The 69,099-nt window shown below is 40.0% G+C and overlaps 1 protein-coding gene and 1 long non-coding RNA gene across 3 annotated transcripts; one reads left to right on the plus strand and one right to left on the minus strand.

Moving 5' to 3' along the window:
• Positions 1-11,238: 11,238 nt before the first annotated feature.
• On the plus strand, positions 11,239-36,434 carry FMO3 (flavin containing dimethylaniline monoxygenase 3). 2 transcript variants are annotated; one of them, XM_058700331.1, is made up of 9 exons: positions 11,239-11,349; positions 12,271-12,408; positions 20,723-20,911; positions 24,520-24,682; positions 24,945-25,087; positions 28,472-28,671; positions 31,301-31,656; positions 34,112-34,184; positions 34,895-36,433. In XM_058700331.1, the coding sequence occupies exons 2-9, from the start codon at positions 12,277-12,279 to the stop codon at positions 35,238-35,240; spliced, it is 1,602 nt and encodes a 533-aa protein (XP_058556314.1). In that variant the 5' UTR covers positions 11,239-11,349; positions 12,271-12,276; the 3' UTR covers positions 35,241-36,433. The 2 variants fall into 2 exon arrangements, with proteins under 2 accessions (XP_058556314.1, XP_058556315.1); XM_058700332.1 differs by lacking the exon at positions 11,239-11,349 and adding an exon at positions 17,866-17,984 and having other exon boundaries at positions 12,292-12,408; positions 34,895-36,434.
• A 4,609-nt stretch (positions 36,435-41,043) lies between these two features.
• On the minus strand, positions 41,044-43,118 carry LOC131495412 (uncharacterized). Its single transcript, XR_009253934.1, has 3 exons — positions 41,928-43,118; positions 41,557-41,865; positions 41,044-41,478 (listed from the first exon to the last, which is right to left on the minus strand). It is a non-coding gene; the product is annotated as an uncharacterized LOC131495412 (long non-coding RNA).
• Positions 43,119-69,099: the final 25,981 nt, after the last annotated feature.

Below are 69,099 nucleotides of genomic sequence, written 5' to 3' on the forward strand. Positions count from 1 at the left end.
ATCTACATCTTCTTCTTATCCTTGGGACTATACTGCTTACAAGCTTAACTGGATGTAACCTTCTTAAATTACGAGTCCTTGTATATTTATTACTCCAGCCTTCCAAACCAGAAATGGAGACAAATTTCTCCCCACGGCCATCAAGGAAGGAGCCCTCAACTCCACCATCAGCACCCGGAGTTGAAATTCTACTTAAACTATTCCTTGTATGGTAATATGTAAACAAGAAGCATTATTGTCATATTCTATGTTGACATTGAGGAACAATATTAAAAATTCACCCACTATGTACATCACGCATTATGTGATCCACCACATACTATTTTATCAGCATATACATGTTTAATTATACACAATACTATATATAATTGTACATTAAACTATCTGCCCCATTCACATAAGCATGTACATTAAACTATTTATCTTACATAATACATATCATACGTAAAACCCCAGACAACATGAATAGCATATGCTACATATCACCATTCACATCACATAGGACATCACATTATTGAGCATCCAGAGCCAATTGAGTCAAATTAATCCTTGCCACCATGTTTATCATAGCCATTGTCTTAATCACAAAGTGTTGAGGAACTAGCAACCTGCTCAGATTATACGCATTCCCTCTCTGGCCCCATAATATGTTGGGGTTTTTAATGGAAAACTATACCTGGCATCTGGTTCTTACTTCAGGACAATTGCACCCAAAATCGTCCATTCATTGCCTTAAATAAGACATCCCAATGAACCAGTGACTAATCATCTCATGCTCACGTAACTGTGGTGCCATACATTTGGTATTTTTTAATTTGGGGAGGCTGTCAAAGGCCTCAACACAGTCAAGCAACTTGTAGCTGAGCTTAAATTGAATATTACTTACCAACATCATAACCCTATGGTTTTAATTAGTTAATGCTTGTAGGATATATAAAAACTTAATTATAAATTTGTACACATATTATCATCAAACAAAATTAGCTTAGCAAACCTCCTCGTCCCCCAATAGACTTTTTTTTTAAATATATTTTTTAATTTTTTTTTAACGTTTATTTATTTTTGAGACAGAGAGAGACAGAGCATGAACAGGGGAGGGGCAGAGAGAGTAGGAGACACAGAATCTGAAACAGGCTCCAGGCTCCGAGCTGTCAGCACAGAGCCCAATGCGGGGCTCGAACTCACGGACCGTGAGATCATGACCGGAGCCGAAGTCGGACGCTTAACCGACCAAGCCACCCAGGCGCCCCCCCCCCCCAATAGACTTTTAACTGTAAATAATGTATAAGTTTATCTTGCCAAACTCCCAAAATAAGACTCTCTAACATACAAGGCCTAAATGATCTTAATTATTCCATAATTTGTATATTTTCTCCAATTATAGTCTCAACCAAAACATATTCTAGCCCAACTCCTAATTAAATAAAATTTTAAGACACTAAAAATTTTCCAAATATTAGGCTTAATGAGCTAATTATTTTTTATTCTTTATTAAGTTTAATCTCACCCCTTTGAAAAACTGATACAGCAGTTAGTATTTTGATAATAAAATATTCGGAAAGGAATTTTTCTAGATATGATTTAGTTAATGAATCTTAACAATTAAAGCCAGGCACCGAAAATGCCTAGATGAGTTTATAAAACTCCATAAACTCATAGGCTTTGTCCCACTATTTCTACTAATTTTGTATCAAATTACACAGGCAAGTATATGCATCCCAGTGAGAATGCCTTCCAGATCTGTGAAGATAAAGGAACAGGCCTCAAGGTCAATAACAAGGAGTTCATTATGCCTTGCTTAACCACACACCCATGAAACACAGCAGTGACAAAAATTGTTATAAGTGAAAGTTTGACTAATTTCTATTAGCTTACTATTAGAGTTGGTAAATTTTGTGCCAGCCACCGCAGTCATACAATTAACCCAAATTAATAAAATTTGGGGGAAAAGCATGTTTAAGAAAATCTAATAATAAAGTTAAATTCTGATTAAACTATAAGAAGCTGCGACTAAAATCAAAACAACCTGCAGAAATGACTTTGATATTTCTGGTTACACGACAGCTAACTGAGATCCGAACTGGGATTAGATACTCCACAATGCTCAACCCTACACCCAGATAATTAATATAACAAATTACTCGCCAGAGCACTACTGGCAATGTCTTAAAACTCTAAGAACTTGGAAGCCTGTTCTATAATTTATAAACCCAGATAAACCTCACCACCTCTTGTGAATCCAGACCATGAACCACCTTCCTCAGCAAACCCTAAAAGGGGATGATGGTAGGCAAAAATATCAGCATAGAAATATAGGTCAAGCCATAGCTTACGAGGTGGAATGAATGGGCCATTTACTCCACTTAGAGAAGATTAAATACCATGCAAAAGCCTGTGTGAAACTGAAGACTAAGGAGGAGTTAGTAGTAAATTAAGAACAGAGAGCTTCATTGAATTAGGCCACAAAGCAGATGCACAATCATCCATCACCCTCCTCAAATGTTAATTTCATTTTTTAAGACTATTTATAATTATCTAACACATGAAAAAAGACAAGTGTGTTTGGACAAACCAAGGTGTAAATAAAGCACTTGGTTTACCCTCGGGAGATTTCATCTTTAAATGACCGCTTTGAACTAAAGCCAGCCAAAACTTAGCTAAACCTAACAATTCTATTTAAATGCAACAAGACATTTATTTACAAAGGCGAATATAGGGGAGAGGCATCTTAATGGGTGCTATGGAGAAGATAGCGCAAGAGAATGATGAAATAAGTATTTAAAGTAGTAAAGAGCAGAGTTTGCCCGTTTATCTTTTGCATCATGAATTGACTAGAACAATTTTGACAAAGAGAGCTTAAGTCAAAACATCAGACAGCTACTCGCAGACACTTTAAGGAGCAAACTCATCTATTTGGCAAAACAGTGACAAGATCTATTAACACAGGTAAGAAACCTGATGAGCTGGGAGATAGCTGACTCTCCAGTTCAACTTCAATGTTACCCAGGGGCTTCTGGGTGGCTCGGTCGATAGAGCATCCGACTTCTGCTCCGGTCATGATCTCACAGTTTGAGAGTTTGAGCCCCATGTCGGGCTCTCTGCTGTCAGCGCAGACCCCGCTGTGGATCCTCTGTCCCCCTCTCTGTCTCTGCTCACGCTCTCTCTCTCTCTCAAAAATAAAAAAATAAAATAAAATTACCCAAATTAGTTCAACTTTACAATTACCCAAAAAAGTATGGGGCGCCTGGGTGACTCAGTCAGTTAAGTGTCCCACTTCAGCTCAGGTCATGATTTCCTGGTTCATGAGTTCAAGTCCCTGGAGCCTGCTTTGGATTCTGTGTCTCCCTCTCTCTCTCCCACTCCCTCACTCACGGTCTGTCTCTCTCTTTCAAAAATAAACATTTAAAATAAAATAAAATAAAATAAAATAACCCAAAAAAGTATTAAGTCCTACATAAATTTAAATGTTAATTTAAAAAGGTACAGCTCTTAGGACATGGGAAATAACCTTCTTTAGAGGTTTTTACAATATTTACAATATTTTACAATATTTACAAATCCACAGTTGCCTTAAAAGGCAAATATTTAGAGTTCTTATTGACAATAAGGTGCCAATAAGGTGACAACCTCAATGCCAGACCAGAATATCCCAATGTTGTAACTACTATCAATGGTCCTTCTGTTCAATGATTAAAGTTTCATATGATTTGAGTTCAAACTAGAGCAATCCAGACTGATTTCTATTTCATATTTTCCCCCCAGGAAAAGACAAGAGAAATGAGGCCAACCTGAGAAAAGTGCCTTTGACCGAATATATGATATACTCTTCATCTAATTAATTTCTATCAGCCCTGCTCTTGGTCTGGGTAAGTGGAAGTCCGGTAACCTCATAAAACTTGAACCTTTATAACTAGGGGTTCAAATCTTCTTCTTAACAGTACATTCATGGGGTGCCTGTGTGGCTCAGTCAGTTAAGCCTCCGAATGCAGCTCAGGTTATGATCTCACAGTTTGTGAGTTTGAGCCCCAAATCTGGCTCTGTACTGACAGTGTGGAACCTACTTGGATTCTCTCTCCCTCTCTCTCTGCCCCTTCCTGTCTCGCTCTCCCTCTCTCTCTCTCTCCCTCAAAATAAATAAAATTTTTAAAAAGGTATATTCATAATTAATCTTCTGTTAATTATTCTCCCCCCCACTTTTTTAAATCTAAATTCAAAGTAGTTAACTTACAGTGTAGTCTTGGCTTTAGGAGTGATTCATCTCTTACATATGACACCAAGTGCTCATTCTGAAAAGTGCCCTCCTTAGTGCCCATCACCCATTTAGTCCATCATCCCATCCACCCTCCCTCCAGCAATCCTTAGTTTGTTCTCTATATTTGAAAGTCTTTTATGGTTTGCCTCCCTCTCTGTTTCTATCTTATTTTTCCTTCCCTTCCTCTATGTTCATTGGTTGAGTTTCTCAAATTCCACATATGAAGACCTAAATGTGAGATAGGAAACCATCAAAATTCTAGAGGAGAAAACAGGGAGCGACCTCTTTGATCTAGGCCGCAGCAACTTCTTACTTGACATGTCTCCAGAGGCAAGGGAAATAAAAGCAAAAATGAACTATTGGTACTTCGTCAAGATAAAAAGCCTCTGCACTGCAAAGGAAAATCAACAAAACTAAAAGGCAACTGATGGAATGGGAAAAGATACTTGCAAATGACGTATTAGATAAAAGGCTAGTATCCAAAATCTATAAAGAACTTACCAAACTCAACACCCAAAAAACAAATAATCCAGTGAAGAAGTGGGCAAAAGACATGAATAGACACTTTTCCAAAGAAGACATCTAGATGGCAAACAGACACATGAAAAGATGCTCGACATCACTCATCATCAGGGAAAAACAAATCAAAACCACAATGAGATACCACCTCACCCCTGTCAGAATGGCTAACATTAACAACTCAGGAAACAACAGATATTGGCAAGGATGTGGAGAAAGGGGAACTCTTTTGCACTGCCAGTGGGAATGCAAACTGGTGCGGCCACTCTGGGAAACAGTATGTATGTTCCTCAAAAAATTAATAGTAGAACTACCTTATGACCCAGCAATTGCACTACTAGGAATTTATCCAAAAGGATTAAAAAATTCAGTTTTGAAGGGGCACAAACACCCCAATGTTTATAGCAGCGCTACCAACAACAGCCAAAGTATGGAAAGAAACATGTCCATCAACTGATGAATGGATAAAGAAGATGTGGTATACATGTATATCGTAGAATATTACTCGGTGATGAAAAAGAATGAAATCTTGCCATTTTGCAACAATGTGATGGAACTAGGGGGTGTTATACTCAAGAAATAAGTTAGCCTTCTGTTAACTATCCTTATTTTACTTGCTATAGTTCTTTTCATATTAACTGAATGAAAAGTATTAAGTTATGTAGAACTTCATAAAGGACGAAATATTGTTGGTCCTCATCATCTATTTAAACCCATCACCAGTGCCTTCAAATTCTTTATCAAAGAATATTTACAACCATTGACATCATCAATAATTATATCATGGCACCAATCCTAGCCCTTACAGTAGTCTTAACAATATGTATCTCGCTACCCATACTATATCTACTAATCAACATAAATCTAGGTGTATTATTCATATTACCTGTAGCAAGACTACCTGTTTATTCTATTCTCTGATTGGAATGAGCTTCAAATGCAAAATATGCCCTAATTTGTGTAGGCTGAGCAGTAGCACAATTTCATATGAAGAACACCAGCAATTATTCTATTATCATCACTACTAGTAAATGTATCATTTACATGATCAACCTTAATTATTACTCAAGAGTATTTTCTTTTTTTGAGAAAGAAAGAGAGAACGAGGGAGGGGCAGAGAGAGAGGGAGGCAGAAGATCCAGAGCAGGCTCTGTGCTGACAGCAGAGAACCCAATGAGGGGCTCAAACCCACAAACCATGAGATCTTAACCTGAACTGAGGTCAGAAGCTTAACCGACTGAGCCACCCAAGGGCCCTTCAAGAGTGTTTATGATTAATTTTTTTCTTATCATGACCACTAGACATATGACTCATTTAAACTCTAGCAGAAACCAGCTGGGCCCCTTTGCCTTAAGAGAGAGAATCAGAATTTGTCTCTGGTTTCAGTGTAAATATGTAACAGGCCCATTTGCTCTATTTTTTTTTTCTAGCAGAAATATGCCACCATTATCATAATAAATACTTTAACAATTTTTTTGCTAGCAGCATTTCACAATCCTTATATACCAGAAATGTATACAATTAACTTCATTATCGAAACCTTTCTTCTTTCTGATATGACCAATTTACACATCTCATATGAAAAAAAAATTTCTTATACTAATGTTAGCATTATGCATATGATATGTATCAACTCCCATTATTATAGCAAATGTCCCACCACAAACATTAAAAATATGTCTGAGGGGCATCTTGGTGGCTCGGTCAACTGAGCATCCAACTCGATTTCAGCTCAGTCATGATCGCAAGACCATGGGATTGAGCCCCATATCAGGCTCCACGCTGAGCACGGAGCCTTCTTGGGATTCTGTCTCTCTCTCTTCTCTGCCCCCACCCCCCCTCTTGTGCTCTGTCTCTAAAAATATATAATAATGATAAAATAAAATAAAATAAAATAAAGTAAAATAAAATAATAAAATAAAATAAAAATTTTTTAAATAATAAAATGTCTGATAAAAGAATTGCTTTGATAGAGTAAATAACAGAGGCTTAAACCCCCTTATTTCTAGCATTATAGGGGTTGAACCTAATCCTAAGAATTCAAAACTCTCCATGTTACCACAATACATCATATTCTATGTTAAGGTCAGCTGAATAAACTATAGGGCCAATACCCCCAAAATTGTTTATATTCTTCCCATACTAATAAACACTCTTATCTTTAGTATTATATTATTTACCATTATTACAAATACCATAATCATTATATTAAGCTCACACTAATTAATAATCTAAATTTGTTTCAAGATAAATATAATAAACCACATTCCAATTCTAATTAAAACTTATAGTCCATGATCCATAGAAGTATCCATTAAATATTTCCTAATAACAAACAAGCTACCACATCTCTACTTCTCATAATAGTTATCATTATTAAATTAATATATTCTGGTCAATAGACAATTACTAAAATTTTTATTCCACGGCATCCTTTATCATTACAGTAGCCTTTATTATAAAACTTGAACTTTCCCCATTCCACCCTTGAGTACCAGAACTTACACAAAGTATTCCATTAATAATCAGATTTAATCATCTTATCAGCATGACAAAAACTTGCCTATCAGTTTTATATCAAATTTCACCATCAATTAATCTATTATTAACAGATCATAAGTTTACTATATTACTACATAGTATTACTGTATTATTAACAGATCGTAAGTACCACTTCCTTTGATCCTGAAGGAGGAGGTGACCCAATTTTATCTCAATATCTTTTCTGATTCTTCAGTTACCTGAAGTATATATTCTTATTTTACCTGGATTTGGGATAATTTCACATATTGTTGTATATTACTCAGGAAAAAAAAAAAAGGCTTTTGGCTATGTAGGGATAGTATGAGTCATATTATATTGGAGAATCAGAAGTTACTAAAGGATTTTCAACTGCACAGGGGGTCAATGCCCTTGACCCCAACATCGTTCAAGGGTCAACTATACTTGCAACACTGGTATTACACGTGGTACTTTGGCGAGAACAGTACACTCAAGTACCACACACCAGTTAAGCAATAAAAGCGATATGTAGACATTTTATTCAGTAGTATTAATTTCCGAGAACCTCTCCCTTTCCTGATGGGCCCTTTCTGGTCTGTTTCATTTACATCTAGCTCAGAATCCTTGATTTTCCTCCTGTTGGGGCCCATTCCTGCCTTTAGATTTGGTGGCTCATTTTGGCTTTGTTATCTTGATCTTTACTGATTTATACAGAGTTTGACTTGATTCTCTTTACTTCTTGACACATGAGGTAGGATACTCTTCCTTAGTTCTGACCCTTGTGACTGCAATCCCTTTTAGGCTAGGTGCTAGCCATGTGTCACCTTGGTTTCCTCCTCAGGGTAATTCTGATAATTTACCATCTGTGAGATGCACTTTTCTGTGTATGTGAAGTGTCAAACATTCATTTATTCAAGAAAAGAATTTTTCTCTACATTCGATCTTCAACAAACACTCTGACTCAGATCTAAACGTATCTAGAAACATAAATTTTTCTTTGCTCTTCTGTTTATTCACACGTTTAAACAAGAATACCCAGTGTTAGAAATCAATGATCTCTCATGAAGTAGGATTGCGTTTTCGGGTGTAAAATTCTTTTGAAGGAAATGTATGTCACTGTGGGACTGGTTAGTTAAGGAGTTGCTTGACTTAGATTTGTCAGTATTTTGTTGGACTTTTAAACTTTCATTTTACATCATTCTTGGTCATTATTGTACCTCACTGGGATTTATGATCTCTGTATGTGAGCGGATGAATAAACAGATGGAAATGCTAACTAAATGGCAGCCCTGGAGAATGGGTGTAGTTCTCAGACAAGCCTCCACTCACTGATGGTTAATTCTGGCTTTCCTGAGTTCTGAGGTGGGCGGGAATGTGGTGAGCACTTACTAGAGGGGGGATCCATCAGGATGGGCAAACTGAATTTGCAAGAGGCATGTTCATTTGGAAATTCTCTTCCCTAGAAAATTCCTTAGAAACAGAACTATCTGTTCATACTTTGAAGCTTTTTAATAAGACCACCTCACAGCAGACCTGCAATACCTTGAACGATGATTCGCTAGAATAATGTTTCTCCAAGGAAGGGGCAGGCCTGTGGCCAAATCTGGCCCCATTTGTTTTTGCGTGACTTGCAAGCCAAGACAAGCTTTTACATTTTCAAACGGTTGGGGGGAAAAATCAAAAGAAGACTAATATTTCATAACATGTGAAAATTACATGAAACTCAAACTTCAGAGTCTACACGTAAGTTTTATGAGAACACATCTGGGGTGCCTGGATGGCTCAGTCACTTAAACTTCCAACTCTTCATATTAACTCAGCTCATGATCTCATGGTTCATGAGTTTGAGCTCCTCTGCCCTGACAGGGGCTCTGCACGGACAGTAAAGAGCCTGCTAGGGATTCTCTCTCTCGCTCTCCCTCTGTCCCACCCCCCGCCTCTTTCTCTCTCTCTCAAAAATAAATAAACATTAAAAACACACATACAAACACACACACATCCTTGCCCATTGATTTACATATTGTCTATGGCTATTTTCAGCTACAACGGCAGAATTAAGTAGTTCCAACAGAGACTGACTGTATGGTTCACAAAGCTAAAACATCTGCTATCTGGCCCCTCACAGATAAAGTTTGTCAGCCCCAACTCTAGACCTTATGTGAGGAAAGCAGGCACTGAATCCCCCTGGGTACATACAAAATGAACATCTCTATGCAGTTAAGGAGACTGAACAAGTCAGGAAATGGAGAAAAGACGGTGAGCTGGTAGTCTCAGTGCTTAACTCGAACATTCCTTCAGGAAATCTCGGTTGTCAATCCTCTTCATTGAAGCACTCACATTCAAACTGCCACCTAGAAACCTGAAACTGTGGGTCTAGAACAGCCGTCAAAGCTAGTGCATTGGGAATGGAGCCAGGAATTAAGAGTAAACTGGGGACATACCCAATATGCGTCCCTCCATGGAGTGCCATACCCTGAGCTAAATTGCTCTATCAAATATTCTCTCTAGCTGGCCCCGTTCCAGAGAACAGGAAGGAAACAGCATTAAAGGTTTGGAAAAGAGGGGGCAATGAAGCAAGAAGAGCTAGGATGAGGTGCCCAGGAGAGACAGGGGGCAATAAACGTGTCCTCCACCGACAGAATATACACTCCTGCGAAGGGCAGAGAGGGGACGAGTGGCCTTTTTCACCTCCTGGAGAAAGAAAACAACATCAGAGGCCAAGGTGGAATTGGGTGTGTCCCGCCCTTCCTTAGATGAATAAGGCTACAGGAACGTTCCTGAGAAAGAGATCCACAGTCTTTTCTTGCACTATAGTTTATGTGGCATGAAAACTGAAAAGAGCTGTATGAGAAATGAGATAAAACCACGTGGTCTGAACTGTAGCCCTAAAAAATTTAGTGAACCCCATGATTTAAAGAAAAAAAAACTTACCAACAATCCACATTTACCATTTAGTAATTGCTAACTACATGCCACATATGTGTATATGTACAAATATATATATACATCTATAAATATATATATATATACATAAATATACTGTAATCCTTGCAACAACTGAGCAATACAGATGGTAGTAGTGAAGTATCCCTATTTCATTAGTGAAGAAACCAAGAATTAGAGAGGTTAAATGACTTGCTCAAAGCCAAACAGCTGTAAGAGACAGAATGAAGATCTGAAGTCTCTCCGTCCAGTTAACCACGTTTACTTTACAGATGAGCACTGCTACCATCTTCAAAAGACATAAAAAAGCAGCTCCTCAAAAAATTAGATATCTTCCAGTTTCTGCTAAGTATCACCTGCTCAATTAAGGGATTACCTGGGTAGAATAATTGAGGCGTCATAATTTTAGGTGATATAAGAAAATGCTCGATGGGGAACCAATTTTTAGCAATTTCACTGTATTTCATGAGTGGGAGTTAGCTTGCTTGGTCCTAGCCAATATAATTTTACCTGGTAGTAATGGATCAATTTATTAAACTTGATCTTTTCCAGGATGGCGCACTGTCCCAGAATCAAAGAAATACAAATTTGTGAAATCCAAGCCTTTGACCACAAAGGTCAAAAGAGAGAACGGGAGGAAGGAGCAGAGAACACCCATTTTCACTGCTGGGATATCTCAATTAAGCAGCTAGGTTTCTACAGTGTTAGGGGGCGCTACTATGAGATACCCCCCCACTAAAATTAGGACCGAGTAAAATAAGGTAAACACAATAAAATAGAGCAGAAAACTGCAGTCACCTGGGAAAAAGTGTCTGACTCCCAGCAGAGTATCTAGGAGTGTAAGCAGTGGATTATATTTACCTTGACTAAAGGGAAAGCAGGTGCCAGGTGGCCAGGAGACTGGGCAGAGCCCAGCCCACCCAGGGAATTGGTAAGAGGGCCATTAAGTGAGTTCCTCTTTAAAAGCAGTTCCTCCCCCCAAATAAAAAAAATTAAATAAATAAAAGCAGTTCCTCCCATTTGCCAATAGCTTCCATGGAGTGCTAGTTTAGGGAAAACATTTTTCCTTCCAAACTGCCCAAACACCTGGGACAGGACTGAAACATAGAGGAGAAGGGAAGATAAAGAAAAAGGTAGAAAAGGGGAAAAGGAAGATATTATAATGGGCAGAGAGGGAGGTGGGAGGGATGGGTAAATGGAGAAGGGAATCTATAGTTCATAACAAATGTGGCTAGAATGAGAATGACATCTAATTTGTTAGATCTTTTTTTCCTAAGAATTAAGAATCATGATTCTTGTCATCCAAGTCTATGTCACTGCATATCTATGTGATTTTGTCTAAAAAGAAAAAAAAAATAGAAGTAATAGTAAGACCTAAAGATAGTGTCAGAATCAGGAAAAGATTAGGAAATCTAATTTTTAAAAAAGAGAATGTAGGTTTGGGGTGGCAGTTAATGGAAGGAAGTTGTTGTTAGATAAGAGACCAGACTTTTTTTTTTTAATTGAGAAGGTGAAGAACATTGTAGGGGGGAATGAGGTGACTGCCTGGCATACTAAAATATAAATATGCCCTGACTTTCTTCCTCATTCAGTCTTATGTCAAAGTAGAAAGAAATTAATGTGTGTGCGTGTGCACATACACGAGCATATTTGTTTCTTCATTCATATATACATACATGTTTGTGGGTATTGATGTGTGCATATGTGTTTTAGTTGTGAATCTCCTTATCTTTCTCATGTTCACTGTCTCTGGTAGAAAATCAATGACAAAAGGGCAAAAGCAAAAAGGATAAATACATATACTACACCATCAGTCTCTTAATTTGGGGGAGTTGACTAAAAGCAAGCGCTTCTTTTTTTGGAACAAAACATTGTCTTTAAAAATCAGAGAGAAATGCAAAATGTAGTTAAATTACTTAAAAAGGTTCTGACCTATTTTTTTTTAATATTGCTTTCTTAGTGCAAAACAAAGGTTCTTATTAGGCCAAAGAGTGATTTAAAAAAAACGTTTCAGCAATACTGTTGCTAGAAATGTTCCCTGGGTCTTTGCATAGGCAACCATGGGAAAGAGAGTGGCCATCATCGGAGCTGGTGTCAGTGGCTTGGCCACCATCAGAAGCTGTCTGGAAGAAGGACTGGAGCCCACCTGCTTTGAGAAGAGTGAAGATATTGGGGGCTTGTGGAAATTCTCGGTGAGTGGGACATCACTGCAGCAGACCAGGAAGTGAGGTGGGAAGTGTCTGACAACACAATTCTGGAGCACAGGCCTCCAAACCAACTGCCCCGCAGTTAGAATCCCTCTTAGGTTGGAATCTACAAAACACAGCATCAGAAGCAGGTTGAAAAGTTTCTTGCTTACTTCAGAAGTAAATGAGATAATGGGCTAGCTTTGAAGATCTCTGTGTACAGAATTGACCCCTGATGAACCATTAATAACTGAGCCACTCAGAAATAAAATCTGAGGGCAAACATTGGTTAGATTTATGTAATATAATCACATGAGTTCCTCACTTAAAAAACAATGACTGTTCCCATTCTTTTGTTGAGGTTACCAAAGGTCCACTTAGTGATTCAGACCACAGATTTTAAGGTTTCAGGTGCCAACTCTGGCTTTGCCAAAACCGTATAATTAATGAGACAGTTATAGGAGAACCAAGAAAAGGTTACACTGATTTGAAGTTCTTCAATATCCTTTTGTCTCTGTGCATTCATAATAAGGACTCTGCCAGCAGACATGCCTCTATGCAGCCATTAAATCACTTTCTGTGTCGCCTAGCAACCATAACAGCAGGTGTGAGGGCCTTCCTGTGCCCCAGCTCCTTCACTGTCTCCAACTTAGGAACACTCACTAAGCCTACTCCATCTATCTTCTCCTTCTTCTCCTTCTCCTTCTTCTTCTTCTCCTTCTTCTTCTCCTCCTCCTCCTCCTCCTCCTCCTCCTCTTCCTCCTCCTCCTCCAACTCCTCCTCCTCCTTCTTCTTCTTCTTCTTCTTCTTCTTCTTCTTCTAATAAACCATTCATATATGCAAATTTAAGAAGAGCAATAACCCTTTTTAAGCTACTATTTTCTCCTCAAGTGCAAAATTAGTATTATATTTTATACCTCAATAAAAAAGTTTGCATTTAAGGAGACAGTGTCTATGACAACTCTTTAAATATTATAAGGATATGACAATTATTCTTATTAATACAGATATTTTCTGGGCTGTAAAGAATTACTGAAACTGCTTAATCTTGTATAACATTGTGGCGCCTAATATATGTTGCTGAAATGTGCTGACAGGGCTTCAGATTAGCATACCATTGACTCTTAGGACTATTTTATTGAGGACTCTATATGCCAAATGCTTTTTCCCATTTAATTCAATCTTTGCAATAACGCTATAAGGTAGGTATGAGTTTTTCCCTTTTATAAATGAATCTGAAGCTTAAAAAAAGGAAAGAAAAGAAAGGAAATGGCAAATGGCTGGTAAATGGCAAAGACAAGATCCTGATTCAAGCTGGCTGTCTCTCCAGCCTGAGTGCTTAACCCCTCGGTAAACTGCGTGGCACAATTGCAGCATGTGGCCTATTGATCTGGCAGGATTTCTACAGGAATCTTAACCAATCCTTGTATTCCAACTTACTTTGCAAAACATCGCTAAAGAGAGACACTGATGATACAGCCTTTGAGAGCAGCCACATCTCTTGCTGCTCAAGAAAGCCTTTAAAATTTTATCCTGCCGGGGCACCTGGGTGGCTCAGTCGGTTAAGTGGCCGACTTTGGCTCAGGTCATGACCTCCCAGTCCATGGGTTCAAGCCCCACGTCGGGCTCTGTGCTGACAGCTCAGAGCCTGGAGCCTGCTTCAAATTCTGTGTCTCCCTCTCTGTGTCCCTCCCCTGCTCACACTCTGTCTCTCTCTCAAAAATAAAAATAAACATTAAAAAAAAAATTAAAAAAAAAAATTTTATCCTGCCATCATAGAATGATAAACTACTCAGCTGCAAACATATGTTTCTCTTCAAGAAAAAGATGAAAATAACATTTAAAAAAATTTAAAAAAAAGGGGGGGGCACCTGGGTGGCTCAGTCGGTTAAGCATCCGACTTCGGCTCAGGTCATGATCTCACGGTTTGTGGGTTCAAACCCCGCATCTGGCTCTGTGCTGACAGCTCAGAGCCTGGAACCTATTTCAGAATCTGTGTCTCCCTCTCTCTCTGCCCCTCCCCTACTCACACTCTGTCTCCCTCTGTCTCAAAAATAAATAAACATTAAAAGAAATTTTTCTTAAAAAAAGAAAAAGATGAAAACCCCAGAGGGTGACACTGCAGGCCCAGAGATTGAAATCTTGAAACATAGAGGGTTATTCCCAGGTCTTGAAACCCAATAACATTGGGGCGCCTGGGTGGCGCAGTCGGTTAAGCGTCCGACTTCAGCCAGGTCACGATCTCGTGGTCCATGAGTTCGAGCCCCGCGTCAGGCTCTGGGCTGATGGCTCGGAGCCTGGAGCCTGTTTCCGATTCTGTGTCTCCCTCTCTCTCTGCCCCTCCCCCGTTCATGCTCTGTCTCTCTCTGTCCCAAAAATAAATTAAAAAAAAAAAAAAAAAAAAAAAAACGTTGAAAAAAAAAAAAGAAACCCAATAACATTGACCCTACTGGACTTCAAAATTGGAACTGGTAACTGCTTTCCTCCTCCCATTCTCTTCTTTTTGGAATGGGAACATCTATAACTGGTACCCAATGCCTGTTTCACTGCTGTACTTTAGTAGAAGAGAACTTGTTTTCTAGTTAACAGGTCCACAGAGGGAAAGGCATTTTTCAGATGGATCATACCCGGAGTCTCATCCATATCTGATTGAGATAATTTAGATGATGCGATTTGGGACTTTTGAGCTGATGATATATAGATAAGATTCAGGACTTGATTTAGTGCTGCAATGGTTTGAGACTTTGGGGTGATGAGATGGGGTGAATGAATTTTGCATGTAGGATATATATGAATCTTTATGGGCCAGTGGACTGTGGTAGGCTGAACAAGTGAACAATGGTGCCCCCAAAGACACCAGATCCTAATCCCTGGAACTTGCAAATGTCCCTAATAAGGAAAACTAAGATATGATTAAGTTAAGAATCTTGAGATGGTGATATTATTCTGGATTATCTGGGTGAGCTGAAAATGCCATAACATATATGCTGATAAGGGAGAAGCAGAGGAGATTTGACACCCAGAGACAGAAGGGAAAAGGTAATGTGATCACCTTGGCAGAAAGAGAGCTTTCAAGATGTTATGCTGTGACTTCCACCTTCAAGATGGAGGAAGGAGCCATTACCCAAGGAATTCAGGTGGCCTCTAGGCCCTGAAAAGGCCAAGGAAGGCTGGCATCTGCCAGAAGCTGGAAGGGGCAAGGAATGAGTCCTCCCCTAGAGCCCCTGGAATGAACACAGCCCTATGGATACCTTGATTTCAGCCCAGTGATACTGATTTCTGACTCCTGGCCTTTAGAATTGTGAGAGAATAGATTCCTGCTATTGTAAGCCATCGAGTTTGTGGTAATTTATAACAGTACACAGGAAACTAATACATTGGTTATTCAGAGTTCCCTAATTACCTCTGTGAGAGGGCCCACATTGCAGATGACAGCATCACTTACCATGTTTCTCAAATACCACTAAAAGCCTTACAGCTGTATGCCTTGAACTCATATTATGGAATTATATCATAAAGTCATTTTAATTTTGTATTTTCATTACCTTTAATTTCTAAAGTCAGCATTATATATTCTCTCAGCATTTGTCTTCCTTTGAGAGGTATCCAAACATTTGTTAAGTGTGAAAAAATCATGGTACAGATCAAACTTTTGTAGCTGTTTCCTGGATCACTTCCCTAGGTCCTTCTCAAGCCAGAGTAATGTCTTTCCCTCACCTGTTTTGATCACTGAGAGAATTAAGTACTTTAGGACTAGGCCACAGGTCTAGGGGAAATCTCTTTCTGTCTCAGGAGATACCCAAACAATACATCAGTAAATTGTCTGGATTTGGACCTGAGGTTTCATGAATAAAGGCTCTTTTTTTCTGGTCACACAACCCTTTGTTCACTTCCCCTGAATTTATTCTACTCTGGATCATTTTTTTTTAATGTTTAGTCTCTCCTTGTGTTCAGACTACCCAGCTTTCTAACCTCACCAAAAGCTACAAATCACAAAATTACTGGACAAAAATCAATCATTTTTATATATTTTAGAGTTAGCAAACTGGCTGCTTTTATACTGCAGCTGATCTATTTTATTTTAGCTATACAGTTTCTAAGATTTTAATCTAATATTTTACATAAAAATCTAGAAATCCGTCTTCTTTTGAAAAATCAGAAAATCAGGCAACACTGGATCTTCCCTTACTCATAGTAATAACTGGCCTCTTTTAGCCTAAATTTAAATTCTCTGTTTCACCATATTCATTTTTGCCCATTTCACTCATCTCTTGTAACTTCCTCTACACCTATAAAATTTGTCATGGCTTGATGCTATGTACAAACAGCAATCCTTTAAATTATGTGGAACAAAAGTCACCCCCATTTACAAAATTTTTCATCTCCTTCTTCATATAGTTTCATGATCCTTTTTGTTTAAGCAAACTTTCATGTGTATACTGTTATAATGGAAACATTCGTCATTGCTGAGCCACTTAGTGGATTCTGATTACATTTTCTTTCTTGAACACTTTTTGTTTTCACTGGAGTTAATAATCACCTGTATCCCTTGTTTAATTTTACAAATACTGTCTCTAATTCATCGCCCACGCCCTCCCACAGAATTATGATTCTCCTTCCAGTATGTTTAAACATATCAGCGAGTCCATCAGCTTAATTCTTCTCTCAACTATCAAGGATAGTTCTTCTGGCCATCTTCTTTCCCTCATCAAGGCCACCTTGCCGTTACCTGGGCAACCCTGTTTCCCTTGTTGTGCTACTATTTAATTTATTCTCTCCTTTTAGTAGAGTACATCCTCCAGTAGTTCTCTGAGAAATCATACATGTGAAATAAAAGACCACCTTGAATGTCTTATAATATCATTATTGGACCTGGGTTCCCATTTGATTTGACCAAGGCTTAGCTTTTGGCTTTCTTAGGTTTCTTAAGTCAGTTGTCATCATTCATCTACATTGTATCTTCCAAGATGTGATTGCTGGGTTTTGTTTGTTCTTAATTTTCTCTCTCTCTCTCTCTCTCTCTCTTTCCACCCCCCCCCCCCATGAGTTCAGACCTCTGATACTTCTACAGTCCTTTTAGTAAAGTTTTGGGTGAAAGAAAAGTTAAATGTATCTACATAATCTGTCACGTTTAATCAGAAGCTTGAATTACTTTTGTAATAAGAAAAGAACAAATCTACTTCCATAAATAAGCAGGGTTTGGCTTGTTGTTGACCACTCCTTCAAAAAAACCCTAGTATATTTAAATATGCAATTATTGACTCTGGAGCCATAAGAACTCTGGAAAGTTCTCATGAACTTTCTACCTGATCAACTTAAAATAATCAGTCTGTAAACATGAGCTCTGAGATGCACTTTATAACACTGAGTGGGAACAGTAAGATATCCATCATTAAGTTTAAAAAAAAAAAAAGAGCAAGTCACAAATCACGTATTTAATTGATGTTGCAACTTCTTTCTCAGTAATCGGGGCTTTGGGGGAACCTAAGAAAAACTGAAGACCAACCAGCTAAACATTTCCAGGAAGACTGATTATCTTGGGGCAGCCAAAGTTGCAAAAGCACCCCCAGCCTGTCTCAAAGGTTTGCATTATTTTTATTCTATGAAACTCCTCCCTTAGTGTGACATTGCCTAATGTTTCCCAACATTGGCTTGCTCCAGTACCTCACCTTTACCCTTGTATTAGCTTTCTATTGCTGTGTAACAAATTACTGCAAACTCATCAACTCAAAACAACACCCATTTATTATCCTCAATGATGTAGGTCAGAAGCACAGTATGCTGAATTCTCAGCTTAAGGTTTCACAAGGCCAAAACCAAGGTGTTGACTCGGCTGGGCTCTTATCTAGAGGCACTGGAAAAGAACCTGCTTCCAAGTCCATACACGTTTGTGACTGAACTCAGGTTCCTGCTGATGTTAAGCGAAGGTCTTTGTTTCCTTGCTGGCTACGAATTGGGGATTCCTCTCAGCCCCTAAAGGCTGTCAGGCTCTTTGGTATGTGGCTACTTCCATCTTCAAAGGCAAGAACAGCAAGCTGAATTCTTTTCATGATCTGAACTGGCTTCTGCTACCAGCCGAATAAAATGTTCTGCTTTTAAAGAGATTATGTGTTTAGATGAAGCCCGCATGACAACATAGTCAATGGGAGTGATAAGATATTTATAGGTGTCACCCACACTCAAAGAGGAGAGGACTACACAGGAACGAGGGACAATGAGGTCATTCTTAAAATTCTGCCTACCACATGACTTAGAAGTTGAGGGAACAATCGTAAGACTGTTGAGTGAAGCATATCACCAACCCTAAAACCCTTGCTCTGTCCTAGAAGATCTTCTCTCATCTTGGGAGTTTTTGATATTTTGCATGTTTTATCCATAAGCACTAGTGGAGGTTATTAATGTTCATTAATAGCCTAGACCGTAAGCATTAACTAGACTATTAATGCTCAGGTTACTTTTTTATATCTAGCATAAATAGGACAACAAACAAATATCCAAAATTTCATAGGGAGAAGCATAAAAGCATTCCAAGACAAAAGGAGTACCCCAAGTTTTCATAGCTCAATCTCCAGGTCTCTTTTGGATCATACTCAGTCTTTCAGATCACCCAAAACCTCTGGCTTTTTCCAAGATTGGATCTGGACTTAATGGAGAAAAAGGACTTATGTGACTTGGGGCGGAGGAAAGCCAAACTTTCTCAAATTCAAACACAGGTCCTGGGACTGTTCTTTGGCCCTTCTAGTCTCTTGGTGTTCCTGTTTTGCTTGGTTATCATTCACGCTTATCCTTTAGGAATCTTAAATTGAACACAGTAGTTAATGAACTTGGTGACTGGCCTCTCGTAGCTTAGTCAGGCCAGTGGCCCTTCTTGCTGATTAAACCCCACTTGCCTATTATGAGCACATCAAATGATCCTCCCTGAGGTCCAGTCTTCCCATTGAGTTCCTGACCCAAAGAGTCCACTCTATAGCTGTCTACTCATATTCCACTTAGCCCCCTCCATGGCAACTCTCTGGTAGACTATCTGCTAAGAGTCTCAGATAAATTCTGCATCTCTTTGGGAGCAAGTAGGAACTCCTATGTTCTGTTCAAACTGAATGGGCTTAAGAGCACTAAATTAAGATCCTACCTCTTCCTAATCACTGCTACTTGACTACTGTGTCAACCTCCCCTTATCAGATTGGTGCAGGCAGAGCCTTTAAACTAAGTGAAATCTCACCAAAATTTCAAATGTGGAAACAAAAGCCACTCTGCCCTCAGTGTTCCCCTCAATTTTATCTGAGGTATATTAATCTTGGAATTTCAGCCCACAGAATAAACTTTAAGACCTAGGTGATTTACATCAACCTCTTTCCTGCCTCTATTCTCTTTTCTTCTACACAATCCTCCAAATATCACCCTTCCATTTTTTTTAAACCACTGTTTTTCAAACTGGAAACTATGACCCGTTGGTGTGGTATGAAATAAAGATGAATCAAACTACATTTCTAAGTGGAATGACTAGAAAATGTCAGAATGCAATTCAAGTAGTTGGATATGATTTATTCATAAAACGTTTGGGTGTGTGTGTGTGTGCTGTGTTGCAATATAAAATATATTACTAATTACAGGTTGTGGTTAAAAACATTTGAAAACACTATTATAAACATAACCTAAGTTTTCTATGCCCTATGTACATGAGAAAATATTATGATCTAATTAACCAGAACTATCTCATGAAATGTTAAAGTGATATGTATTTTGATATGCATAGTTCTGTGGCATTAAGTTTTTGCACATTGTTGTACGATCATACCATCACCCATGTTCAGAACTTTTTTTAATCTTCCCAAACTAAAACTCTGTACCAGTTAAACAATCACTCCCCATTCTTCCTTCTTCCCAGCCCCAGGCAACCATTATTCTTTCTGTCTTTATGAATTTGATAACTCTGGATATCTCATATAAGTGGAATCATACAGTATTTATCCTTTTGTGACTGACTCATTTCACTTAGCATAATGTCCTCAAAGTTAATGCATATCATAATGTATCAGAAATTCTCCTTCTTTGATTCTAGTTATATATTCCTAAAAAGACATAATTAAATTTAAAATTTGTTTCCCTTAGAAAAGATGTTAAGAAATATATATTCTCCACATTCTAAGTTCCTTTGATTGATGTCAAATTGTTTAAATAAAGTTAATTTATTCCTCATCTTCCTGAATTTACTTGTGGGTAAAGGTGACTTAAAGGAGTGATAATTATTTGGAACTGGCCATGACCATGGTGAGTGTACCTATTTACAAACTCTCTTTCATTTGAAACTATACATTTACAGGACCATGCAGAGGAAGGCAGGGCCAGTATTTACCAGTCTGTCTTTACCAACTCTTCCAAAGAGATGATGTGTTTCCCAGACTTCCCATATCCCGATCACTTCCCTAACTTTATGCACAACAACAAGATCCAGGAATATATCACTGTATTTGCCAAGGAAAAGAACCTCCTGAAATACATACAATTTAAGGTAAGATGCTATCAAAAGATTAGATCGGGGCATAACTGTGAGGAGTTCTATATTTATTTTCAGATTCTTACTTGTTATTTTCAGTATCTTTCTTAGATGTCAACATTTTTTTAAAAAATTTTATTTATTTTTGAGAGAGAGAAAGACAGAGCATGAGCAGGGGAGGGGCAGAGAGAGAGGGAGACACAGAATCTGAAGCAGACTCCAGGCTCCGAGCTGTCAGCACAGAGCCTGATGCAGGACTCGAACTCACCATGAGATCATGACCATCTCAAACCATGAGATCATGACCTGAGCTGAAGTCAGACTCTTAACCTACTGAGCCACGCAGGTGCCCCTTGGTTGTCAACATTTTTAAGAGTGTGGCCTCCCTGACCCCAGATTTAGAGAATACATTGGAAATTTACAAAATACCACATACCACATTTAGACTAAAATGCCATTAACTTAGATATCAATAAAGGGAAACATAAATGTAAAACAGCCGTGAATTTATAAATGAAAAACTCCTTTTTTTTCTAAACAATTTATGGGTCAAAGAAGAAATTAAAATAGAAATTTTAAGATATTTAGATCTGCATGATAACTTAAATTCTACATATCAACACTGTGGAAAGCGTAGAGACCAAAACTTTAATGAAAATTATAAGCTTAAATGATTATATTAGAAAATAAGAAAGTTGAAAAACTAACAAGATAAAGAAATTAGGAAAATAAAAACAGAATAAGCCCAAAAGGACATAGAATGAACAAGGTAGTAAAGAGAACTTAATGAAATTTTAAAAACATCTTATGATGATTGAAAATTCATCCTTCGAAAAGCCAAAAAAACAAACAAAATAAACAAACAAAAACAAATAGCTGACAGTTTGAGGAAAAAGGAACAAAGATACAAACAAATAATATTAGAAACAAAAACAATGGATAAAACTGATGCAGATGAAAAAAATATATAACAAGAAAACTATAAAAGCATTGCCAAATAATGTTTAAATTGGTTAAATTTTAAAATCTTTTTTATTTTAAACTTTCCAAAACTCGCATAAAAAGAAGTAGAAAGTCTGAATAGTCCTTTGGTAACTTAGCGTTCTTTTGACTCAGAAACTAAAATTTTACCCATTAAAAAAATATTCTATAGGTAGTTCCAAATTTACAATGAACAAACTATTTCAATATTTTATAAACTCTTCCAGAGACTAAAAAATAAAGTATGACTTCCAAACTTATCCCATGACATCATAACCATGACATCAAAAGCAGACAAGATTAATAGGAAATAGGAAAATTATAGGCATAGCTCCCCATGAAAATTGGTGGGAAAAAAAAACCTTCAAAAATGAATTCAGCAAAATATTTTTAAAAATTAACTATCTTCATTGAGATAAGTTTGGGCTAAGGATACAGAGAATTTTAATATCATGCAACATAAACATGTAACTCAGTATAAAACCCTGTTACAGGAAGAAAACCATACATTTACCAAATTCTGAAAAGTAAAATTTAACATCTATTTCTACATAAAAGAAAGAAAAAGAGAAAAGCAAAGAAAAAAAGTTTCACCAGACTAAGATTAGAAAGGAATTTTCTTGACCCATGGAAACATACAAACATCTTAAATCTGCACTGTTCAGTATAGTAATCACTAGCCCAAAATTGAGATGTACTAGAAGCATAAAATAACACCCTGGATATCAAAGTCTTATTATGGAAAAGAATGTAATATACCTATTAACAATGTTTATGTAGGTTACTTATTAAAACAACAAAACATCAGATAGATTGGATTAAATGATACATTTTTTTCTATTTTAATGTGACTACTAGAAAATGTTTAATTACATAAGTTGTTCGTGTCATATTGCTACTGGACAGTGCTGTGCTAAAGAGTGCAGAGTTGGAATCATTTCCTTTAAAATCCAGAACAAAACAAGGATTCTTATTATTACTACTTCTTTTCAACAGTCTTAAGAAATTTAAGAAACAGTACAGCAAGTAAAGAAAAATAAGTAAAAGGAATGACAACCAGAAAAAACCGGTATTCATCACAGATGATATGACTTTCTATATGGAAAACCCAAAAGAATCTAGAGATGAATTACTAGGTTTAATAGCAATTAATATAATAATATTGGGCAAGGTGGTAATATATAAGAGCAATATATACAGATCAGTTGCATTTCTGTAAACCAGCTGCAACAAACAGAAGATATAACCCAAAAAGGAACCATAAATAAATTCATAATCCCAGAGTTATTCTAAACAAATGATATGCAAGACCTCATGAATTTATAAGTGCTTGTTTTGTTATATTTCATAAATAACAAAGATATTATACAGATATGTGTAGACAGATTGTTTATTTTTTTTATTTTATTTTTATTTTTTTTTAATATATGAAATTTATTGTCAAATTGGTTTCCATACAACACCCAGTGCTCATCCCAAAAGGTGCCCTCAATACCCATCACGCACCCTCCCCTGCTGAAAGGGCGGATAGACATATTGTTTAATATGAATGAGATGCTATACATAATAAAGTTGATAAGAACAATTCAACTCTTGATCTCAGGGTCATGAATTCTAGCCCCACAGTGGATGTGGAGCCGACTTTAAAAAAAAGAAAGAAAAAAGAACAATTCATATCAAATAGAGATTCTCTTTCCAATATAACCAGAAGAATTGAAAAAACATTTTGAAGAGGAAACATACCAACCAACAGGCAGCCATTCAGCTGTGAATAAATATTTATTGATAATCTAATCATGTGTGACTCAATGTATGGGCCAAATAGCATTAAGATCACCTGAGAACTTGTCAGAACATCAAATTTTCATGTCCTGTGCCAGACCTACTAATTCAGAATATCTAGGAATGTGGCCCAGGAGTCTGTTCTTTGACAAGCTTTCCAGGTAATCCTTGTGCACACTAAAATTGAGAACTTATGCTATGAATATAGACAGTATCTTTCACTCCAAGACAACGATATTAAAAAATAAAATGGAAGAGGTACATTAGGAGGTAGTTGTTACTACAAAAACTATCATCCTGGGGCGCCTGGATGGCTCAGTCGGTTAAGCGTCCGACTTCAGCTCAGGTCATGATCTCGCGGTTTGTGAGTTCGAGCTCCGCGTCGGGCTCTGGGCTGATGGCTCAGAGCCTGGAGCCTGCTTCTGATTCTGTGTCTCCCTCTCTCTCTGCCCCTCCCCCGTTCATGCTCTGTCTCTCTCTGTCTCAAAAATAAATTAAAAAAACGTTAAAAAAATAAACAAAAAAACAAAAAACTATCATCCACTAGATTACTCAGTATGTGTGGTACATGCCAGTTGTAAGCTGTGATTAAATTCACATCATATCTCCAAGAGGGGAGTCACTCTGGTCTGCAGAACATATTGGTTATGCACAAGAAGCCATGTGAGGACAAAAATATATATTTACCATTTCATGTTTGATTTTCTTGAATTTTAAATTCATAATATGTACCTTAAGAATGAATTAAGTATTTTTCCTAATCCAATGTTAACGATTTTTTTCCATACTATTCTATCAAGTTGGTGCCAAATCTAACTGTTAGCATAGAAAAGAAGTCTGTCTTTCTCTATTTCTTTTAGACACTCGTATCTAGTGTAAATAAACGTCCCAATTTCTCAGTCACCGGCCAATGGGATGTTACCACTGAAAGGGATGGTAAAAAAGAATCCACTATCTTTGATGCTGTATTAATTTGTTCTGGACACCACGTGTACCCCAACCTACCAAAAGAGTCCTTTCCAGGTAAGGGTGAAATTTAAGCTGCCATCTATACATTTGGCATGAATGACTATCTTGATCATGTTTTTTAAATAAATATATATATATATATATATATATATATATATATATATATATGATTAAATTAACATATGCTTCTATTCTATGTAATATTCCTGGAGTGTTGAAGTTCCATATCATTCTGACTGCATTCACCTACAAGCCTTTTATAGCGGATTTTTAAATGGAAACCAAATGACTCATATGTTTCCCACTTTTCACTCAGGACTAAAACTTTTTAAAGGCAAATGCTTCCACAGCCGGGAATATAAGGAACCAGGAATCTTCAAGGGGAAGCGAGTCCTGGTGATTGGCCTGGGAAACTCGGGCTGTGATATTGCCACAGAACTCAGCCGCACAGCTAAACAGGTACTGTTTCTCAGGTACTCGGGGAACTATCTTTAAAGGAACAGAAATAGTTACCACTGGAAAGACGTGTTAGGAAACCGGGGGCAGGGGAAGCAGCAGGGCACAGGGCTCTTGACAGGAAGACTAAGTAGTGTTTCTTTTATCTCAGCTTCCCTCCACAATAGGTGAGGTTTTCAATAGTTTGATCTGACAAAGGCAGATTATCAGCAGGGAGTGAGGTCATTCAACAGTCTTCTTCAGGACGTTTGGTGTCTAACAGGTGTCTAATCAATTCCTCCAAAGATAGTGTGGATGTAGGGTTAAGGTCATGACTCTGATACTCTTGGGTCAAGTCCTTCAATCCCTCCAAGTGTCGGTTTTCTCATAAAGATAAATAAAACATAAAAAGAGAATCTACTTTGCGATTTTGGTAAGGAGTCAAAGCATTTAATTCTTTAAAAGTGTTTATTTTTGAAAGAGAGACAGAGTGCCAGTGGGGGCAGGGGCAGAGAGAGGGAGACACAGAATTTGAAGCAGACTCCAGACTCTGAGCTGTCAGCACAGAGGCCGACGCGGGGCTCCAACCCATGAACAGTGAGATCATGACCTGAGCGAAGTCAGATGCCTGACTGCCTGAGCCACCCAAGCGCTGCAGGAGTTAAAGCATTTAAACATGATTTCAGCAATACCGAGTTCTATAGTCATTCATGCATACAGTCATCCCCATAGTTATTTGTTGAGGGCCTACTATGTGCCTCGACAAATGCTTAACCAAGCACTGGCTTGGGTGCTGGAGAGAAAGTGGTGAACAAAACAGGCATGACACCCACCCCAGAACTGAGTCTAGGGTGGAAAACAGACATTAAAGAAGTAAATGCACAAATAATTTGAAAATTGTGAAAAGTGCTAGTAAAGAAAGAAAAAGCATGCTGTAAGAGTGGATAATCAGGGTGAGCTGCCTCAGACAAGAGTGGAAAGGCTCTTTTCAGCTGATGACATTGAAGCTGAGGACTAAAAGTTGAGGAAGGGGCTCAGTGTCAGCAGAAGACTCCAGGAACAGAAGACCAGGGGGGAGGGGAAGGGGAAAAAAAAAGAAAGTTACAGAGAGGGAAGGAGGCAAACCATAAGAGACCCTTAAATAGTGAGAACAAACTGAGGGTTGATGGGGGGTGGGAGGGAGGGGAGGTGGGTGATGGGCATTGAGGAGGGTACCTGTTGGGATGAGCACTGGGTGTTGTATGGAAACCAATCTGACAATAAATTTCACATAAAAAAAAAAAAAGAAGAGGATTCCAGGAAGAAGGTCTTGAAGCAGGAAGAAGCTTAGAGTCTCAAGAAACTGAGGAAAGACCCCTTTGCTGCAACTCAGTGGGTCTGGAAAAGAATGGTAGGAGGAGAGGTTGGAGAGGAGATGGAGTAGAGGTGATACAGGGCCCATAAGTCACGGGAAGGAGTTTGAACAAACATTGCCTACTAGCCTTGAAAGATTCTAGAAGCCCACAGACAGGAATCTTTTTCTTTTTTTTTTAATGTTTATTTATTTTTGACAGAGAGGGAGAGACAGAGCATGAGCGGGGGAGGGGCAGAGAAAGAGGGAGACACAGAATCCGAAGCAGGCTCCAGGCTCTGAGCTGTCAGCACAGAGCCTGACGTGGGGCTCGAACTCACAGACTGCGAGATCATGACCTGAGCCAAGGTCAGACACTCAACCACTGAGCCACCCAGGCGCCCCCACAGACAGGAATCTTCTCTCTAGATGCTATGCCTACTGATGTGATAGCATCCTCAACATAAGTCTATTTTTTTTAATTTATTATTTATTTATTTTTTTTTAATATATGAAATTTACTGTCAAATTGGTTTCCATACAACACCCAGTGCTCATCCCAAAAGGTGCCCTCCTCAATACCCATCACCCACCCTCCCCTCCCATAAGTCTATTTTAAATGACGGTATTGCCATGAGTGAAGCAAGGAGGTCATGACAGGATAAATGGCATAAAAATATATTCCTATTTGCCTGGTCATACTAGACAGCATAGAGACACAGAGAAGTCAACTTTGTGTCCCCTCTCCTCCAAGAACTTCAGATGTGCTTGGGAAAATAATACCTCCATAGGATATAAATTAAACATAACCTCAAGAGTTAAGTGGAAAGCCTAACAACCTAACAACAGCACAAGAGGCCACCAGGACAAAGGCTGCCCCCGGTTATTCAGGAACTAACCGCTCTGATCATGGAACTGGAGGCCTCACCAAGTGGGCAGATCTGCACCAGTCCTAGAAGGATATTTATGAGTCATATGGTTGACGAGGTAGCAAAGGGAATTCTTGCAGGGCGCCTGGGTGGCTCGGTCAGTTAAGCAGCCAACTCTTAATTTCGGCTCAGGTCACATCTCATGGTTCATGAGATCAAGCCGCCCGTCGGGTTCTGCGCTGACAGGGAGGAGCCTGCTTGGGATTCTCTCTCTCTGCCCCTCCGCCACTCACACTCTGTCTCTGTCTCTGTCTCTCTCTCAAAAATAAACACACATTTAAAAAAAATTTTTTTACGCATTGGATGCTTAACCAACGGAGCCACCCAGGTGCCCCGATAAAAAAAATTCTGCAAAAATGCCTGAAAAACTATACCATTAGGGATGATCGTGACAGAAGGGGAGGAAAGGAATACATCCTCCATGTCAGGCAATGGTGGTCGTACTGCATGGCTAGCACACTGCATCAGCTCTCCCACAGATTTGATGTGGCGGGTACCTATTATCTCCATCTTACGAATAAGGAAACTGATTATTAGAGAAGTTAAAGGAATTTGCCACAAATCACATTAGTAGTAAGTAGGAGAGCCAAGATTTGAGCCTATGGTTTTCAGATGCCAGATGTCTTTCTTCCCTTCTTTCAGGATGGGGAAAGGCATTTTAAGTCGAAATGCCTATTCGGGGGTCATAATTGCTTGGTTGTAGACAATGGTTACCAGCTAAGCACTAGAGGAAATGGGATGAGAATTTAGGTATTGGCACCTCCATCAGAGGAGATGACAGGGTGGTTGTTCCTGAGATGTAGACAAGACGCAGGAAATTTACTTGGGAGATGAGAGAGCCAAAGGAAGGATGCTTCCCTTTACACTACTCCAAAGCTACACTTCTGACTTGTCCCCAGTTGGGATGAGAGACCAGGTATCAAACAGTCACTGAAGGCAAGAAATACAGAAAGGGCATAAGACTTTGGGTGAGGCCCTCTTTTCAACCAAAGCAATTCTCAAAGAGGGCTGACAGCCGAAAGCCATGAGACAACACTCACACTAGCTGCTGTGACAACTCCCCAACTCCCCTCAGACCCGAGGGACACACCACGATACCCACTACAAACAGTCACTGCTCTAATGGTTAAAAATTGCTGTTTTTTTAAGGTCATCATCAGTTCCAGAAGTGGCTCCTGGGTGATAAGCCGGGTCTGGGATGATGGTTATCCATGGGACATGGTGTTTGTCAATCGATTTGAAACCTTCCTCAAGAACAACTTGCCAAAAGCCATCTCTGACTGGTGGTACAAGAAGAAAATGAATGCAAAATTCAAGCACGAGAACTATGGTTTGATGCCTTTAAATGGGTAAAGCAGAGTTAAATATGATATGCCTGTTACTTGCATTTCAGTGTCAACAATTCACAATGTGTGTTGTTGTAACTCCCAAACCAACCAAAATAATATTAGTGAAGCAATCATGTCTCACATTTCAGAGGATGAAGAACTGCAAACATTTGGAGTTATTTCCCATTTCACAATCCTCCCTCCCATATTTGCACAGCTGGAAAGTTAAACACGTCCCTAGAGTCCCTAGAGAATTAGTCCCTAGAGTAACGATAATATTTGACATGTTTTAAGCACTTAATGCAGCCCAGCAAGGCTCTCACGTGCATTATCTCATTTTATCCTCACAACAATTACTACATCTCTATTATAATGCCCATTTTAAAGATGAGAAACTGAAGTTCAATGTAGTTACTAACTTTGCCAAAGTCCCATAGGCAGAAGGCAGAAGCAGTATTCAAAATGAGCCCAGATCTGCTGACTCCAGAGCTTCTCGCTCTCAGCCACCTTGCTCTCCTGCCTCTCACTTCATGGAAAAGTTCAGTTAAGCAAAGCAAGGCTTTCCCTGTGCTGCACTCTCATCACCCACCCTTAACAGAGTCCTCCCACTGCAATGTGGTCACAATGTCTGCTTCTTCAGCCTCCTCCTCACTCTTCACTATCATATCCCCCTAGATATAACCCTCAGGCACATAAGAAATTACCTTGACATGGAGTGAAAAATCCAAATTATAAACTGTTTACATCAAAGTTAACTTATTCAACAAATATTTATTAAGCGTTTATTGTGTGTCAGGTCCTATGTTGAGCTCCGTGACTGTAGTTGTGAAAAGACACTCAAAATCCCTGTCTTCACGAGCTTACCTTTTGGCAGTGGGAAACAGACAGGAGACAGATAGCAGAAGACCATATGCTGATGTGTACTATGAAGAAAAGAACAAAGAAGGCAGAGGTGATGGGGAGAGCTGCCAGCATTCCCAGAGGAGGCCTCACTGAGGAGGGGACTTTTAAGTAAATCCCTGAAGGAGCTGAGGAACTGAGCCAGGGGAGTATCTGGGGGAAAGTATTCCAGAGGAAACAGTTAGGGCATTGCCTCTTCAGGGCCATGACTGCCATGTTCAACAAACTGGCGTGTTCAATGGACTTCTCTCCATGGGGAAAAGAGGATGGGGAGAGTAAGAGTAGTAGGAGATAAAACCAAAAGACATCAAAATGGCCAGATGGCATTGCAGCTTGTAAGCCATTGTAAGGACACTGGCTTCTACTCTAAATGCAATGGGAAGCCATAACAAGCATCTGTTAACAAGATCCAAGTTAATTTGAAGAAATCACTCTGGACCTGTGGTCATCATTCAGTGTATAGAGGTAGGTCAAGGAAGGAAGCAAAAAGACTAGTTAAGAAGCTATTGTCAAAAACCCAGATGACAGAGGCTGGTGGCTTAGACTAAGCTTGTTAGCAGCAAGTGCTCAGAAATGGTCAGATTTGGGATATACTTTAAAGGTAAACCCAAATAGGATTTTCTGTTAGGTTGGCTAACAGATGTGAGAACAAGAAAAGAGTTCGGAGATGTATTCCAAACTCTTGAACGGAGCAAGGATGCGAGGGTGGAGTTGACAGTTTTTATGGGATGTGGAAGACCGTGGGAGAAGCAAAGTTTAGTTTGAAACATCTCAAAATTGAAAGGCCTATGAGTCATTGTGAGTCATCATTGTAGAAGAATGTTGAGCAGGCTTGAGATACACAAGACAAGAAAGACTCAAACCATAAGTTAAAAATGCAGATTCACCAGAGTATAGATAGTACTTTAAGAAATGAAGCCAGATGACATCTCTTGAAAGGTGAATGTAGATGAAGAAGACAAAAGGTCTGAAGGCTGAGTCCTGTGGCATGTCATTGTTCAAAGAGAGGTCAGGAAGAGGAGAGTTCAGTGGGAGACACTAATAAAGAATAGCAGGTGGATAGGAAGGGAATTGAGAGAGTGATGACCTGGAAGCAAAATGAAGGCAGTGTTTCAAGAAGGAGGAAACCATCAGCTGCGTCCAACGCCGCTGATAAGTTGAGTAAGATGACAAGTGACAATGGATCATTGGATCTGGCAGTTTGAGGATCTTGGTGGCCTTGACAAGAGCAGGAGGCTCATACCTCACCCTCTATTAGAAACCCGGCTAGGATCTTTGTCTTATTTCCATCTTCCAATGACCCGAGGTGGGCATAACAGTTACTGCTGCTCCAGATGAGAAAGATGAAGCAAGATAAATTAAGAAACTTTCATTTGATCAAGGTTCACAGCTAATAAGAAGTGAAGAAAAAAATCCAAATACCCCCGGACTCTGATTTAGGATCTTTCCTGACAAAGCTTTCACAGAGGATAGGGCTCGGGTGATTAATTCTGAGATCTGGAGCTCTGTGGGAGAGAAAAGATCACAGGAAATAGAGAAAGGAGTGGCAAAAGGCAACTTTTCTTAATTCACAACATTGCCTTACTTCAGTTTCGTTCTTCAGTCATATTGGTGACACTCCATGGCACAAGAAAAAAATCTTGGGTAGTTTTCTCCTTCCTTCTTAATTGATTATTAATTAATCCTTATGGACCAATAAAACAAAGAGGAAATATTACCGTTCTAGTGGCTGTCTCTATTTTCCATACAGAACCCTGAGGAAAGAACCTGTGTTTAACGATGAGCTCCCAGCCTGCATTCTGTGTGGCACAGTGTCCATTAAGCCTAATGTCAAAGAATTCACAGAGACTTCGGCCATTTTTGAGGATGGGACAGTGTTTGAAGCCATCGACTGTGTCATTTTTGCAACAGGCTATGGTTATGCCTACCCCTTCTTTGATGAGTCTATCATTAAGAGCAGAAACAATGAGATCACCTTGTTTAAAGACATTTTCCCTCCATCACTGGAGAAGCCAACCCTGGGAATAATTGGTTTGGTCCAGTCCCTTGGGGCTGCCATTCCCACAGTTGACCTGCAAGCTCGCTGGGCAGTAAAAGTAGTAAAAGGTAAGTAGACAGGGGCGCCTAGGTGGCTCAATTGGTTGAGCATCCGATTCTTGATATCAGCTCAGGTCTCATTCTCATGGTCGTGAGTTCAGCCCCCATGTCGGGCTCTGTTCTGACAGAAAGGAGCCTACTTAGGATTCTCTCTCCCTCTCCCTCTGCCCCTACCTGGCTCATGCTCTCTCTCTCTGTCTCTGTCTCTCTCAAAAATAAATAAATAAACTTTAAAAAAAAAAAAAAAGGTAAGTAGACAAACAAGGTCATTAATGGGGAAGATGGATGCCAATAAAAATGCGTTTGAGTCTTTGTGAAAACAATCATCCTAATAACAAGGGGAAAATTCTAGGTCCCATCTGGTTTTGAATCTATAATTCTATATTTTTAGTATTGTATTTTATAGGCAATTAAAAAATATTACATTGGATTATCATATGCAATAGTACAAGATATTATTCAGGGAGTATTTTGTGATTTATAACTCCTTAAAGTGGTTGACTTTCATTAAACTTAAGAACACCGGAGCTTTTGGTCTTAAATGCATGACAATTTTATAAAATTATGATTTCAAAACTCAATAGAATGACATTGCTTAAAAGGTTCATAAGAGATGTTTCCAAGCCAATATCCAGCCAGCTTCCAATATCCACTCTCATGGAAGAAATTATGATTGCTGGAAAGGCAGTGTTTTTTTTGTTCTTTTTCCCTGCCGTGTGTCTGATAAGAACAAGCAATGGATCATTAGAAGCAGAAAGTACTAGATGTAGTAGATGACCAGTCTCTAAGGTAGGGAAATACTGAGTTCCTGTATTAAAAAATAATAATAACAACAACAAACTTGATTGGGGTCAGGTATGGAAAGCAGTCAGCATCCTCCAGCAGAAGATACGAGGATCAGATTCCCACTAAGGTTTAAATGCAGGCGTGCAAAGATTCAAATCATAAAACCAAAAGTCCGTGGTTAAAGAAATTGAATGTGCAAAGTTTGTTTGGTCCTAGAGGTATACAACTTCTGGAAAGAGATTTTAGCAGGCCTACTTCCTTCGAAGCCCTATGTAAGGCTTCCAGTCCTACTTGACATGCTGGAATTTAAATGTTCTTTTATACAGGAGGTTGGAACCTTCCACTAGGTATACTGAGACACCTTTCAGCCCCCAGGCTGTCATCCACACCATTGCAGTCATGCATATCAGTGATCTCTTTAAATCTCCTTCACTCTTTCATCCAAGGCAGAAATATGTTGCAGTGTGAATGTTGCACCAGTGAGGCAGCAGCCAGGAAGGTGATGACAAGAAATCCCACTAGGAATAAAGTAAGCTTAAGGTTCAAGGCTCAGGGAGACTGGCATTAGAGGGTAGGACACTTATTCTGTTAAGATAAGTTGTAATCTGGGCTCTGAAGAAAGGAGGCAATGATCCAAGGCAAACACTCAGCCTAAGGAGAAATGAATGATAAAGCAAATAATTCAATTTGGGGGAACCCAAGTACCAGGACAGAGGGGCCAGTTACAGGCAACCCAATGATAGTAGCTGGTGGGCTACTGAGCAGAAGCTCTTCCTTCTTGATCTTCCTTCTGCCCAAGGACAGAACAGGTTCCAAGTTTTGGAACAAGGCCATACCTAAAGAGGCTGTTCAAGTGACCCTATCTGTAAGGTTTGCAGGAACAGGAAGTTAGGCAATCATGGTATGTTTCTGAGCAATCAGATCTGGGCATTCTAGTCTTGTTCAAGGTGATCCCAAAATTACCAAAGAAACCACCCTAAATTTGAAGTATCTCTGGGCTCAAAAGAATGTTTTGGTATGGGTTTCAGAGAAGTGTGCTAACTATTCCAGAATGAGCCTGAAATCCTAGAGCAGTCCCAACTTGGATCTGGTCTCTAGGGGCTTGCCCATGTTCTTGGTGACTTGTGCATAATCCATATCCTCCATCTCACCTAGGAACTGTTGGCTCTTCAGAGAGAAACTTGGGGCTTGACTAAATTCTACATGTTATGTGTTGGAAATTCCTTTTTCTGACAAAGGAGGATAGTTTCCTATGAAGTTTTTTTTTCTTATATCTTAAAAAAGAGATGCCAATTTACCTTTGGCTATAAACTATTAGATAACATTCTTTAAAAAATACTGCTGAGAGACTAGAATATAATCCTTGAAACTGATTTTAAACATCTTCTAACTTGTTTAACAGCAAAGATACAAAGATAAAATGCTATATGGCTCTTGGTTTTTAATTATGTGACATCTCAATTCTGAGAAGACTGGAAATGACTTGTGTATTTGTCTCAAAATTACTGCCTGTTGATTGGCTCAGGATTTTACTTTGCTAGACAATGACCCCCCAAAAAATGGAAATACTGATGTGATTCATAACCCATTATTAAGAAGAAAACGTTGCAGGCTGATCTTATGCCAGACTTATTTAACTATTTTCATATCTTTCCCTTTATCTTTTCTTTTGTTTTAGGAACTTGCACTTTGCCTTCTATAACAGACATGATGAATGATATTGATAAAAAAATGAGGGAAAGGCTCAAATGGTAAGAGCATCTATTGTAAAGAGGGTCTATGGTTTCCTTAAAAAAAAAATGTGAATACTTGGAACTACTCTAGTCTTACATGGTCCACGGTGAGGTCATTAGCACGACAGCTATGAGCTAAATTCATCCATTCCACAAGTATTTATGGAAGATTTCCTTTGCACTTGACATGGTACTCAGTCCTAATCCATCCCTCCATGGCTCCTGCAATATAGCACAGAACGAAGACCCAGAAAGGATTAGAAATCAGAGGAGTCTGGGAGTGCATGAATGTGGGCTCCTATTTTCCAGTCTATAAATCCTGTAAGATACAGAGGATGTCTTCCAAATGGATGGCTCTAATGAACCCAAGTCAGCAAATGAGAATAGTCAGGATAATTGAGCTCTAGTCCTATCTCTGTCACTAATTAGCTCAGTGGCCATGCGTGAACTTCATGAGTAAGAAACAATTTCCACTTATGAACGGGGATAAAAATGCCTTTCAGTTGCTGTGCAGTCTTGGGAAATGTCCAGTTGAGGTCGGTATGCAAATCTCTTGGAAAGCTACCAAAGCACAGAATAAATGAGCAAGGTCCCCTTACCAACACAAGGGATTGACATTGATTCCTTCTGATAAAAAGCTGTGAGGCATTTTCCCCTGTTCTTGTTCCTGTGAGATGTCCTACATAGAGCTTCAGTATCCACAGTCCTGTTTCCTCTCCCACCTCTAGGTTTGGCACCAGCAACACCATGCAGACAGATTATATTAATTACATGGATGAGCTTGCCTCCTTCATTGGGGCAAAGCCCAACATCCCGTGGCTGTTTCTCACAGATCCCAAATTGGCTGTGGAGGTTTTCTTTGGCCCTTGCAGCCCATACCAGTTTAGGCTGGTGGGCCCAGGGAAGTGGCCAGGAGCCAGGAAGGCCATCCTGACCCAGTGGGACCGGACCCTGAAACCCATGAAGACGAGAGCGGTTGGAACTCCCCTGAAGCCTTGCTTGCTTTGCCGTTGGGTCAGGCTTCTTGCTCTTCCCATTCTGGTTGTTGCTATTTTCCTGGCTTGGATCCAATGATCATTCTCCCCAAGATGTTGAAAGTTACTGAGAATACCTGGGGCGGGGCGGGGGGGGGGGAACTTTTCTATTTAAAAATTAAGAATTTCACACCTCCTACTTCCCTATTCAGCAGGCATTAGTCAGTAAAGCAGTACTATTTCTAGGCTTTTAAATAAGCCTCTTTAAGAATCATGCCATGACCTAAAGAGAGCATTAATCATTTCTTTTTAGGTTCCACCAACATTTCATAATCAGAACTGTGGTCTTCATCTCTAACCTCAATTGTCTCCTGAAACATTTTGACATAGTTCCTCTCCTCCTTTACACAAGGTTTAAAATACATACTTCAAATCTAAACAAAAAGCAAATTCAGCAGAGTAGTTGTAATATTCTCAGGCCACCTCTACAAACCATTTGCAGGAGGCTCAAGTAGGGAATTTGGCTATTAATTCTATTTTTGTGTTATGCCAGATCCTCTAGGCAATATGTCCTGTTCCTGGGCCTCCATAGCATGGAGACCTGATTTATAATGAAAATTAACAAGAAGTAACTCATATTTATATTCTCAACAAGGACACAAACATAGCAGCAAAATAATACCAACAAGGAGTAGAACACCAAATATACCGTTAGCTGAATGAAAAGTCTTCAAATATTTAGCCAAAGTCATGACAAAAATTTAATACTGCCTTTATAACATGAGCTTCTGGAGTATCAGCATAAATCTAAAGTTTTGCTTTTTAGGGGCATCTGGGTGGCTTAGTTGGCTAAGCATATGACTTCAGCTCAGGTCATGATTTCATGGTTTGTGAGTTCAAGCCCTGCTTCGGGCTGTGTGCTGACAGCTGGGAGCCTGGAGCCTGCTTTGGATTCTGTGTCCCCCTCTCTCTCTGCCCCTCCCCCACTCATGCTTTTTCTCTCAAAAATAAATAAATAAATGTTAAAGTTTTATTTTTAAAAGTATTATTAGATTTCATAGTTAAAATTTTAATAGTTAAAAGTTTTAAGTTTGACATTATAGAGTAGATAAAATAATCTGGCAGTGTCATCAGGTACCAGAGGCCTCTATAGGTGGTTACACCACCTATTTCTTACTACATGTTCACTTCTGAGGCCAGTGGAATGGCAAGATAGTAGATATATGTTAGATAGATAGATGATAGATAGATAGATAGATAGATAGATAGATAGATAGATAGATAGATTATACATTATAGATTATAGATAGATGATAGATTATAGATTATAGATAGATAATAGATGATTGATAGACAGGTAGATAGATGATAGATAGATAGATAATAGATGATTGATAGATAGATGATAGATAGATAGATAGATAATAGATGATTGATAGATGATAGATACATAGATGATAGACTGATGATAGATAGATAGATAGATGATAAATAATAGACAGATAATTGATTAGGTAGATAGATAGATAGATAGATAGATAGATAGATGATATATTGATGATAGATAGGTGATAGATAATAGATGATTGATTAGATAGATTGATGATAGATAGATAGATAGATAGATAGATTATACATTATAGATTATACATAGATTATAGATCATAGATTATAGATAGATAATAGATGATTGATAGATAGATAGATGATAGATAGATAGATAGATAATAGATGATTGATAGATGATAGATAGATACATAGAGGATAGACTGATGATAGATAGATAGATAGATAGATAGATAGATAGATGATAAATAATAGACAGATAATTGATTAGGTAGATAGATAGATAGATAGATAGATAGATAGATAGATAGATGATATATTGATGATAGATAGGTGATAGATAATAGATGATTGATTAGATAGATTGATGATAGATAGATAGATAGATAGGTGATAAATAATAGATGACTGATTAGATAGATAGATAGATAGATGATAGATAGATAGATGATACATTGATGATAGATAAATACATAGCTAGATGACAGATAATAGATGATAGATACATAATAGATAATAGATTATAGATAGATGATAGATAATAGATTATAGCTAGAGATAGAGATGATAGAGATAGAAATAGAGATAGAAATAGATAGAGATAGTTAGAGATAGAGATAGAGATAGAGATAGAGATAGAGATAGAGATAGAGATCTATAAGAAGGGCAGGAGACCACATTTTTCTGTAATACTTTGTTCTTTTTATTTTTAATTCTCTTTATATGTTTACCTTTGGATCTAAGATTTATCATGGGTGTACACAATTTTTTTACAGTATAATTTTACTTTTTTTGAATTCTACCATTTATTTTTTTAATATGAAATTTATTGTCAAATTGGTTTCCATACAACACCCGGTGCTCATCCCAACAGGTGCCCTCCTCAATGCCCATCACCCAACCACCCCCTCCCTTCAACCCTCAGTTTATTCTCAGTTTTTAAGAGTCTCTTATGGTTTGGCTCTCTCCCTCTCTAACTTTTTTTTTTCTTCCCCTCCCCTATGGTCTTCTGTTAAGTTTCTCAGGATCCACATAAGAGTGAACACATATGGTATCTGTCTTTCTCTGTATGACTTATTTCACTTAGCATAACACTCTCCACTTCCATCCACGTTGCTACAAAAGGCCATATTTCATTCTTTCTCATTGCCAAGTAGAAACTGATGAATGGATAAAGAAATTGTGGTTTATATACACAATGGAATACTACTTGGCAATGAGAAAGGAGGAACACAATTTTAAATATCTCCCTTTCCCTAATTGTTTAAGGTAGCAAAGTAACATTCTGCTGTTAAGGTCTTCTCACAAGATGTGGAATATTCTCAAATGTTCCCAAGTGAAACAGAACTTTTCTTAAAACCGTGTGGCCTCAATAGAATCAAATAACTAAAAATTAAATATAGCCCATGGAGGGTGGCTCAGTTGGTTAAGCATCTGACTTAGGCTCAGGTCATGAACTCCAGGTATGGTGAGCCTGAGCCCCACATCGGTCTGTCTGCTGTCAGCGCAGAGCTCGCTTCAGTCCTCTGTTTCCCTCCTCTACCCCTGCTCCGCCTCTCACATGCTCTCTCTCTCTCTCTCGCTCTCTCAAAAATAAATAACCATTTTTTAAAAATTAAATATAGCCCATAGAATTTATGTTATTTGGTGTTATCAATGCTATTACATGAAATAAATTGAAGATAAAATTGATATAATCCAACTTCTGTTATTCTTCCTCATATGATTATTTAAATTTATGTAAACATCGGGGCACCTGGGTGGCTCAGTCAGTTAAGCGTCCAGCTTTGGCTCAGGACAAGGTTCCGTGGTTTGTGAGTTCGAGCCCCGCGTTGGGCTCTGTGCTGACAGCTCAGAGCCTGGAGCCTGCTTTGGATTCTGTGTTTCCCTCTCTCTCTGTCCCTCCCCCACTCACAGTCTGTCTCTCTCTGTCTCTCAGAAATTAATAAACGTTAAAAAAATTTGTTTTAATTTATGTAAACACCAAGGGCTCATAAAGAATACAATATTCTTCCTAAGCTAATGTAGCCAAAATGTTCCCTAAATGATGCTATTAACGTCAATCAACTTCCGTACTAAATTGGACTATTGCCAATGTCTTACTTCTATACATAACAGTAAGGATCTTCAATCATTCATTTTTGCATGCTTTACTGATAAAATTAAATATATATTTATACCTCAACAGACATACAATCTGAACATATGGAGCCAAAAGATCTTTTACTCCCAGTTGTACCTCAAATTTCTTACCAGGACTTAAAAGTGCATAGTCAGATATTAAAAATACAACTGGGGTGCACGGGTGGCTCAGTTGGTTAAGCATCTGACTTGATTTTGGCTCAGGTCATGATTTCTGGGTTCATGGGACTGAGCCCCACATCAGGCTCTGTGCTGACAGCATGGAGCCTGCTTGGGATTCTCTCTCTCTCTCTCTCTCTCTGTCTCTCTCAAAAACAAATGCACTTAAAAAAATACAACCAGCTAAAAATTGTCTTTGTGCAGCTATGCTGCTCAGATCTGAAGCTAATCTGCATGATCACACCCAGTTTTCAGGATGGGAGGAAGGACTTTGAAGCAGACTTTTGGCTCTTCAGCCTTCTAGAGATTTCAAGCTTAGCCAAATACCGAGGCCAAAGCCAAACTTCAGTGTATACATCTGCCAATCTTCTCCTCATTCCTCTGTTCCTTCCTTGCTCTTTCCTCTGTATCTTCCTCTTCTTTCTTGTTATTATTCTTACTTCTCTCTCCCTTTTTCTTTCTCTAACTTCTTTGTCTTCCTTTGTCCTCTTTGTTCTTTCTTTTGCCTTCTCCTCTAGCAGGAATGATCAGAGGTGGGAATATTCGCTTTGAAGGACTCTTGGATCTTCTGGGATGGTGTCCCAGATGCTACCCCAAGTGGTCTTTCAAAAAGTGAGCGTTAGGGGCGCCTGGGTGGCTCAGTCGGTTAAGCATCCGACTTCGGCTCAGGTCACGATCTCACGGTCGGTGAGTTCAAGCCCTGCGTCGGGCTCTGGGCTGATGGCTCGGAGCCTGCTTCCGATTCTGTGTCTCCCTCTCTCTCTGCCCCTCCCCCGTTCATGCTCTGTCTCTCTCTGTCTCAAAAATAAATAAACGTTAAAAAAAAAATTTAAAAAAAAAAGTGAGCATATTCTCCCAGTTGCAACTATCTAACCAAATTCAACATTACATGAGACCTAACCTCACCATTCATTCTAGTCACTGCTCAAATGCCAATCTGTATAAAAATACAATCCTTTGTCACTCTCTGCCTCCTGTCCTGTGTTTTTCCTTGTGGCATCTGACACAGTCACTTTGTGTTTGTGAGTGGTCTGTCCCCTCACTAGAAGCCAGCTCTGTGAGGGCAGAAACATTTTGTCCATGGCTGTTCCCCCAGTGCTTGGAATAGTATCTGGCACCTAGAAAGCAGCCAATAAATATTAGCTATTCTCTTTGAAAACAGGTGTTATTCAGTCTCAGTCAAAAGTTCCAGACACAAAGCATTTAAGGGTAAGGGGATAAGAAACTGTTTTGCTAGGGGTTGCTCCTTTAAAATGTTATTATTATTCAGGTACGGCAAAGCCAACAGATCAGGAGATGATGGGTTGTTAATACTCACAGATTCCAAGAACAGGAGGAATGCCACACTACATGAGTCTACACAGGAGTCACCGGGGTCAGACAGGAGGCAGAGGGAAGGAAAAACATGGGTAAAAGGCTTTATTGGGTTTTTTTTTGTTTCCTTAGGTTTTTTTTAACAAACATAAGTATTATTATTTCTGTGAGTATTATTTTTTCTGTAAGAAGGAGCAGGGGAGGCAAGGTAAGCAGGTTTAGGACTGGCTGGTTTGAGTAATGTGAAAAGACTCTAGGCTGTGGGGGATACCCCAGTTGTCTGGTACCTGGAGTGTGAGAGCCAGCAGAAGAAGGGTTGTGGGCATGGGCTCTGGATTGGTTGCTTTGCTTATGAAAGTCACACGCCCTGGGCCAGGTGAGATTTTGCTCTCTCTAAAGATTAGCTTGCCCTGGGAAAAGCAAGCTAGCCTGACACAGCTAGCAAGTCTCCAAGATTAAAAGCATCAGAGATGCTGAGCATCTCTGCTCAGAATGGGGAGCAACTGGATGGTCCAGTCGGTTAAGCATCCAACTTCACCTCAGGTCATGATCTCACAGTTCATGAGTTCGAGCCTCATGTCGGGCTCTCTGCTGTCAGCACAGAGACCACTTTGGATATTCTGTCTCCCTCTCTCTCTCTCTGCCCCTACCCCGATTACACTCTCTCTCTCTCTCAAAAATAAGTAAACTTTTTTTTTAATACAAAATAAATAAATATTTTTTAAAAAATTTAAAAAGGGGCATCTGGGTGGCTCAGTTGGTTAAGCATCCAACTTCAGCTCAGGTCATGATCTCATGGCTTCTGAGTTCGAGCCCCATGTGGGGCTCTGTGCTGACAGCTCAGAGCCTGGAGTCTGCTTCAGATTCTGTGTCTCCCTCTCTCTTGGCTCTCCCCTGCTTGTGCTGTCTCTCTTTCTCTCTCTCTCTCTCTCTCAAAAAGAAATAAACATTAAATTTTTTAATAAAAAATAAAAATGAAAAAAAATACAGACTAAAAAGACATGATTAATACAATGGTCAAATCTGCCCTGGGTTGGAGCTGGAAGGGGGAGGCAAGAGTCAGACCTAGAGAAGGGAGACCTAGAGAATGAAAGACCTGGAGGAGGGAGAACTAGAGAAGGGAGAGCTAGAGAAGGAAAGATCTAGAGAAGGGAGAGCTAGAGAAGGGGAGACCTAGAGAAGGGAGACCTAGGGAAGGAAAGACCTAGAAAAGGGAGACCTAGAGAAGGGAAGACCTAGAGAAGGGGAGACCTAGAGAAGGGAGACCAGGAGAAGGGAGACCCAGAGAAGGAAAGACCTAGAGAAGGGAGACACAGAGAAGGAAGAACTAGAGAAGGAAAGACCTAGAGAAGGAAAGACCTAGAGAAGGGAAAACTAGAGAAGGGAGACCTAGAGAAGGAAAGACCTAGAGAAGGGAGAACTAGAGAAGGGAGACCTAAAGAAGGAAAGACCTAGAAAAGGGAGACCTAGAGAAGGGAAGACCTAGAGAAGGGGAGACCTAGAGAAGGGAGACCAGGAGAAGGGAGACCCAGAGAAGGAAAGACCTAGAGAAGGGAGACACAGAGAAGGAAGAACTAGAGAAGGAAAGACCTAGAGAAGGAAAGACCTAGAGAAGGGAAAACTAGAGAAGGGAGACCTAGAGAAGGAAAGACCTAGAGAAGGGAGAACTAGAGAAGGTAGACCCAGAGAAGGGAGACCTAGAGAAGGGGAGACCTAGAGAAGGGGAGACTTAAAGAAGGGAGACCAGGAGAAAGGAGGCCCAGAGAAGGAAAGATCTAGAGAAAGAAAGACCTAGAGAAGGGAGACCTAGGGAAGGGAGACCTAGAGAAGGAAAGACCTAGAGAAGGGAGAACTAGAGAAGGGGAGACCTAAAGAAGGAAAGACCTAAAAAAGGGAGACCTAGAGAAGGGAAACCTAGTGAAGGGAGCGCTAGAGAAGGGGAGACCTAGAGAAGGGAGACCAGGAGAAAGGAGACCCAGAGAAAGAAAGATCTAGAGAAAGAAAGACCTAGAGAAGGGAGACCTAGGGAAGGAAGACCTAGAGAAGGAAAGCCCTAGAGAAGGGAGAACTAGAGAAGGGAGAGCTAGAGAAGGGGAGACCTAGAGAAGGGAGACCAGGAGAAGGGAGACCCAGGAAAGGGAGACCTAGAGAAGGAAAGACCTAGAGAATGGAGAACTAGAGAAGGCAGACCTAAAGAAGGAAAGATGTAGAGAAGGGAGACCTAGAGAAGGGAGAGCTACAGAAGGGGACCTAGACAAGGGAGACCAGGAAAAGGGAGACCCAGAGAAGGAAAGACCTAGAGAAGGGAGAACAAGAGAAGGGAGACCTAGAGAAGGGAGACCAGGAGAAGGGAGACACAGAGAAGGAAAGATCTAGAGAAAGAAAGACCTAGGGAAGGAAGACCCAGGGAAGGGAGACCTAGCGAAGGAAAGGATTCCTTTTAGCCAAATGACAGAGATTGAAGTGAAATGGCAGAGTCAGCTCCCTGGAGCCTAGGGTGGTGGCAGAGGCCACCAGAGGGCTGGAGCAGTTGACGACAAGAGTCTGGGAAACCCCTGATGTCTGTCTTAAAACTAGGAGATTTAGTAGAAATCCATCTGCTCTCAAGACAATTAGCTAAAAGGTAAACATCTAACACTGGCCTTTCACACATGGGTTATTTTGTTACTCCAAGTGAAAGGTCTTGCAAAACTATGTGTATTTAAGCATTTTTATCTATAAAATTAATTTTCATCTATTTGAATAAAATATATATACACAAAGTCCTTTCGTCAGGATATTTTCCCTGAGTGTTTTAATTCATTTCAATTAATTTTAATTCAATTTCAATTAATTTTGCCTATTCTATAGTGCTTTTTTTTATGTTTATTTATTTTTGAGATGGGGAAGGGCAGGTGAAGCAGGCTCCACCCTGTCAGCACAGAGCCCGATGTGGGGCTCGAACTCACTAACCACAAAATCACGACCTGAACTGAAGTTGGATGCTTAACTGACTGAAACACCCAGGTGACCCTATTCTGTAGGGCTTACTAACAAATTGGAACATCTCAATCATCTATAATAAGGAATTCAGTGTCCTCTGTGTCCCCCACATCTCTGGGATACTGCATTCTTCCCTCCAAGTGACCACTTTATTACCATTGTTGCCTGCCGAGGCCAAAAAGAAACCTCTGGTGGCCAAGGTTTGTACTTTAAAAAAACACAAAAGTAATTTTTTTCAAGTCATGTGTGCCACATACAATTAGGAAGCTCTTTGTAGGATAAACGCTTTCTTGTTTTCATGGAATTTATAGCTGGGAGGTGAGAACAGACATTGACAAGTTTATATTTACATTTACTCCTTTTCAGGAGGCTTACACTTTTGAGCAATAAACAGTTGTTATTTTTAGCTATTGTTTTATTTCTCTTCGAATAAATCTTCTGATTCTGCAGGCCTGTGAATTACTATGTGATAATCTAAAGATAGTCTTAATCAGATGTGACATTTTATTAAAATTTTTGAAAAGTCAGCTAGCTGCCATTCCTAGCAACAATGGCAGCAACAAGATTAACAATGTTTTGGTGCACCTGGGTGGCTCAGTTGGTTAAGTGTCCGACTTCAGCTCACGGCATGATCTCATGGTTCATGAGTTCGAGCTTCACGTCAGGCTCTGTGCTGACAGCTCAGAGTCTGGAGCCTGCTTCGGATTCTATATCTCCCTCTCTCTCTGCCCCTCCCTCATTCACACTGTGTCTCTCTCTTTCTCAAAAATAAATAAATGTTAATTTTTTTTAAATGACAATGTTTCATTAATAAATTCTCTTTTCCGGCCTCTTAGACCAGTTCCCCGAACATTAATTGGTAGCCTATTATGGCTGAGTCACCATTAGGACATTAGGACATTAAAAAAGCAGAGTTAGGAATGGTCCCTGTTGGCTCAGTGGGTTGAGTGTCCCACTGTTGATTTTGGCTCAAGTCATGATCCCAGGATCGTGGGATTGAGCCCCACCTTGGGCTCCATGCTGAGCATGGAGCCTACTTGGGATTTTCTCTCTCTCTCTTTCCTTTTGTCTGTCTCCCCCACTCATGTGGTCTCTTTCTCTCTCTCTAATAAATAAAGTACAATTAAAAAAAACAAAAACAAAAGAATGGTCCCTATCTTCAGTCAGTTACAGTCTGCAGTGTAACAGGGAACTGAAAAATATCTAACTTTGCTTTGAGTAAGCAATAACTTTTTCATAAAAATCCAGTCTCTGTACCCTCAATTACCCAAGATTTTTAGAAATTACTTGTACCTGTTACCATCTTCGATTTAATTAAAGTATTAAAGCTTAATTAATCCTCAGAATAATACCCTGACATGGGTCTTATCACCAGGCCCTCTCAGAGGTCATGAGAAGCTGGAGACTTTTTTTTCTATCAGAATATTTTTTTAATGAAGAAAGGTCAGAAAATTATAAAAATTACAATTTATTTTAAATATTTATGTAGGACAAAGTAAAACTTTGAAACAAAAAATATGATGCAATATTGCATTATATTGTATGTATATTTGCAAGATGACCTTTGGTTCTATTATGGTGAATCTGTGCCTGCACGTTTAATCTTGTCTGGAGAGGAGATCCAAAGTAGAAATGCGAGGCCCTTTAGGGAATACGAGTCTGGGCCAAGTGGCGTCTCTGCTCAAGATGTTAGAATCAGCACAATTCAATGCAATGCCCCATTTCAACAGCAAGAATCTTGCAAAAGGTTATCTTGCATGTACACAAAACAATAGAAAGTCCAACTCACTGACATTGATAAATAACACTAGATCCATAAGTCCACCTCTTTGCATTGGTATCCAGAAGTGACTGGGAATAGATAGGAGACTCTCCCTTCCTTTTCTGAATCATTTATGAAACAATTTGTGAATTCACTAGGTTTATACCTACCACTGCCTAAATGGTATCTTTTCTTGGATGTGGATAGGCATCGAAACATAAAACCTATCTAGCCAAACTTCCCACCACCACACACACACATGTGTACACAAACTTGTGTCTTCCTTAGCCTTATTCATTCTGGTAATGAGACCTCTAGATACACAGTTTCTCAAGCCCAAACCCCAGGCATACTCCTTCATTTCTTTCTTTGCCTCATGTATTAGTTTGCTAGCATGGCCATAACAAAATGCCACAGACTAAGTGACTTAAACAACAGAAATGTATTTTCTCACACTCCTGGAAGTTTCAGGTCCAATATCTAGGTATCAGCAGGGTTGTTTTCTTCTGAGACCTCTCTTTCCTTGGCTTGTGGATGATGACTTTTTCCGTCCTGTGTCTTCACATGGTCCTTCCGCTGTGTGTGTTTGTATCCAGATTGCCTCTCCTTATAAGGACATCAGTCATATTGAATTAAGCCCACCCTAAGATGCCATTTTAAGTCAATCACTTCTTTACATACCCTATTTCCAAATACAGTCACATTCTGAATACTACATGTTAGAGCATCAATACAGAAATTTGGGTAGGGGGAACACAGTTCATCCCATAACACCTCACCACCTTTCTCAAGCACAAATAGGATCTTGTCACCACCATGCTAAACCCTTACAATGGTTAACCATTGCAATTAGTATAAAATACAAAGTCCACCATGTCCTATAAGATCCCACATTACCTTCAACCCCATTGGATACCTTTCTCCTCCTTTTCCATATTCCCATGAGACTGGCCCTCTTTCACACTAAACTCACTCCTTATTGAGAGCAATCACATTTGTTCTCTCTCTCTCTCTCTCTGCTTGAAATGCTTTATCCCAAGATCTCTGCACAGCTAACACTTTCTTATATGCAAATCTCAATTTACACAGGACAACCCCAAAAATGAGACAAAGGAGATGCCTTCCTGGCCACCCAGTTTACATCAGCACAACCCTCTCTCAAATCATCCTATTTTTGTCCTTCATGGAACTTTTGTTTCTGAAGTCATCTTATTCATTTTTTTCACTTTTGTTATCTATCATCCCCTTTCTCACCCCTAACTGGGATATAAACATAAATATTGCCTATTTTATGCTTCACTATATCTTCAGTGATATATCCTCAATGTGCCTTGCATAGTGGACACTTACTGAATATTTATTAAAGTAATCAACAAATCTGCATGTATACTGACATTTCATGTAAGCATACATTTAATATATGTTCTTAACTCATATTAACTTTTAAAAATTTATTTAATATGTTCCTTTTAACGTCATTTTATTCAGTAAAATAAATAATATTGTTCATTATTTACCTTCAAATTGTGAAATATTCATTATATAAAATGATACATCCATTGGAGTTTGGGTAAACAATATAAATTTACTTTTATTGCTCCTAAGTATTATGGTTGCCTTGTATCAAGACTAGTATCAAAACCAACCTATCATAACAACTTATGTCAATAATTAATATTAAATCAATAAATCTTATGTCTTTTGAAGCACCTTCTTATAATATCCAATCTATTCTTTTTTGTTTGTTTGTTTATTTATTCTTGAGAGAAATAAAGCATGAGTGGGGGAGGGGGAGAAAGAGTAAGACAGAGAATGCCAAGCAGGCTTTGCGCTCTCAGCACAGAGCCGTTCAAACCCATGAACTGTGAGATCATGACCTGAGCTGAAACCAAGTATCAGGCATTTAACCAACTGAGCCATCCAGGTGCTCCCAATCTACTATTCTTGAAACAAAGACTTAAAATATGCCAGGTGAAAGACCAGGTTAAAGTCAAATTTGCACTGTACTTAATACATTCACATTTATAAGAGTAATTGGGGGGGGGGTGGTATCTGGGTGGCTCAGTTGGTTAAGTGTCTGACTCGATTTCAGCTCAGGTCATGATTTCACAGTTCATGAGTTTGAGCCCTGCATCAGGCTCTGTGCTGACAACATGGGGCCTGCTTGGGATTCTCTCTCATCCTCTCTCTCTGCCCCTACCCTACTCACTCTCTCTCTCAAAATAAATAATTAAAACTAAAACAAAATTTTTTAATAAATTAAAACTAATGGGAATACTTAAAAGACATAAGCAGTTATATTCTTGAAAACAATGCTTTTTGTTACAGTTATTCCAATCAAAGATATTACTCATTTTGAAATTTCAAAATCCTTGGGGATTAAAAGTCAACTAATGAAAAGAAACACATGCTACTAAGTCATGTGGCAAATTGACTTGCCGCATGAAGTCCAGAGGTACATGGTTAGCCTGCTTCACTATTATCACCATCTCTAGAAGATAACATGTTCTTGAAGGCCACACACTGCTCTCCAAGCACCTTCTTCTTGACCTTATCACCCTTTTGTCAAGAACAGCATATAGACTTCAAGCTGTATTGCAAACTGTAATCATCAAGAGAGAAAGGTACTGGCACAAAAACAGACACTCAGATCAATGGAACAGAATAGAGAACCCAGAAACGGACCCACAAACGTATGACCAACTAATCTTGGACAAACCAGGAAAGAATATCCAATGAAATAAAGACAGTCTCTTCAGCAAGTGGTGCCGGGAAAACTGGACAGCGACATGCAGAAAAATGAACCTGGACCACTTTCTAACACCATACGCAAAAATAAACTCAAAATGAATGAAAGACCTAAATGTAAGACAGGAAGCCATCAAAATCCTTGAGGAGAGGGGCGCCTGGGTGGCGCAGTCGGTTAAGCGTCCGACTTCAGCCAGGTCACGATCTCGCGGTCCGTGAGTTCGAGCCCCGCGTCAGGCTCTGGGCTGATGGCTCGGAGCCTGGAGCCTGTTTCCGATTCTGTGTCTCCCTCTCTCGCTGCCCCTCCCCCGTTCATGCTCTGTCTCTCTCTGTCCCAAAAATAAATAAAAAACGTTGAAAAATTAAAAAAAAAAAAAATCCTTGAGGAGAAAGCAGGCAAAAACCTCTTTGATCTTGGCCGCGCAACTTCTTACTCAACGTGTCTCTGGAGGCAAGGGAAACAAAAGCAAAAATGAACTATTTGGACCTCATCAAAATAAAAACTTTTGCACAGTGAAGGAAACAATCAGCAAAACTAAAGGCAATTGATGGAATGGAAGAAGATATTTGCAAAGGATCAGATAAAGGGTTAGTATCAGATAAAGGGTTAGTATCTAAAATCTATAAAGAACTTATCAAACTCAACACTCAAGAAATAAATAATCCAGTGAAGAAATGGGCAAAAGACATGAATAAACACTTCCCCAAAGAAGACATCCGGATGGCCAACAGACACATGAAAAAATGCTCAACATTACTCATGATCAGGGAAATACAAATCAAAACCACAGAGGGGAGTCAAGATGGCAGAACAGCATGGAAGTTTTTTGTGTGTCTCACGTCCATGAAATATAGTCAGACCAACACAAAACCATCCTGCACACCTAGAAAACTGATTTGAATATTAACACAACAGTCTGCACAACCTGAACCACAGAACTCAGCAGATACACAGTGCAGAGAGGTGAACTTGGGGAGAGAGAAGCCGTGAAGGGCAAGGAGCCACTGTTGTGGGCAGAGAGAACAGAGACTTGGGGGAGAATATGGGAAAAGCACCCCACCCCAAAAGCAGCTGGAGAGAAAGTGGAAAATTGGAAACAACCACAGGGACTAAACTAAAAAGGGAGAAAGAACAAAGGAGAGGGTTTAAATTCCATTAAGACTGTAAACAAGGAAAGCGCAGAGTCTGCAACTCTGCAGCTCGATACCTGGCAGTGCTCTGGTGGAAAGGGCAAATCCCCAGAAGAAGAGTGGGATCTGGGAGGCTCTTGGGCCACACAGGGAAAAGCAGTTCCACTCCTGGAAGGACATTTGCTAGACACTGTTGAGACCACCTGGTCTCAGCAGACCCTAGAGAATGGCCACATTCGCTGGTGCCGGAACAAGGTTATTAAGGGTGAAGCCTGGTGCCAGATGTGCGTTGATTTTCCATAATCCCTGAAATGCTGCTGCTACACTATCTTGTGAACTTTTTCTGGGGTGGGCTGGCACTTGGCCACAGTCTCAGGGCACCGGCAGCAGCAAGGTCCAGCAAGCATTCCTGGGTGCAGCGGGCATTTGGCCATTGCTCGGTGAGACCCTCCCACAGAGGGGCAGAACAGATCAAAGCCGCAGTCCTTCAGAAGTAAGGGGCCAGGGAAAACAGCCGCATCTGAGACAAAACTCAGGAGAGAAGTACTGCCTGGAGCTTGGTCAGGGATAGTGAAAAAGCAGGCAATGGACAAAAGCTGAAGACACAGGACGGTGTGCAATTGCTGATTGGGAAGAACAGAGTTCCGATACTAGAGACTGGGTAGCTGGGTGACGCCACTTTCACTGCTCCCATGCATGCGCATACCCACCTACAAGTGCTACTAAAATCCATCCCAGTAGGCTAAGCAGTGCCATCTAGTGGAGAACGGAGCTATTACACTGAGCTCTGCACAACTGGGCCAACCTCTCTCTTCAAGAACACAAGTCTCACCACCTGGTTAGTTTATGGACTATAAAGTGCATCATAGTCTGACTTCTAGGGGAAAATGAAGTAATTTCAGTCTTATTTCAATCTCTTAGCAGGTCCGTCTATTCAATTTTCTTTCTTTTTTTCCCCTCTTTTTCACTTTTCTTTTTCTTGAATACAGAAAGGGAAAAAATTCATTTTTATTTTCAATTTTTATGAAAATATTTTTCTTTAATGTTTTTAAATACATTTTTACTTTTGTGTAATTTTTTCAAATTCTATTTTACTTTCATCATATTATTTTAGTCTACTTCAGTGTATTCATTTTTTCAAACTTTCAAACGATTTCCTTTTTTTCTTTTTTCTTTTTCATTTCTTTTCTTTTTCTTGAATACAGAAAGAGAAAAACGTCATTTTTATTTTCAGTTTCTATTAAAAGTATTTTTCTTTAATTTTTTTCTACTATATTCTTTACTTTTGTGTAATTTTTTTTTAATTCTATTTTACTCCCATCATTTCATTTTAGTCTACTTCAGCGTATTCATTTTCTCAAATTCTCAAATGATTTCCTTGCTGCCCCCTTTTTTTTCTCTAATCTATCAAACCACTTTCAACACCCAGACCAAAACACACCTAGGATCTAGCATCATTTATTCAATTTTGTGTGTGTGTGTTTTTAATTTTTAATTTTAATTTTTTACTTTTAATTTTTTAATTTTAATTTTTCTACCTCATTAAATCCTTTTCTCCCTTCAAAATGAGGAAATGAAGGAATTCATCCCAAAAGAAAGAGCCAGAAGAAATGAAAGCCAGGGACTTAAACAACACAGACACAAAGAAGATGTCTGAACCAGAATTTAGCATCACGGTAGTAAGAATACTAGCTGGAGTCGAAAATAGATTAGAATCCCCTTCTTCAGAGAAAAAACAAGTAAAAACTACTCAGTATGAAATAAAAAATGCTATAACTGACCTGCAATCACGGATGGATGCCACAGCGGCAAGGATGGATGAGGCACAACACAAAATCAGTGATATAAAGGACAAACTTACGGAGAATAATGAAGCAAAAAAAAAAAAAGAGGGAGATTAAGGCAAAAGAGCACGATTTAAGAATTAGAGAGAATTTAAGAATCAGTGACTCATTAAAAAGGAACAACATCAGAATCATAGGGGTCCCAGAAGAGGAAGAGAGAGAAATAGGGGTAGAAGGGTTATGTGAGCAAATCATAGCAGAAAACTTTCCTAACCTGGGGAAAGACACAGACATCAAAATCCAGGAAGTACAGAGGACCCCCATTAGATTCAACAAAAACCGACCATCAACAAGGCATACCATACTCAAATTCACAAAACCCTCAGGCAAGGAGAGAATCATGAAAGCAGCAAGGGAAAAAAATCCTTAACCTACCAGGGAAGACAGATCAGGTTTGCAGCAGACCTATCCACAGAAACTTGGCAGGCCAGAAAGGAGTGGCAGGATATATTCAGTGTGCTGAATCAGAAAAATATGCAGCCAAGAATTCTTTATCCAGCAGGCTGTCATTCAAAATAGAAGGAGAAATAAAAAGTTTCCCAGACAAACAAAAATTAAAGGAGTTTGTGACCACTAAACCAGCCCTGTAAGAAATTTTAAGGGGGACTCTCTGAGGGGAGAAAAGAGGAAAAAATAAGTAAATACATACATACATAATACATACATACATACATACATACATACATACAAAAAGCAACAAAGATTAGAAAGGACCAGAGAACACCACCAGAAACTCCAATTCTACAAGGATCATAATGGCAATAAATTCATATCTTTCAGTGCTCACTCTAAACGTCAATGGACTCAATGCTCCAATCAAAAGACATAGGGTAACAGAATGGATAAGAAAACAAGATCCATCTATAAGCTGTTTACAAGACACCCACTTTAGACTTAAAGACACCTTCAGATTGAAAATAAGGGGATGGAGAACCATCTATCATGCTAATGGTCAACAAAAGAAAGCCAGAGTAGCCATACTTATATCATAAAACCTAGACTTTAAAATAAAGACTATATCAAGAGATGCAGAAGATATCATAAGCAAGGAGTCTATCCACCAAGAAGACCTAACAACTGTAAACATTTATGTGCCAAATGTGAGAGCACCCAAATATATAAATCAATTAATCACAAACATAGAGAAACTCATTGATGGTAATACCATAACAGTAGGAGACTTCAACACCCCACTCACAGCAATGGACGGATTATCTAATCAAAAAATCAACAAGGAAACAATGGCTTTGAATGACACACTGGACCAGATGGACTTAACAGATATATTCAGAACATTTCATCCTAAAGCAGTGGAATATACATTCTTCTCCAGTGCACATGGAACAGTCTTCAGAATAGACCATATACTGGGACACAAATCAGCCTTCAGCAAGTACAAAAAGATCGAGATCATACCATGCATATTTTCAGAACACAAAGCTATGAAACTCACAAGCAACCACAAGAAAAATTTGGAAAGGTAACAAATACTTGGAGACTAAGAACATGCTACTAAAGAATGAATGGGCTAACCAAGCAGTTAAAGAGGAAATTAAAAAGTATATGGAAACCAATGAAAATGATAACACCACAACCCAAAACCTCTGGGATGCAGCAAAGGAGTTCATAAGAGGAAAGTATATAACAATCCAGGCCTTCCTAAAGAAGGAAGAAAGATCTCAGATACACAACCTAACCTTACGCCTTAAGGAGCTAGAAAAACAACAGCAAATAACACCCCAAACCAGCAGAAGACATGAAATAATAAAGATTAGAGCAGAAATTAATGCTATTGAAACCAAAAAAAAAGTAGAACAGATCAATGAAACCAGAAGCTGGTTCTTTGAAAGGATTTACAAAATTGATAAACCACTAGCCAGTTTGATCAAAAAGAAAAAGGAAAGGACCCAAATAAATAAAATCGATAATGAAAGAGGAGAGATCACAACCAACACAGCAGAAATAAAAACAATAACAAGAGAATATTATGAGCAATTATATGACAATAAAATTGGCAATCTGGAAAAATGGAAAAATTCCTAGAAACATATACACTACCAAAACTGAAACGGGAAGAAATAGAAAATTTGAACAGACCTATAACCAGTAAGAAAATCAAATTAGTAATTCAAATCTCCCAAAACAAGAGTCCAGGGCCAAATGGGTTTCCAGGGGAATTCTACCAAACACTTAAGGAAGAGTTAACACCTATTTTCTTGAAGCTGTTCCAAAAAATAGAAATGGAAGGAAAACTTCCAAACTCTTTCCATGAAGCCAGCATTACCTTGATTCCAAAACCAGACAGAGACCACACTAAAAAGGAGAACTATAGACCAATTTCCCTGATGAACATGGATGCAAAAATCCTCAACAAAATATTAGCCAACCAGATCCAACAATACATTTAAAAAATTATTCACCACGACCAAGTGGGATTTATTCCTGGGATGCAGAGCTGGTTCAATATCTGCAAAACAATTAACGTGATTCATCACATCAATAAAAGAAAGGACAAGAACCATATGATCCTCTCAATAGACACAGAGAAAGCATTTGGCAAAATACAACGTCCTTTCTTGATAAAAACCCTCCAGAAAGTAGGGATGGAAGGATCATACCTTGAGATCACAAAAGCCATATATGAATGACCCAATGCTAATATCATTCTCAATGGGGAAAAACTGAGAGCTTTCCCCCTAAGGTCAGGAACAAGACAGGGATGTCCACCCTTGCCACTGTTATTCAACGTAGTATTGGAACTCTTAGCCTCTGCAATCAGACAACACAAAGAAATAAAAGGCATCCAAATCAGCCAGGAGGAGATCAAACTTTCACTCTTTGCAGATGACATGACATTCTATATGGAAAACCCAAAAGATTCCACCAAAAAACGGCTAGAATTGATTCATGAATTCAGCAAAGTTGCAGGATATAAAATCAACCCACAGAAATGGGTTGCATTTCTATACACCAACAATGAAGTGACAAAAAGAGAAATGAAGGAATCGATCCCATTTACAGTTGCATCAAAAACCATAAAATACCTAGGAATAAATCTAACCAAAGAGGTCGAAAATCTATACACTGAAAATTATAGGAAGCTTATGAAAGACATTGAAGAAGACACCAAAAAATGGAAAAAGATTCCATGCTCCTGGATAGGAAGAACAAATATTGTTAAAATGTCGATACTACCCAAAGCAATCTAGATATTCAATTCAATCCCTATCAAAATAGCACCAGCATTCTTCACAGCGCTAGAACAAATAATCCTAAAAGTTTTAGGGAACCATAAAAGACCCCAAATAGCCAAAGCAATCTTGAAAAAGAAAACCAAAGCAGGAGGCATCACAATCCCGGACTTCAAGCTATACTACAAAGTTGTAATCATCAAGACAGTATGGTACTGGCTCAAAAACACTCAGATCAATGGAACAGAATAGAGAACCCAGAAATGGACCCACAAACGTATGGGCAACTAATCTTGGACAAAGCAGGAAAGAATACCCAATGGAATAAAGACAGTCTCTTCGGCAAGTGGTGCTGGGAAAACTGGACAGCAACATGCAGAAGAATGAAATTAGACCACTTTCTTACACCAGTCACAAAAATAAACTCAAAATGGTTCAAAGATCTAAACCTAAGACAGGAAGACATCAAAATCCTAGAAGAGAAAGCAGACAAAAGTCTCTTTCACCTCAGCAGCAGCAACTTCTCACTCAACATGTCTCCAGAGGCAAGGGAAACAATAGCAAAAATGAACTACTAGGACCTCATCAAAATAAAAAGCTTGTGCACAGTGAAGGAAACAATCAGCAAAACTAAAAGGCAACCGACAGAATGGGAGAAGATATTTGCAAATGACATATCAGATAAAGGGTTAGTATCCAAAATCTATAAAGAACTTATCAAACTCAACACCCAAAAAACAAATAATCCAGTGAAGAAATGGGCAAAAGACATGAATAGACACTTCTCCAAAGAAGACATCCAGATGGCCAACCGACACATGAAAAAATGCTCCACATCACTCAGCATCAGGGAAATAGAAATCAAAACCACAATGAGCTGCCACCTTACACCTGTCAGAATGGCTAACATTAACAACTCAGGCAAAAACAGATGTTGGCGAGGATGCGGAGAAAGAGGATCTCTTTTGCATGGCTGGCAGGAATGCAAACTGGTGCGGCCACTCTGGACAACAGTATGGAGGTTCCTCAAAAAACTAGAAATAGAACTACCCTACAACCCAGCAATTGCATTACTACACATGTATCTAAGGGATACAGGTATGATGTTTCGAAGGGACACATGCACCCCCATGTTTATAGCAGCACTATCAACAATAGCCAAAGTGTGGAAAGAGCCCAAATGTCCATCGATGGATGAATGGATGAAGAATATGCGGGGTGTGTGTGTGTATTATACACACACACACACACACACACACACACACACACACACACTGGAGTATTACTCGGCAATCAAAAAGAATGAAATCTTGCCATTTGCAACCACGTGGATGGAACTGGAGGGGATTATGCTAACTGAAACTAGTCAGAGAAAGACAAAAATCATATGACTTCTCTCATATGAGGACTTTAAGAGACAAAACAGATGAACATAAGGGAAGGGAAACAAAAATAATATAAAAACAGGGAAGGGGACAAAACAAAAGAGACTCATAAATATGGAGGACAAACTGAGGGTTACTGGAGGGGTTGTAGGAGGGGGGATGGGCTAAATGGGTCAGGGACATTAAGGAATCTACTCCTGAAATCATTGTTGCACTAGATGCTAACTAATTTGGATGTAAATAAAAAAAAGAATATGTTGATACCATAATCTGATCACATTCCTCATTTTAAAAACTATATGACTTGTTAATTAATCTGAATTGATATGAACGGATTAACAGCTTCCAACTGGAGATATTTCTGTGCTTTATACAAGGTGATGAATTCATTCTAAGTTTTTAAAGTCAAAAGAAATAACTCATAGTGCAATTAATAAAATGTGTGTCCCTATCATTTCTTTTATAAGAGCCTTAACATCCCTAACTATGTCAGATTTTAAGACTGTAGTCTTTCCTGGGAACAGAGGAAATGGAGTGAAGAAATTAATATTTATAGAATACTTATTGTGTATCAAACACTATGACGGGCACTTCCATTTTCTCATTGAATCTTCCTAATGACTCTCCAAGTCCAGTATTATTATCCCCACTTGAAAGATGGGAAAATTGCCGAAAAGAGATTAAGCAATTTTTCGAAGGTTTCATAGCGAGTAAGTGTTTGGGATCATGATGTACACTCAGATCTGCAGTTTCCACTCAGCTCTAGCTCTCCACTGATGGCATGGCGACACTGATTTTGAGGCTTGCTTTGTAATTGCCCTTGTCAACAGAGATAATAAATCTTTGATCTTAAAAAAAAAAAAAAAAAAAAGAACAGCATGTAAACCGGTCAGAACATTCTCCCCGCCCAGATTACAGACAAGGAAATATATACACAAAGAAGTAGCAGTATTTCCAGAGATCTTCCAATTCCCTTGCTAATTCTTATGGCAAAGCATAGAAGGGAAGCACGTATAATCTAGAAAAACATCTCTCTGTTGACAGTTCTCTCAGGTTAGGATAACACTATTTACCAAAGGAAATTCTGACTATGCTTTCTAATCCTTAGAGGGTACCTACACTGCTCCAACCTTTTCCTACCATATTTCCTACTGTATTCACAACTGCTTCTTACAGACTTGGTTATCAGTTTAAGTATGACTGAGGCCCTGAAAATAGCTTGTTAAGTTGTAGACATAGATTGGTCGGGGTAATTGCCCACTTCTGATTACCAAAAGGATTAAGCTGTAATAATATAATGTTACCACATGGAAATATATAGCCTCCTGTGTGTTATGTAACTGGGTGGATGTCTGACAAATAGAGCTTTCAATTCCGTCTGTGTTGAGTTCATGACACAGGTATATAGAAAGCCCAAGGCACTCCCTGACACTGGAAAAAAAACTATGGCGGTAATGAGGTTTTACTTGGAAGTTCCTGGCTTTCCCTTTCTGCTTTTGTGCTCCTTAGAGTATTTTCCATGTCACACGAATATCCACTGCCTTCATATTTCTTCTGTTGTTCCATTAATCTCAATAAATGGATTGAGATTATAATTCACGCTTAATAAGGATTACTGAAAACAGCTGAAAATGTAACCTCTTCTAGGGGGATCATATTTCAATATCTCTTTGAAATTATTGGTACTCTAGCTTTTGATACATGGGAAGCTAGGACATCGGCTACGGGCTGGTGTGAAGGGAAAAAGCCCCAAACCACGCAGGCCACAGGCTTATGTAACCAATCTGTTCATTCTGGGACTAAGACCCCAGAAAGGGGGCCAGCAGTAAAAATTCCAGTGTCCAACTTAGACCAACTCATAGTTGATATCCAAGAGGAGTACAAGTTGAGTGTTTGGTTTTAGCAACAATGATGACAAGGCAGTGAGTTTCTCATTGGTAGCAACAGTCACATTCTTTTTTTTTTTTTCTTTTTTGAGAGTGAGAGATACAGATCACGAGAGGGGGAGGGGCAGAAACAGAGGAGGAGACACAGAATCTGAAGCAGGCTCCAGGCTCAAAGCTGTCAGCACAGAACCTGACACAGGACTCGCACCCACAAACCATGAGATCATGACCTGAGCCGAAGCCAGATGCTTAACCAATTGAGCCACCCAGGCACCCCTCAATAGTCACATTCTTGCAGATGGTTCTGGAAGAACATTGTGTTTCCAGATGGCCCACCATTTAAATAAGAATCCCACCAGAAGCAGATGGCATGTGGGAAAGGCTCAGCATCTAACTGAAAGAGAAGAGAATATTGCTAAGAACCAGACAATATCAGAGTCCCAATCAAGTGGCCTGGGGATCAGAATAAGAAGTTCAGTTCTGATTTAAAAGACAAAGAAGGTAAAAGACAAGTCATGTGGATGGGTGTGCGAGTCCATGGTTCTTCAAGAAGGTTATGCCAAGACAGGACTGAGCCAGGATTTTATTAGGAGAAAGCTGAGAGGGGTAACAGGGAGGGAGCAGGGAGACAGGAACAGCTGTCGGGGAGGCAGCTGAACAAAGCAAAGGAAAGAGGGGAGGAGGGCTGGGTTAAGAGTTCTACCTAGACTGCAGAGCTGTCTAAGAAAGGCGACAAGGCCATGCTTTGGGAGAACTGCAGATCCAAAGTTGGGCATTAGAAGAGTCCTGTGTCCACAAGGAATAGACCTGCTTAATGTCCCTGTCGCACTCAGTCATCGGCTGAGCACGGTCTCAGTTGAAAGGCAGTGAGCAAGGAACAGCTTGGGGCTTCGGTCAGTTATGCTTCCTGTAGTTGGAAATCTGTGCATTCTTGTGTCTGCCAGAGGGAACAGTGCACAAGGATTCACCAAAAGGCTTGGTGAGGAGTCAAATGAAGAGTTTCTATCCGATGGTAATATTACCGAAGCGAGACTCATAACCCGCAGCTGGCCAGCGTGCACTTTCCACCCTGGGCATATTAGCTCAAAGACTGGCAGCAAATTTAACAGACTGAAAATTCTCTGTGTGGAGGTGAACAGGTGCCTCTGTGTGAGAGCATAACTGCTCATTATTAATCCTCCTTTCCCAAATGTATGTAAATTAAGGAGGGACTCTAAACTATCCATGTAAGACCCGGAGCTTTCAAATAAGAAAATTATAACTTCTTGAAAAGTTTCCAGCAAGATAGTGGCAAACCCCTATCTAAATGTCACTGCGTCCCTTGCCTGCTCTCAGATAACACTACTCCTGTCCAGTGTTTCACGCTATTCCCCCGACCTCAGTCTTCTTCCTGCAGAACAATAAATAGATAATACTGGGAGCAACGTAATCAGCTTCTTTCCCAGACTGCTGCCGTGCTGCAAAAAGCATTTCAATGCCAATGCTTCCAGCTCCAAAATCGTGTTCTCCAGTCCAAAAGGTTCAGTAAAAATGATAATAGTTAAGAACAAATAGAATTCATACTTTCCATCAACAGTTATTCAATGTTTATCACATGCTAGAGTCTATCCCAGGCCCTGGGGGTCTAACAGTGAATTAAATAGACATTGTCCCTACTCTTAAAAAGTTACCTTCTACTGGGTGAAAACAATAAACAAATATGCATATTAATTTTTTAAATGTCGTAGCATAATAGAAAATAAAGAATATAACAAAGAGTCAAATATTTTATTATAGTTAATGTTACTATATGTACAATAGTTGTAATTATATATTATATTTAATGTTATTTTAAATATAAATATAGTGGGGTGCCTGGGTGGCTCAGTCGGTAGAGCCTGGGTGGCTCAGTGGGGTGCCTGGGGGGCTCATCCAACTCTTGATCTCAGGGTCGTGAGTTCAAGCCCCACACTGGGTGTGGAAACTACTTAAAAAATAACAATAATTAATAAAGAATGAAAGGGGCATGTGAGTGGCTCAGTTGTTTGAGTGTCCGACTTCAGCTCAGGTCATGATCTCGCTGTTCACGAGTTCAAGCCCCACATCAGGCTCAGCCTCCTTCGGATCCTCTGTCCCCTTCTCTCTGCCCCTGCCTCACTTGCACACTCTCTCTCTCTCTCAAAAATAAACATTAAAAATTTTTTTAAAAGAATGAAAGGAAGACTGGAAATCAAGAATGAAGGGCCTAAAAAGTGATCTGGTCCAGTCCTCTAACTTTAGACCAAAGTGACCCAGGAAACATACAATGTTGATAGTTACCAACCTTGACAACCTTGACAACACGCAGTGTTGATAGTTACCAACCTTGACAACCTGCTAGGGTGATGCCTGTACTCGTCTCAGTCTCTCCCTCCCCACTGTCATCCTCCTACACACACACACACACACACACACACACACACACACACAGAGGGGAGAGGATCCATGAATGCTGGGGCAGTGCCTCATGTATCCATATCTCCTGTGATTTCTCAATAGAGAAATCATTGTCAAATTTATTCACTACTGGATCCCCAGTGCCTACCCCTGGACCTTGCACATAGTAGGCATATATATTTTTTAAGCTTATTTATTTATTTTAAGAGACAGAGAAAGAGAGGGTCCCAAGCTGGCTCTGTGCTGGCAGGGCAGAGCCCCATGCAAGGTTTGATCCCACGACCCTGGGATTGTGACCTGAGCCAAAATCAAGAGGCGGATGCTTAACCCACTGAGCCACACAGGCACCCTGGCACATATATTTTAATGAATGGCTGAGTTAATGAGTGAATTTAACTGAATTGAATAGCAGGCTGGGGAAACCAGGCTTGCCTGACACCGGGGGTTTCTGAATCTGGGAATGCCTTGGTTAAGCAGTAAGCCACCTTTGTGGAGTGACTCACCTAATCTCAAAACTCAGGAAACTTCTCAGCATCTAACTCACCACCTTCCCCACTGCTCCCCTGACCATGTCAGAAAGGAGACATATGCCAAAATCTCACGGCTTTAACTGGATCCAAAACCCAAAGCTAGTTTCACATAACACAATGAATGTAGAGAATGTGTTTTGCAACCAATTCTAATGACCAAAAAACCAACTTATGTGGCACAGACTTGCTTCGAAAGATAAATATAGCATATTTTATTCAAACCAAAGGAAGAATGGCTCCAAGCATTCCTGTGGAAAGAGATGAAGTCTGTTCCAAATCCTGCGGTGCCAGATAATACCCCGGCAGACGAAGTTAATCACTGTTCTGTGTCACTAATAAGAAAACTTAGACCGGGGTCATCAGGTGAAATCAACATTTACTTATGGAGCTCCTACTGGATACCCAGCTCTCCGCTAGGTGTTGAAGAAGATAAAATTTTTTTTTCAAATTTTTTTAACATTTATTTATTTTTGAGACAGAGAGAGAGAGAGCATGAACAGGGGAGGGTCAGAGAAAGAGGGAGACACAGAATCTGAAACAGGCTCCAGGCTCTGAGCCGTCAGCACAGAGCCTGACGCGGGGCTTGAACCCACGGACAGTGAGATCATGACCTGAGCCGAAGTCGGACGCTTAACCGACTGAGCCACCCAGGCGCCCCGAGGAAGATAAAATTTTAAAGTATACATGACAGTCTCTGATGGGAAATATGAAACCTGTCTATATAGGTAATTAACATTCATGAGACAATTAGCAAACAATCCAGGAAGTCTGCGGTGGGAAGCAGGGTAAGACACAGTGATTGACCTCTGGAACTCAGCAGCAAAGTGTGCAGGTGCTAGGAAGCCTTCCTGGGGAGAGTGAAGTCGGTTCAGGGTCTTGGCCCCATCTATAGGATTTGTACAGACAAAATGAAAGTGGAAGAGCCCCCGCTCCCAGTATCAGAGGCCTGTGGCAGGCAGAAAAAGGAGAAGGAATGTAGTGTGCCTGGTGGGCATTAGGGTGCCAGACAGGCTGACGGGCAGCGTATGTGCAGGGCAGTGATGACGGTGGTAAAAAGCAAGGCCGTGTGAATGCCAGCGGGGCACGACCGTCAACCCCTAAAGAAGGGCTTGACATCACGGTGGATTAGGAAGTTCAAGTTCCCGACACCCTTTGAAGTCCCAGCTTTAGAAGAAGGATCCCTAAGAAAGAGAAAGAGAAAGACACTTACTGCTACAAGCAAAAGATCGCCACAGCTAGAACGGGGTTGAGCTAAAGTTCATTTGACAGGGCAGGGTGGTGTCAGGAAGAGGAAGCAGTCACTGGAGAAAGGAAAGGGGAGCCTGCCCTTCTGGCCCTTTGGCCTTCCTCACGTGGCCCAGAGCATCCTCCTGGCCAACGTGAGGGGTCACCGCAAGGTGATGTGCTGTAATATCTTGTTATTGAAGGAGACTTCAGGAAAGGGAAGGCCAAATCTTTTCCCCTGTCTCCCTCCTTCGATTCCTAGGATAAGACAGAACCAGCTAGGCCTGGGCCCAGACAAGGGTGCATAGGAGTATCTCTGTGGTAAGAACAGGCCTGCAGACGTGACCGGATAAAGCCAGGGATCTAGAAATTATAATAAATCAAGGCCTCCGGATACATTTGTAGATACCCCCAAACTCCCTTAAATCCAGCAAAATACGATAATGAGAATTACAGGTTGTAACGTGATCTAGAAAATCTCCCCAGGGGCACTTGGGTGGCTCAGCCAGTTAAGAGGCCGACTTCGGTTCAGGTCTCCATCTCACGGTTGGTGGGTTTGAGCCCCGCATCTGCTCTATGCTGACAGCTTGGAGCCTGGAACCTGCTTTGAACTTTAGGTCTCCCTTTCCCTCTGCCCCTCCCCCACTCACGCTCTGTCTCTGTCTCTCTCAAAAATAAATAAGACATTAAAAAAAAATTTTTTTAATCTCCCCAACTCCTCTCACATTCTGCATCAATCAGCTTTTGCGACAAGCACCAGGCTTCCCACACTCTCCAAATTCTCTCGTCCCCTCCAAAATCCTAATCTGTTGCCCAGAGAAGCCAAATAACAGGCATACTGTGTAAACCGCTCCTGCCGGCTTGCTATTCAAACCATAAATCACTTACGGAATTTGAGAAATAGAGAACGGAAGTCAATACAAAATCCAAGAGCCTGACCAGGTAATTGTGCTGCCCCATCTTGTCGTGATATAGTCACTGTGAAGCAAAGGACAGAATTTACAACCCTCTTAAATTCCTTCCAACCCCTATGAAGAGATAGGGGTTTACTTCCAAAGCACACTTTGTTAATTAGCCATTTGATAAAAACACACTTACTGAACCCCTACTGTGTGCTTAGCAGTGTCCTAGGAAGAGTGATGAGAAGACGAGTCAGTCATGGTCTTTGAGATAAAAAAGCTCACCACCTAATGGTTGAAACAGTGCACGAAGAACGGAAAGAAAACTAACAGATGATCAACAGCTACTGAAAAGATGCTCCACGTCACCCACCATCAAGGAAACGCAAATCAAAACCACAGTAAGATATTACATCACACCTGTCAGAATGGTTTATCAAAAAGTATTGGCAAGACTGTAGAGAAAAGGGAGCCCCTGTGCACAGTTGGTGAGCATTTACATTTGTGGCCACTAGGGATAATGGTAGGGAGGTTCCTCAAAAAATGAAAAATAGAACTACTATATGATCTAGCAATGCATTTCTGGGTATTTCCCCAAAGAAAATGAAAACAGTAATTCCAAAAGATACATGAACCCCCGTGTTCGTTACAGCAGCATCTACAATAGCCAAGATATGGAAACAACCAAAAGTCCACTGACAAATGAATGGATAAATATATATATGGGGAGAGAGGGAGAGACATACACACACTGGCATATTACTCAGTTATGAAAAAGAATGAAATTTCGCCATTCGTGACAACATGGATTGAAACTGAGGGCATTATACTAAGTGACATAAGTCGGACAAAGAAAGACCAATACCATGATCTATCTCACTTATATGCAGAATCTTTAAAGAAAAACAAAAAACAAAAAACTCATAGATACAGAGAATAGATTGGTGTTTGCCAGAAATGAGGAATCAGGAGCAGGGAAAATGAGTGAAGGGGTTAAAAGGTACAAATTTCCAGTTATAAAGTAAATAAGGTGGGGTGACTGGGTGGCTCAGTGGTTGGGTGTCTGATTGTTGATTTCATCTCAGGTCATGATACCAGGGTCATGGGATTGAACCTGTGTTGGGTTCTGCTCTGAGTGTGAAGCCTGCTTAAGATTCTCTCTCCCTCTGCCCCCTCCGTGCTCATGTTCTCTTTCTCTCTCTAAAATAAAAAAATAATAATAAAAATAAAATAAAATAAATAAGTTTTGAGTATGTAATATACAGCATGGTGACTTTGGTTAATAATACTGTATTGTATACATGAAAGTTGCTGAAAGAGTAAATCTTACACGTTCTCATTAAAAGAAAAAATTTTTGTAACTATATGTGGTGACAGATGTCAATCAGACTTATTGTGGTGATCATTTTGCAATATATAAAAAGATTAAGGGGCGCCTGGGTGGCGCAGTCGGTTAAGCGTCCGACTTCAGCCAGGTCACGATCTCGCGGTCCGTGAGTTCGAGCCCCGCGTCAGGCTCTGGGCTGATGGCTCGGAGCCTGGAGCCTGTTTCCGATTCTGTGTCTCCCTCTCTCTCTGCCCCTCCCCCGTTCATGCTCTGTCTCTCTCTGTCCCAAAAATAAATAAAAAAACGTTGAAAAAAAAAAATTTAAAAAGATTAAATCACATCATACACCTGAAACCAATATAATGTTGTATTTCTTGTTTTTAATATGAAATTTATTGTCAAACTGGTTTCCATACAACACCCAGTGCTCATCCCAACGGGTGCCCTCCTCAATGCCCATCACCCATTCCCCTCCCTCCCACCCCCCATGAACCCTCAGTTTATTCTCAGTTTTTAAGAGTCCTATAATGTTGTACTTCAATTATACCTCCATTTAAAAAAGGAATAAAGTACACTTCTTACAGTAAATGAAAAACAATAGTTCGGAATGCTGTGAAACAGACTAGAGAAGTATTAGGGGGTCAGAAAAGGGAAAGCCTGGTGGAAACTGGAGTTTTGGGGACAGCCACTCACAGTGCGTCACCACCTAGATGAGTGGAAACCCTAAACGCACTGGGAAACAAGCCCATTTGGAAGCATTTGCTCTGAGTCAGAGCCTTGGGGAAACAATCAAGGGAAGATGTTCGCATTATTTAAGAAAAGGGTTCTCCTTGATAGACTTGTCTTCTTATAAAGGAGAACAGCTCAATAAGTAAAAGTCTTACAGAAGACTATCTTTCATTTACATTAAGAGGGTCCCAGAAAATAGACTCACGCCACACATCTAATCTAAGACAGTAGCCATCAGAGAGAGAGAGAGTTTGTGGTGTTTGTAGAGGCTGCAATGTGCATCGCTTTCCAATCAAACTAGATCACTTTTGAGAGTGAGAGAGGGCTCTATTCATAAAGATGCCAGCACAACTGATGTTCTGAGACCGTGTGAAGTAAACCAGGATGCACGGCCACTTGCTTATGAAAAAAACCATCCTCTCTACCAACCTGACCTTTTTCTAGTGGTTGATCTTCCACCGTTAGAAATATATTTCCTTGGTTTAAGACACTGCTCTCTCTTAAAAGCCAAATTCCCCTTTCATGATTTGCCACGTGACTGTCAGATGCCTTGCAAAGTGTCAGATCCCTTGCAAAGAGGTGTGGCTACCTGGAGATATCCCTCCCTGGGACACACGCATTCCGCACCAGGCTCACACTCCCTGTGCAGTCTCCCAGGTGTGTGCCTTGATCTTGTGATCCCAGGGCTGGCAGGTGTTTCCCCTCTCTCTAACCACACTTTTTTTCCTCCCATTCTTCAAGACCTCACTCAAACATTGCTGCAACTGCAAATCTCTCTCTAGTCCCTTCCTGCAGGACAAACTCCTCGCTCTTCTGAGTTCGAATGACCCTTTTGTAAGCCTCTGGTATTGTGCTAATCATCATCAAAATTGTATCATCGTCGGCAACGTGTGTGGCTTCCTGCCATCTTCGTGTTCCACCACAGGGCCTGACACCTAATAAATACTCAGTGCACGTTCATTCCCTTCCCCCAACCTTTCTTCCGCCACGTGTTAGCTGCGTGACCTTGTGCAGCTTAACCCCTCTGAATCTCAGTTTTTCACCTGTAAAATGGAGATAGTAATACTTGACGCCCAAGGCCCTTACAAAAATCACTGAGATAATGTGCCTAAAATGCATGCCTGGTACACAGCGAGTGAGCAGTCGACCCAAACAACAATCGTTATCATGAATGCTGTCCCCCAATGCCACCACGTCACTTCCGGAGTGCCAGGCGCAGTGTGAAGCATCCCACGTGCCGTATCCTGGAGTCCACACTAAACGCATTTCTAGGGGACAGTACTCTGCTGTTGTGGCATTCCAAGGTCTCAGACGATGCCTGGCACACTGTAAGCGCTCAATCAATATTTGTATTCTCATTACTCCCATTTTATGAGATATCGGAAAAAAACATACACCATAAAGTCATAAATTTTTACTGGTTTCATTATTTTGAACAGCTCATTGTCTTCGTTAGTAAATTGAGAATCCTGATCCTAATTATCTTGCAAGGGAGTTAGGAGATAGTAAATGCAAAACATGTTCTAAATATTTGTTAGTATTCAGGGTGCCTGGGTGGCTCAGTCGGTTAAGTGTCCGACTTCTGCTCAGGTCATGCTCTTGCAGTTTGCGACTGTGAGCCCATGGCGGGCTCTGTGCTGACAGCTCAGACCCTGGAGCCTGTTTCAAATTCTGTGTCTCCCTCTCTCTATGTCCCTCCCCCACCCATATTTTCTCTCTCTCTCTCAAAAATAAATATTAAAAAAAATTTATAAATAAATAAATATTTGTTAGTATTCTAGAATGTTCCTTAATCTCAATCTGATCTTCATCTGGCTCTTGGAAAAGCCTAGTGTGAACCCCGGGGTGCTGCCAGCCCCAGTGGTTTGAGCTTGGAGAGCTCCGGGCTGCAAAAAAAATAGCATGGCACTTTGAGGACAGGGAGAGCTGGGACCAAGCAGGAGGTAGACTCCCAACTCATGGGGAGATGGAAGGAGCCTGGTAATGACCGCCCTTCTCCCTGGCCTTAACATGTCTCTGCCTCCTGGTCCTCCATCATGCCCAAGATCAAAGCTGAAGAGGCAGCTCCAGGGCATGGCAGAAAACGTTCTCCCATTGCTTCTCCATCTTGCCTTCTTTAATCTACCAAGTAACTCCGGGGATGTTCTCGCTCATCTGATTAAGTACCTGGAGTACCTCCACTTATCTCTCTAAAGATACTGTCAAGCTGTGGGAACTTACAGGGAAAGACCCACAAGCTCATGACTCTCCTGATCATTTTTGGGTAATAGACATTTCTGCAGTCTTGTTAAGTCACAACCACTGACTTAATTCAGAAAATGGAAGGTTCAGTCTCTCGTGTAATAATCAAAGCCTTGGACTTTATTTAAAGTTCTAATCTTCTCTCTAGTACTTCGCCCTGGGCCTGCCACCAGGGGAGACCTAAGGTTTTGGAAGTGGGGCATGAAACCTTTCTTCTGTATCACCTGTGCGTCCACTCTTCCTCCCCATGATGTCGACGGGGAGGTTTCTGATTCTTTCAGAAAGTCCAGGAAGGGATCAGAAGAAGAGAAGAGAAAGAGAGGTTTAAAAAAGGCAGAGGTGGGGGAGACATCTAATTTAATTGGTATTATCACATTCTGGCTTCCAGATCTCTGAGCCTGGTAGATGTTTAAAACTAGTTCTTACTTGTATGGATGTCTTGGCACCCCAAAACAATGGTGACCTCTCCCCAACAGTTCTCTTGACTCAGAAGAATGGACCCTATTCTGGCAGACACTTCCATAGCCCTAGAGGACAGGACCTAATATGAGCCCATATTAGTTCTCTTTTGATGGCTCACATCCGTCCCTCAGGAAACCCTAACACATGCTTTGTCTCAATAAACTCGGGGAGTGCTGGCCAAACACAACATAAACACAACTCCCCTTCACAGCTAGCCAGCCCAAATCCCATCCTCTAGATTTTCCAGGAAAGGTCAGGTAGACAAAAATTCCACAGAGCACCCAACTGCTCCCCGAATGGTCGGATTGAGCCCCTTCCCTTATGCTTATCTCAAGAACCAGGTCTTTTGATTCCATTTCTTTGATGGGAAAATGGCACATGCAACACACCAACAGCTCTTTCCAAAGAGGTCTACCCCAAAGATTCTCTCTCATGCTCTATGTTCTTGACTCTCTTAGATTCTCAGTTCTATTAGCTGACACCTCCCATTGAACAAGTGGGTCTCAGCAACAAATTAAATCGACCTGTTGACAGTGGGATACATAGAACAAGAAAAGTCCTCTTAAGTAATTTCCATGCATTTGTGTCATCGTTGGCTTACATTTTCTATTTCTGAAAAGGGTTACTGAGGCCTAGTCAGTAAATTAAGAGATTCATGGAATGTTGAAAGGACTTTAGCAATTATCTAGTTCAATTTGCTCATTGTACAGTGGAGAGGTCTGAAGTCCTGTAAGAATTATCAGAAAATATACAACCAAAAGGGTAAAGCACTGAGTGTTTACTGTGTTAGTATCAGAGAAGACTAGGAGTATGTTTAGGTATCCTAAGAATGCAGGAGTGGCTTCCACTTAATACCAGGTAACCCATGGTGCTAGATGCTGCCTAGGGACTCTTGGCATACCATCCCTCCCCCTTGGACTCCCTCCTGCATCACAAGGACTGGAAGCTAAAAACTACATTTCTAAGACTTCCTTGTAGTTAGGGCTTGAAGGCGATTTAGGTTTTTCCAGTGATTTAGATATCTGGGCTTGGAAGACAAAGGGAGGCAGAGGCTGAATTTTGGTGACTACATTGATCCATAAACATGTTCCAACAGGTATGTTTACATCAGCCAAACTCCGCGTCCCACCCTCTGGAAGTGTCTGTGGCAACTGCAGCGGTTCCTGCCCATTGGATGGTAGCTCTAGTCGTGTGTTCTTACAAGGCCCTGATTTTGGCAGGGAGAACCCTGAATGTTGCTCCCTCCAGTCCTTCCCTCTATTACATGCACCTAATTCTTGTACTAAGTCCCTTTCTTTGTGAAACAGGGTGGCCACTGCTTTCTATACTAAATCAAGAGTGATACAGGGGCACCTGGGTGGCTCAGTTGGTTAAGCCTCCGACTTCAGCTCAGGTCATGATCCCATGGTTTACGAGTTCGAGCCCCATGTCAGGCTCTGCGCTGACAGCTCAGAGCCTGGAGCCTGCTTCAGATTCTGTGTCTCACTCTTTCTCTGCCCCTCCCCTGCTCGCACTCTGTCTCTCTCTGTCAAAAATAAACATTAAAAAAATTTTTTAATAAAAAAAGTGATATGCATACAAATCACAATATAAAATCTCAAAGACCTTCTTTGAGGCATCAAGTCCATAATCAGCCAACAAGTTCCTGAACATCTATGTCCTGTATATCTCTTATGTCTCTCTATTCTCCATTCCCCTGACACTTCTCTACTTTACTCCCTCAGCATCTCTGTTCTAGACTATTGAAATTACATCCTGGTATCCCTGATCCTAGCCACTGTCCATATGAATCCAGCTGTCTGGCTAGCTTCCATATGAATCTGATCTTTTCTTACCTTGTCACTTCCTCATTCAGAATTCTTGAATGGATAACCATAACCTAGAGGATGGTATCCAAACCCTTGAGTGTGGCATTTCAAAGTCCTTCATAATCAGGGCCCTGCACGTTGAGTCTACCCTCTGCTATCCCCTTCACCTCTGCTCAGCAACACTGAACTAATTGTAACTTGATCACTCAAGGCC

The sequence above is a fragment of the Neofelis nebulosa genome, chromosome 15 (assembly GCF_028018385.1).
Source record: "Neofelis nebulosa isolate mNeoNeb1 chromosome 15, mNeoNeb1.pri, whole genome shotgun sequence".
NCBI classification, from domain to species: Eukaryota; Metazoa; Chordata; class Mammalia; order Carnivora; family Felidae; genus Neofelis; species Neofelis nebulosa.

Excerpts from the sequence above, each read along its gene's own strand:
- FMO3 (XM_058700331.1), top strand. The coding sequence starts at position 12,277 with ATGGGAAAGAGAGTGGCCATCATCGGAGCTGGTGTCAGTGGCTTGGCC. Across the intron at positions 20,912-24,519 it reads TGAAATACATACAATTTAAG|ACACTCGTATCTAGTGTAAA; the intron begins GTAAGATGCTAT and ends TATTTCTTTTAG. Across the intron at positions 34,185-34,894 it reads ATGAGGGAAAGGCTCAAATG|GTTTGGCACCAGCAACACCA; the intron begins GTAAGAGCATCT and ends TCCCACCTCTAG.